The sequence below is a fragment of the Mytilus galloprovincialis genome, chromosome 13 (genome assembly GCF_965363235.1).
Source record: "Mytilus galloprovincialis chromosome 13, xbMytGall1.hap1.1, whole genome shotgun sequence".
In the NCBI taxonomy this organism is placed as follows: domain Eukaryota; kingdom Metazoa; phylum Mollusca; class Bivalvia; order Mytilida; family Mytilidae; genus Mytilus; species Mytilus galloprovincialis.
The window spans coordinates 54,179,008-54,251,096 of record NC_134850.1 but is presented as its reverse complement, the minus strand read 5'-3'; the positions used below and the strand labels follow the sequence as shown (position 1 = coordinate 54,251,096).

General features: G+C 31.7%; 2 protein-coding genes across 4 annotated transcripts in view; one reads left to right on the top strand and one right to left on the bottom strand.

Annotated features, from left to right (window-relative positions):
- Positions 1–38,714: 38,714 nt before the first annotated feature.
- LOC143055917 (bifunctional glutamate/proline--tRNA ligase-like) lies at positions 38,715–66,785 on the bottom strand. Of its 2 annotated transcripts, none has more exons than XM_076228970.1 (13): positions 66,703–66,785; positions 53,043–53,137; positions 51,751–51,863; positions 49,350–49,401; positions 47,031–47,240; positions 46,160–46,312; positions 45,266–45,367; positions 44,881–45,036; positions 44,298–44,492; positions 43,814–43,987; positions 42,524–42,684; positions 41,927–42,070; positions 38,715–39,610 (listed from the first exon to the last, which is right to left on the bottom strand). In XM_076228970.1, the coding sequence occupies exons 2-13, from the start codon at positions 53,109–53,111 to the stop codon at positions 39,454–39,456; spliced, it is 1,686 nt and encodes a 561-aa protein (XP_076085085.1). In that variant the 5' UTR covers positions 53,112–53,137; positions 66,703–66,785; the 3' UTR covers positions 38,715–39,453. The 2 variants fall into 2 exon arrangements, with proteins under 2 accessions (XP_076085085.1, XP_076085084.1); XM_076228969.1 differs by lacking the exon at positions 66,703–66,785 and adding an exon at positions 56,610–56,758.
- Positions 66,786–69,504: 2,719 nt separating this feature from the next.
- The window catches only part of LOC143056805 (sialin-like), a 20,444-nt gene continuing 17,859 nt past the window's right edge, over positions 69,505–72,089 (top strand). For both annotated transcript variants that reach the window (XM_076229969.1, XM_076229967.1), the window contains exon 1: positions 69,505–69,659. In XM_076229969.1, the coding sequence (XP_076086084.1) occupies positions 69,638–69,659 (22 nt within the window). In that variant the 5' untranslated portion in view covers positions 69,505–69,637. The remainder of the gene's footprint in view (positions 69,660–72,089) is intronic.

Below are 72,089 nucleotides of genomic sequence, written 5' to 3'. Positions count from 1 at the left end.
TTGTTAAGAAGTCATTTTAAATACCAGTACATGTTGTAAAAACAAAATAGTTCAGTAACTAATTAGACATACATGTACTGGCTGCACATGCTCAAGATAGCCTGATATAGGCGCAAATGTGATGCAGTTAATAAATATCAGTTTCAAGTGTTACTTTTTTTTTCATTTGATCAACATGATTATACAAACTGTACTTTACAAATGGCTGTATGAACAAGATCTTAGATCAATTATAAACCTAATCAATGTATACTGTCTTGCTCTTCTATTTCTACATAACACTACATGTTTAATTTTCAGAGAGAGATAGCAGAAAAATAACATATTTTTCAGAAAAAATTGAAAGACTTCAACATATCATTAATGAGCAGACGGAAAGCAGGTGTGTTGAATTACAGTACATTTAAGGGGAGATAACACTTTACGTAAACAGCACATATACAGTTGAGCAAAACAGACTCTTGAGAGCCTTTTAGTAGTTATATTTATACATAATGCTACACATTTAACTTTCAGAGAGATAGCAGAAAAATTCATCATTTGTAATGAAGACAAAATTGAAAGACTGGCAATCAAATAATTAATGACATAATAAATTATACATACATGTTATGGCAGCACATGGTTCAGATAGCCGGACTAATGATACAGGCACAAATGTGCTGGGGTAATATATCAATTTGAATTTCATGAGTTATACTTAATTTTGTTTAAACTTTTTTTTTTCATTTCATCAACATGCATATATGGCCTCACCAATGGCTACATGTACATGGTCTTAGATCAACTATAAACCTATTATCAATGTATACTTTCTTGTTCTTCTATTTATACATAACACTACATGTTCAACTTTCAGCGAGAATGAGAGCAGAATTACAGAATGAAGGACAGAAGGTGAGAAGGTGTTTTGGAATTACAGTACAAAGTGGTTTAATTTAAATTAGACATACATGTACTGGCAGCACATCCACAAGAAAAACTGTCATGGTACATGTATACAGGCAGACATGTGCTGGTGGTAGGGGATTAAAATGAGTTTGAAGAGTTATATTGTTTAATCTGTTTTTTTTTTTTTTTCATTTCATTAACATGCATTTATGACCTGTAGTTCACCATTGGCTGTTTGAACATGATTTTAAATCAATTGTTTGAACCTGAACGAACAGAAAATGTTAGAGAAAGAAGAAAGAATCTAAGATTACAAACAATATCTATGATTAGAAAAGAAGGTGAGTAATTTCAATGTGTGCACTCTTATTATTGAAGGAAGAAGCAACTGAAGAACCAGCTGAAGCACCTGTAGTGAAGCAGTGCCTGAAGAACCTGAAATAATAGTTGATATTGGGGATCTGTTAGAGGCAGAAAGAATCAAAGTTTGGAAAATTATTGGATTTTGTTTTAAACAAGGAAAATTGAAAGACTTCAACATATCATTAATGAGCAGAAGGAAAGCAGGTGTTTTGAATTACAGTACATTTAAGGGAAGATAACACTTTACGTAAACAGCACATATACAGTTGAGCAAAACAGACTCTTGAGAGCCTTTTGTAGTTAAATCTATAGATAATGTTACACGTTTAACTTTCAGAGAGATAGCAGAACTAGAGGCTCTAAAGAGCCTGTGTCGCTCACCTTGGTCTATGTGAATATTAAAGGAAGTAGATGGATTCATGACAAAATTGTGTTTTGGTGATGGTGATGTGTTTGTACATCTTACTTTACTGAACATTCTTGCTGCTTAAAATTATCTCTATCTATAATGAACTTGGCCCATTAGTTTCAGTGGAAAATGTTAGTAAAAATTTATGAAAATTGTTAAAAATTGACTATAAAGAACAATAACTCCTAAGGGGGTCAATTGACCATTTCGGTCATGTAGACTTATTTGTAAATCTTACTTTGTTGAACATTATTGTTGTTTACAGTTTATCTCTATCAATAATAATGTTCAACATAATGACCAAAAACAGCAAAATTTCCTTAAAACTAACAATTCAGGGTCAGCAACCCAACAACGGGTTGTCCGATTCATCTAAAAATTTCAGAGCAGATAAATGTTGACCTGATAAACAATTTTACCAATGTCAGATTTGCTCTAAATGCTTTGGGTTTTGAGTTATAAGCCAAAAACTGCATTTTACCCCATGTTCTATTTTTAGCCATGGCGGCCATCTTGGTTGGATGGCCGGGTCACCGGACACATTTTTCAAACTACTAACCCAAAAGATGATTGTGGCCAAGTTTGGATTAATTTGGCCAAGTAGTTTCAGAGGAGAAGATATTTGTAAAAGATTACTAAGATTTACGAAAAATGGTTAAAAATGACTATAAAGGGCAATAACTCCTAAAGGGGTCAACTGACCATTTCAGTCATGTTGACTTATTTGTAAATCTTACTTTGGTGAACATTATTGCTGTTTATAGTTTATCTCTATCTATAATAATATTCAAGATAATAACCAAAAAGAGCAAAATTTCCTTAAAATTACTAATTCAGGGCCAGCAACCCAACAACGGGTTGTCCGATTCATCTGAAAATTTCAGGGCAGATAGATCTTGAACTAATAAACAATTTTCCCCCCCCATGTCAGATTTGCTCTAAATGCTTTGGGTTTGAGTTATAAGCCAAAAACTGCATTTTACCCCATGTTCTATTTTTAGCCATGGCGGCCATCTTGGTTTGATGGCCGGGTCACTGGACACATTTTTCAAACTACTAACCCAAAAGATGATTGTGGCCAAGTTTGGATTAATTTGGCCCAGTAGTTTCAGAGGAGAAGATTTTTGTAAAATATTACTAAGATTTATGAAAAATGGTTAAAAATTGACTATAAAGGGCAATAACTCCTAAAGGGGTCAACTGACCATTTCAGTCATGTTGACTTATTTGTAAATCTTACTTTGGTGAACATTATTGCTGTTTACTGTTTATCTCTATCTATAATAATATTCAAGATAATAACCAAAAACAGCAAAATTTCCTTAAAATTGCTAATTCAGGGGCAGCAACCCAACAACGGGTTATCCGATTCATCTGAAAATTTCAGGGCAGATAGATCTTCACCTGTTTAACGATTCTACCCCATGTCAGATTTGCTCTAAATGCTTTGGTTTTTGAGTTATAAGCCAAAAACTGCATTTTACCCCTATGTTCTATTTTTAGCCATGGCGGCCATCTTGGATGGTTGGCCGGGTCACCGGACACATTTTTTAAACTAGATACTCCAATGATGATTGTGGCCAAGTTTGGTTTAATTTGGCCCAGTAGTTTCAGAGGAGAAGATTTTTGTAAAAGTTAACGACGACGACGGACGACGGACGACGACGGACGCCGGACGCCAAGTGATGAGAAAAGCTCACTTGGCCTTTTAGGCCAGGTGAGCTAAAAATTCATCATTTGTAATGAAGACAAAATTGAAAGACTGGCAATCAAATAATTAATGACATAATAAATTAGACATACATGTTTTGGCAGCACATGGTTCAGATAGCCGGACTAATGATACAGGCACAAATGTGCTGGGGTAATATATCAATTTGAATTTCATGAGTTATACTTTAATTTTGTTTAAACTTTTTTTTTTCATTTCATCAACATGCATATATGGCCTCACCAATGGCTACATGTACATGGTCTTAGATCAACTATAAACCTATTATCAATGTATACTTTCTTGTTCTTCTATTTATACATAACACTACATGTTCAACTTTCAGCGAGAATGAGAGCAGAATTACAGAATGAAGGACAGAAGGTGAGAAGGTGTTTTGGAATTACAGTACAAAGTGGTTTAATTTAAATAAGACATACATGTACTGGCAGCACATGCACAACAAAAACTGTCATGGTACATGTATACAGCTGGCAGACATGAGGTAGTGGTTGGGGATTAAAATGAATTTGCAGAGTTATATTGTTTAATCTTTTTTTTTCTTTCATTTACATGCATTTACAACCTGTAGTTCGCCATTGGCTGTTTGAACATGATTTTAAATCAATTGTTTGAACCTGAACAAACAGAAAATGTTAGAGAAAGAAGAAAAATCTAAGATTACAAACAATATCTATGATTAGAAAAGAAGGTGAGTAATTTCAATTTGTGCACTCTTATTATTGTAGGAAGAAGCAACTGAAGCACCTGAAGAACCTGAAGCACCTGAAGTACCTGAAGAACCTGAAGAACCTGAAGCACCTGAAGCAACTGAAGCACCTGCATCTGAAGAACCTGAAGCACCTGAAGAACCTGAAGCACATGAAGCACATGAAGAACCTGCACCTGAAGCACATGAAGCACCTGCATCTGAAGCACATGGAGAACCTGCACCTGAAGCACATGAAGAACCTGCACATGAAGCACCTGCACCTGAAGCAACTGAAGCACATGAGGCACATGAAGAACCTGCACCTGAAGCAACTGAAGCACCTGCACTTGAAGCACATGAAGAACCTGCACCTGAAGCACATGAAGAACCTGCACCTGCAGCACATGAAGCATCTGCACCTGAAGCACATGAAGAACCTGCACCTGCAGCACATGAAGAACCTGCACCTGCAGCACATGAAGCACCTGCACCTGAAGCACATGAAGAACCTGCACCTGAAGCACATGAAGCATCTGCACCTGAAGCACATGAAGAACCTGCACCTGAAGCACATGAAGCACCTGCATCTGACGCAACTGCACCTGAAGCACATGAAGAACCTGCACCTGAACCTGCACATGAAGCACTTGCACCCGAAGAACATGAAGCACCTGCACCTGAAGCACATGAAGAACCTGCACCTGAAGCACATGAAGCACCTGCACCTGAAGCAACTGAAGAACCTGCACCTGAAGCACACATGAAGCACCTGCACCTGAAGCACTTGAAGCACCTGTACCTGAAGCACATGAAGAACCTGCAGAAATTGTTGATATTGGGGCTTTGTTAGAGGCAGAAAGAATCAAGGTTTGGAAAATTATTGGATTTTGTTTTAAACAAGGAAAATTGAAATTAAATGCCATTCTTGAACAAAGAGGCCGAGTTAGAAAGTATTTTTTTTATAGCTTTGTCAGTTTGTTTTCCAATAGTGTTTTGAAAAATATCTTGTCAAGGGGTACATTATAAAAATGGCAGAAAAAACGAAGGGCCCTGTGAGGAAAATATGAAACAATTCAATTGAAAAAACTAATGGCCTAATTTATAACAAAACAAATATGCATGACAACCACTGAAAAAAATAATTGGTGAAGAAAAAACCATATGGTGGTGCTGCTGGTGCACTTCATTTTTATTTGCTACAGCCCTTTGAAAGTATCCAATTTTGATGATTTTCCCATTTTTCATCGTTTTTTGCGCATTTTTGGGCTATTATCATGGAAAAATCACAGTTCCACAATTAAACATTTTTTCATACTTTCAATAAAGATTAAGTGGACCAATCTGAATAAGTTTCACTTAAATAAAACTATAGGTAGGTGTTAATATAGAAAGTTTTATCATATTTTGATGCTTTTTTGTGTCAAATTAACCAAACTGTTAATTTTGTAAATTTGTGATTATTCTCTGTTTTTAGAACAAAATGCATATTATCTCAAGTTCTTTGTTATTAATAATTGAAAAAAATACATATCTAAGAAATTTGAAAAGAAAAAGTGATATGGGATGTACAAGTTTATAGTAAAATCATTTTTTCTACCCCTCACCCATTTTCTCAAATTTTTGGATAAAAAGACTGCTTTGATTTGTAGTAAAATTTGATTTTTGTTTTACTTAAAAACTGCTGATTGTAAATACACAATTTTTTCACACAGTTTAGTTTGATTATGATATTTATTAAATTCATTGCTATTTTCCACTTGTATCACATGTTTTGGAAAAAATTCCAGAACGAGATTCTAAGAGACTGAAACGTCAGAAGAATACATCCTTAAGTAGATTGAGTGACATCATCAAGAGATATTAATTTTATAATGATGCTTGGGAACTAATGGTTAATATAAATTTTCATACTATTTTTCACTTTTCATTGATTAATTTCAGGTGGATCAACAATTGAGTAGAGATGTAAGATGAACTTCTGAAGAAAATGGTAATATTAATTTTTATACTAAAATATAACCTAAGTTTGGCCAATGCATAATGTTCCTTTAAAGTTTAAAAGTGTCATAGAAGCTAAGTATATATTTTTCCAGCTAATTAACGAAATTAAATCCTACATGAAAATTTTTGCTTTTACAGTATATATATAAATTGTCTGCAAGTTACTTTTTCTTGAGGTTATAAGAGACTCAATGCAAGGATTACGGTAATTGGTCAATATAGCTGACCCAAAAAAATATTACAATAGAAACTCTTGAATTTAGCTTTTGTCTTTAGAACATTCTTATTATTGTTAAAAAATGTTTCCAAAAATAGTAATGTTGAAAATTGGTAGTAGTGGTCATATTATAGCTGACCACAAGATATATTAAAAAAAAATACTCTTGAATTGGGCTTTTGTCCTATTCTTTTTTTTATATGAAATTATATTTCCTTCATGAATATTTTGTTTTCTTAAAAGCTTATTTCATTATTTTTTATGGTCTCCTGTTCTTACAAAAGAACATTTACATTGCCATTTAACATATAACAGGCTATTATTTGAACTTGGAATTATTTTTAATCATGGAATTTGCATAATAATTCCAAGTTCAAATAATAGCCTGTTATATTTATAACAATTTATGAACTAAAATGGCAGTGTTACTAACTAAAAAGTTAATTTTTGGTGCAACAATCTGATGTCATACAACTGGAGATATCCCTTGACCTTAAAATATAACCTTAAGAAAAAGTACCTTATAGACAATATTATATATATATATATATATATATCTTTGCCTGTAAAAGCAGAAATTTTCATATAGGATTTAGTTTCGTTTATTTCCTGGAAAAAATATATCCACAAAATAAAAAAAAACATGAAAATTTAACTTTCATATAACATCACTTCCAATTAATAAAAAAACCAAGAAGTTAAATCCTCATGAAATCTTATAAAGACAAAACCATGAAATTTTAACCTCACCAAAAATTAATGTTTCTACAGTACACAAATTGAAAAAAGCATATATTTTCATGGACTACAGTCAAATTGTGTTTTTACTTGATTTTGTGGTTTTTGACCAAATCTGCATATTTTGTATTTTCTTAATTTCTTTAAATTATTTATATATAAGAAATCGAAATGATTCCAGAGTAATGAAATGATGATTGTACACCATTTCCAGATTTGTGCATTACTAAGACATACCAAATCAGTACGCATTGATTTAAGACATCTATAACATTTATCCACATATTCTTTAGGTCCACATAACTGTACACTCATTCTTTTTACCAGGATCAGTGTAATCTGCACTTGATAAAATTTGTCTTTGATATCTGACGTTATCTACCCTGTCTCCAATAATTGTTTTATGGAATCTCAGCTCAATGAGTAAATATCTGGTATTCTTGTTTTCCTGAAGTATTAGAAAGGGGTAAATGAAAATAAAATGGCAAAGTTACAACACAAAAAACAATTTCAACTTAAAAACAGGATAAATGATTTCCTGCCAAATAGAAAGCTTTACTACAGCTATTACATCAACTTAACATGATCTAAGAAAATGACATCAAGGTCAGATAAACCAAACGAGAAATTCATGTACATCTAACAATCATTTAAAACACTATAAATAAAGTTGACATATTACTTATAGTTTCTAAGAAACAGACTTAACCATGAAAACTAAACATTGATCAATGATCCATGAAAATGAGGTCGAGTTCAGATGAACCATGCCAGGCAGACATGTACTGCTTACAATCCTTCTATACAATAGTTGACCTTATGCTTATATAGTTCAGGAAAAACAGACTGATGCACATAAACTTAACACTGAGCAATGAACCATGAAAATGAGGTCAAGGTCAAATAAGCGCATGATACACCCTATGTCTTGTGTGGAAGTTTTATGCAATAATCATAAATAGTTTCTGAGAAAGTTTTAATCAATAACCATATATTGTTTTTAAACACGGCGGAACATGTGAAACCCCCCACCCTGTTTTTTTTTTTTTTTTACAAAAAACTAAATATCACTTAAATAAAATTTTGAATCAAAACCAAAAAGTGTACAGATCTTTAGATTAATATAACAAAAAAGTGTGTAAAGTTTTAAGCAATAATCATAAATTATTTTTGAGATACGGCACAACATGTAAAAAAAACCCTCCCCTGTTTTACAAAATACTCTAACTCAAAAATGAAATTTTGAATCATCACCCAAAAGTATACAGATCTTAAGATTAATATAAAAAAGACATGTGTAAAGTTTTAAGCAATAATCATGAATCGTTTTTGAGATATGGCGCGACATGTAAAAAACCCCTCCCCCTTTTTTACGAAATACTCAATAACTCAAAAATGAAATTTTGAATCATCACCACAAAGTATACAGATATTGAGATTAATATAACTAAAAAGTGTTTAAAGTTTTAAGCCATAATCAAGAATCGTTTTTGAGATACGGTGCGACATGTGAAAAAAAACACACCCCTGTTTTAGTTACAAAGTGCCGTAACTCAAAAGGTTTTAATCTTATTTTCACCAAAAAGTATACAGATCATTTGACCATCATAAGAAACAACTATATTAAGTTTCATGAAATTTGGATAAGTCGTTCTCAAGTTACGGTGCGACATGTTTACGCCGGACAGACAGACAGACGGTACGACGGACGGGCAGACAGACGGACACTGGACATTTGTATACCATAATACGTCCCGTCAAAATTTTTGACAGGCGTATAAAAACTGTTAGACTGATATGTACATTATAAAATATTTCCATTCACCAAATTTCCATACACTAAATATAGTTGACCTATTGCATATTAGAAAAAAAAAGACTTAAACCCAAAAACTTAACTTTGACCATTAAGCCATGAAAATGAGGTCAAGGTCAGATGACACCTGTCAGTTGGACATGTACACATTACAAACCTTTCATACATCAAATATACTAGACATATTGCTTATAGTATCAGAGATATGGACTTGACCACCAAAACTTAACCTTATTCATTGATCCATGAAATGAGGTCACAGTCAAATGTCTGACAGGCATGAGAACCTTGCAAGGTATCCGCATACAACAACAAAAAAATTAAAACAAGAATGTGTCCAAAGTACACTGATGCCCCACTCGCACTTTTATTTTCAATGTTCAATGGACTGTAAAATTGGGTAAAAAAATCTAATTTTCTAAAATTACAAAGATCATACCATAGGGAACATGAGTACTAAGTTTCAAGTTGATTGTACTTCAATTTCTTAAAAAACTCCCTTGTAACCAAAAACTTTAACCTGGATCGGGACAAACGGACAAACGGATGCACAGACAAATGAATGAACAGACGGATGCACAGACCAGAAAACATAATGCCCCTCTTCAATCTTAGGTGGGGCATAAAAATTTATAAAATGTTATGAAAAAAAACATGAAAATCATTTATCAATATTATTTATACAGCTAGGTTGATTTCAATAAATGATCTGTTATTTTGTATTTGAAAGAATTAACATTTTATTAGCAAATCATTCCACAAGAATGGTCCGGAATACATAAAAGATTTTTTGAACAATTCTGTTTTTGGTTTCCTTCACCATCATTTCTCAAGGAGTATGGATTTCTGTCTGAAACATAATGAAACCTGTTAGTATTGAAGATATGATGGGGCACCATTTTTAATGCACTTTAATGTCATCACAACGAAACTTGTGATATTTTATTCTCTGTTCAACTGTCATCCAGTTTAAGTGTTTGAATAAGGGCTTGGAATACCAAAAATGTTATCATATTACTCATAATAAGAGAAATAAGCGAAATTAACATTACAAATTTTTTTACTTTTTAAAGTAGTCACTGAACCATGAAAATAAGGTCATGGACAATGAACATGTGACAGACGTAAACTTTGTAACATAAGGCATCTATATACAAAGTATAGAGTATCCAGGTCTTCCACCTTCTAAAATATAAAGCTTTTAAGAAGTAAGCTAACGCTGCCACCAGATCACTATTTCTATGTCGAGCTTTCTGCGACAAAAGTAGCAGGCTCTACAAATATTTATTAAAATTGAGAAAGGAAATGGGGAATGTGTCAAAGCGACAACAACCCGACCATAGAGCAGACAACAGCCGAAGGCCACCAATGGGTCTTCAATGTAGCAAAAAACTCCCGCACCCAGAGGCGTCCTTCAGCTGGCCCCTTAAAAAATATGTATACTAGTACAGTGATAATAGACGTCATACTAAACTCCGAATTATACACAATAAATAAAATTTAAAAATCATACAAGACTAACAAAGGACAGAGGCTCCTGACTTGGGACAGGCGCAAAATTGCGGCGGGGTTAAACATGTTTATGAGATCTCAACCCTCACCTATACCTCTAGCCATTTATGAGATCTCAACCCTCCCCTTTACCTCTAGCCAATGTAGAAAAGTAAACGCATAACAATAAGCACATTAAAATTCAGTTCAAGAGAAGTCTGAGTCTGATGTCAGGAGATGTAACAAAAGAAAATAAATAAAATGACAATAATACATAAATAACAACTACAAGCAGTTAACTGACATGCCAGCTCCAGACCTCAATTAAACTGATTGAAAGCTTAAGATTATGTATTCATCATATGAATATTAGGCACAATCCCTCCCGTAAGGGGTTTAGTATCATACTATCATAATATATATATGAGAACATAACCCATGATATACCAACAACTGTTTTTTTTTTAAATAAATATGTTTAGTTCCGATGCAAAGACCCTATAAGTGAATCAATATTAAAGCCAAAATTTTCATATTTTATTTATAATAATGTAAAACATGTATCCAAACTATCAAAAGTGTGAAATAAACAGTTTACAGAGCATAGGGTCAATAATATGTAGTTTCGTTTCGTGTGTATTTTAGTCTAGACTCCATCTAATGAAATAACGAGTTGATCTCAGATGACCATATAAGCGGATACTAATGATTAGATATAAATAGATTAAGCCAACACGTGCAGTTGATTTTTATAGGTCTGTTTAATTTTGTTTTATAGATTAAAAATATATATGTTTTTCATCGTTTTACATGTAGAAGAAAGATTTTTAGTGGATCGAATCAGTCATCAAATGATTTACCTTTGTTTCACTTTCAATGTTGACATTCCTTTCCTTTAAATAAACAGTACACGTACAAAGCATGTGTTGTCCATCTCTATATAGCGAGTTAAGGGGTTAAGTTGAAGTTCACATGAATACGGATTTAATGAGGTCGACTTATTCACTTGCAAGTGAATAATTCATTATCAATATTATCTAGCTTAATTTGACAAAATTGAACCATTTATTATTATTTCACTATTTCACTTTTATCATTGATTGAACAAAAACAAATCATACTTTAGATTTTTATACATCTCGTAGCTAGTGCCCCTTTAATAAAGTCTGTTTAAAGGTTTTGTAAGCTTTTGAGGTGAAAACTGACATTTTTGTGCTTTGTAAAGAATATTACCATAAAAGATTTGATGTGAAATACCTGAACGTATAAGATGTCTGTATACCTATGATAAAATTAAGTAAATGTTTTGACTAGTTTGTGATATTGAAAACCCTGGTGTAATAATTTTTCAGTAATACCTAAATTTCTCTCGCTAAAATCTAATACGTAATTAACCTACATAAATTAGGCAGTTAGTTTTCTCTTTCGAAATGTTTTACATTTGTCATCTCGGGGCTTTTTATAGCTGACTTTATATAATGTGGTATGGGCTTTGCAGTGAACTATAGTTGTTAATTTCTGTGTCCTTTGGTCTCTTGTGGAGAGTTGTCTCATTGGCAATCATGCCACTAAGTTGTTGGTGCCATAAGGTTTTTCCTTGTCTGTCATTCTGTTATTCCATCATTTCGCAACAAACCATCAGTTTTTTTCTAAACACCTTCAGATATTGGGCTGATTTTTGGTACATGTATATGAGTTAATCATGATGAGTTACAGATCAAGTCTAAGTTTAAAGTTACACTCTGCTAATTTTTGCCAAAAATTACTGGCTCTGAACTTTAGATAAATTGTTGAAAAACAGTTATATGGACTTTTTTTCTATACGCTTTCAGATATTGAGCTGATTTTTGTTATGTGAGACTGCCATCATGTTTGTGTCCACATGTGTTATTGAAATTGCAGATTTTTTAACTTTTTGAGACAAGGCCATTTGTGTTGTTTTGACACATCTAGTTTTATATAAAAATGGAACATCAGAAGATTCAAGAACAGACTGAGCCTAGAGACATTGTCATCCTTACCTAACCAGCAGACACACTGTTTACCCCTCCCCCCTCTTCCTTCTCCCTCACTCCTATGTCCCCCCTACCCTAATGTCAACCTCCTCAACCTAACTTGCAACAGATAAATTGTTATTTGATAATTACCTGATAAGCTGCATAAGCATTTTCACTTGGAGCTAAATGTTCATTTATTTTTTCCATCTTTTCAACAAATATTTTCCTTTGTTCTGTCCATTTTATTGATGCCACCAGCTGTGTTCCAAAAATCTTCACATATTGCTTCACCAATATGCCTTGTTTGGTCAAATATATCCCACAATTCAATGCTGTTTGACCCCAAAAGGTCAACAAAATACCATCAGGTTGTTTGCTTTTTACAACCTGAACAGAAAAAATATTGAATTATAAATATCTTCCAAACTTTTATTCTCATAAAATGAAAAGAAACACAAAAGGTGGTTAATCACATACATAGATATACTACATATGTATAGATACAGGAAGATGTGGTATGAGTGCAAATGAGAAAACTCTACATCCAAGTAATAATTTATAAAAGTAAACCATTATAGGTCAAGGTATGACCTTCAACATTGAACCTTGACTCACACTGAACAGAAAGCAACATCAACGGTTTATTATCAATATAAAACCAAGAATGTGTCCACATAGTACAAGGATGCCCCACTCGCACTTTAATTAAATTATATGTTAATGGACTGTGAAATTGGTATTAAAACTCCTATTTGGCATGAAAATTAGAAAGATCATATCATAAAGTCCAGTCAATCTAGAATAAATTTGACCCTAACCTTGAAGTATTTGCAAAAAGTAAAATCACAAAAATACTGAACTCCAAGGAAAATTCAAAAAGGAAAGTCCTCAATCAAATGGCAAAATCAAAAGTTCAAACACATCAAACGAATGGATATATAACAACTGTCATATTCCTGACTTGGTACAGGCATTTTCTTATGTAGAAAATGGTGGATTGAACCTGTTTTTATAGCTAGCTAAACCTCTCACTTGTATGACAGTCGCATCAAATTCCCTTATATTGTCACCAATGCGTGAACAAAACAAACAGACACAATAGGTAAAAATGTGTTATCATCTTAATCACTTTAAAAACAACAAATGTAACGAAGAAGCACAAAAAGGCATACATCAAAATTAACATCCTCATTATCCTTATATTATACGATTTTATTTATCTACGTAAAATGCACCCGTAAAGGATGGAAGGTTTTAAGTACTGGTGTAAAATTGCGCATTTGAAATTTGCACAGGTAGACATAAAATAATTTTGTCATTCAAAGTATGGCGGGATACATAAATACAGTCATGTAAAATAGATATAACAAAAACAGACTTAACAGTAAAAGTAATAATAATTAATAAAACAATAGTGTGGTTCAAGGTATGACGAGAAACAATAAGTACAGAGTCACGTCAAATGTATATCACAAAAAAACAGACTTAACAGTAATAATATTAATAAATAAAATAATTTTGTCATTCAAAGTATGACAAGATACATAGGTAAAGAGTCACATCATAAAATAATTTTGTGGTTCAAAGTATGATGGGATACATAAGCACAGAGTTACGTCAAATGGATATATATATCTTAAAAAACAGACTTAACAGTAAAAGTAATATTAATAAAGACAAATAAAAGAATAATATAACACATTATTAAGATGATAAACAACGTCAGTACGCAAAATCTATACTTCAAGACCATCGTGTATTATTTGTGAAGTTGATACGGAATATTTATCAACAAGTTCTGGGTACCTTCCGATGAACTTTTTTAGAAAAAGTACAAGACGTTCTTTGACATACCCCTGGTTCATCAACTTTCTGCTCAGACACTGGTGACGTTTTACAAAGTCTGATCGATATCTTGAATACCGAATAAGTTGGGAAATGTATATTCCATATGCAGGTGAAGTTAGTATATCGCTACTAAATTTAGGTGGGGGAAATTGATAATTTCAAAATTAAAATCGTCTCGTTAGTCATAGACTCTACTGAGATGACTGTATGTCAAATTTGAGGTATAAGTCTAAAAACGAGGCGGAGGAAGCCATGTCTGTTGTCTCTTTAATTTCTAGTTCTGGTGGATATATTAATTAAACCCAATCAGAAAAGTTCAGATTGTTAGTGGAAAGAACATCATCAATATATTTGAAAGTGAAATTAAATAACCTGGCTTCTTTGATCTTCTTGTTTTTGACAAGTGTCTGAAGGAACTCCGATTCATATGAAAATAAGAAGAGGTCAGCAAGGAGAGGTGCGCAGATCGTTCCCATAGGAATGCCGACAATTTGCTGAAAAAGTCTACCTCCAAATTCAACAAATATGTTGTCAATAAGAAACTCCAGCATACTGATCGTAGTATGTTTTACCCTTTTGTTCACTATTAACAAAATATGCCTTATGGTATCCCAAAGTAATAAATTTATAGCGTATGCTACCATTTTTATGATGAAAAGCATTGTGGATTATTTCTTTTAGACGGTTTTTCAATTTCACATGGGGAATGGTGGTATACAAGGTTGAAAAATCAAAAGTTTTGATAGAACGCGAGTAAACAGTTTCACAGTTTTTCTGAAGACCCTCTTTCACTGACGACATAATTTTAGTCAATCTAATGGACAATTCTTTAGTGGAACATGCAGATGAGCCTGCAATGAACCGTTGTTTGTACGGAATTTTGTGAAGTTAAGGTATCCAATACAAACAAGGTAAGTCCTCCAATTTGTTGTTCAATGCAATGTTCATTGAAGCCATGAAGGACTTATGATTTGCCAAAATCTCATCCTTGTAAAATGATATAGATGTTTTTGTATGTGGGATTACCCGAGTGCTCATTTATTTCTAATTATTTTACAAGACACTCGTAGTAATACAATTTACATATAAAGACAATATTATTTGAAGCTTTGTCCACAGGGACAACAACATACTTATCTTGAAGAGATGATAGGCATTCTACAGCCTCTTTGTCTCTGAAAACGGACTTTGGTCGATCATTCAGTTTTTCAACTTATGAATGCGACGTTTTATCAGAGACCTGATTGTTTTGACCCATTCCGACAAAGTGTCCAGTTGAACTTCTCCTTTAGCCCATGCTCTGGTGTATTCCTCAATGGAATCCATAATTATTTTGAAGTTATGGTTCCAATTGATGTGTTGGGGTTCTCTAAGTTTAGGACCATGAGAAATCACCTTTCGAAGATTTTCATGTTGAATTATGTTTAGATCCCCAGTAATGACATGACTAGTGGGGCTGTAATTGTAAGGCGAGAGGGAACAGTCACATGTCAGAGGGTTTTTTAGGTATTGTTCTAAATCAAAAGTCCTATAATGCTTGTTTATAGTTAAATATTTTTGGTGCAATGGTTTTGGTGTAACTGTAGGATACAATAGGAACAGACTGATTTTGAAAATAAATAGGAATTTTAGATGTTACCTCCTTGTGATGTAGAACATTGCTGATGTTGATTGCATCAATTCCTCTATTGGTAACGTAAACAGGAAGGAATTTCCTCTTTTCCTCATGTAAAGGTTCCGATCTTACTGGTTTAAAAAGACAGAAAAGAGCAACATCACATATTATACTGACAAGTCTGTATATTGGAGAAAATATATTTATGCATCCTTTGTCAAGTGCATACAAATAATTGCAACAGAAGATTTTTAAGTTTTAATCTAAAGCATTATACAACCCATTTATACAAAAAAAGTCCCATATAAAATCTAACTTAAAGAAATTAAAAAAATCATGGTTTTAAAATTCCTATGGAGATTTGCATTGATATGGGAGATAACTCTGCAAAACTAGAGGCTCTAAAGAGCCTGTGTCGCTCACCTTGGTCTATGTGAATATTTAACAAAGGAAGCAGATGGATTCATGACAAAATTGTGTTTTGGTGATGTAAATCGATGTGTTTGTACATCTTACTTTACTGAACATTCTTGCTGCTTACAATCATTTCTATCTATAATGAACTTGGCCCAGTAGTTTCAGTGGAAAATATTAGTAAAAATTTACAAATTTTATGAAAATTGTTAAAAATGGACTCTAAAGGACAATATAACTCCTTACAATGCCTTAGGGGGTCAATTGATCATTTTGGTCATGTTGACTTATTTTTAGGTCTTACTTTGCTGTACATTATTGCTGTTTACAGTTTATCTCTATCTATAATAAAAATGTACTTTAAAGGGCAATAACTCATAAAGGGATCAACTGACCATTTCGGTAATGTTGACTTGTTTGTAAATCTTACTTTGCTGAACATTATTGCTGTTTACAGCTGAACATTATTGCTGTTTACAGCTGAACATTATTGCTGTTTACAGCTGAACATTATTGCTGTTTACAGCTGAACATTATTGCTGTTTACAGCTGAACATTATTGCTGTTTACAGCTGAACATTATTGCTGTTTACAGCTGAACATTATTGCTGTTTACAGCTGAACATTATTGCTGTTTACAGTTTATCTCTATCTTTAATAATATTGAAGATAATAACCAAAAACAGCAAAATTTCCTTAGAATTACCAATTAAGGGGCAGCAACCCAACAACAGGTTGTCCGATTCATCTGAAAATTTGAGGGCAGATAGATCTTGATCTGATAAACAATTTTATCCCCATGTCAGATTTGCTCTTAATGCTTTGGTTTTTGAGTTATAAGCCAAAAACTGCATTTTACCCCTATGTTCTATTTTTAGCCATGGCGGCCATCTTGGTTAGTTGGCCGGGCCACCCGACACAATTTTTATACTAGATACCCCAATGATGATTGTGGCCAAGTTTGTGGTTTAATTTGGTCCACTAGTCTCAGAGGAGAAAATTTTTGTAAAAGTTATTGACGACGGACGACAACAGTAGACGGACGCCAAGTGATGAGAAAAGCTCACTTGGACCTTTGGGCCAGGTAAGGGTTAGGTGAGCTAAAAAGCAGAAATATAATAAAAATTGATACAAAATTACAACTTTACTGATTCTATTCAACAGAATGCATTGATTCTTGATATTTTAGCCAACTTTAAAAGAGTATAATAAACAACTCTTTAGGCCTTTTCATATCGTTTAAATCGGCTACAACCTAGATTTCATAATTCATCAGTTGACCATTTATTAGATTTTTCAGCATGTCAAGGTTAAGAATCTCAAATTAAATAAAACTTATTAAGCATATATTCTTCTTTTTGTGGTTTAAAGTTTCTTTAAACAAGGTAGATGCTGGACAAATATAATTTACATAAAAATAATACCAATTATTCATATGATTTTTTTCAAAAATGGTCAGAAAGCCAACGATTAATAATCAATTTCTGGAATGAAAAATGTGCAAAAAAAAAATAATACCAATAACGCTTCGTTTTTGTACCTTTCATGAGCAGAAGATTATATTATATAGTCAAATACAACTGATATCCCAATCAAAAGAATCATATATTTTACATGAATTTAAAAAATATTAAAATACTGACAAAAAAAAAACCTCATTTCTGCACAGTTAATTTAAGGTAATGTTATAAATGACATATTTTGGTTGGATAAGTGGTAAATATTTGTCTGCTGGATGTTACCTGTGTTTACATCAATGACATACCTGTATGACATAGGCAAAAAGTATATTTTATCTGCCAGTCCTTTTGATGTCTGCAATGTTTGAATTTATCAACACTGTCAGCATGCTTTCTTTTACAAAGCTTTCATTTACCTGAAACAAAATATATAAATAGATTACATAAATGTTAAAATTACAAATCGTATTTACCTTGAATATACAGGATATATAGTAAAATAAAGACATCTATATAGCATGCTGTTAATTTCCATGGTTTATACATGTATATATACTATTTTAAATTCTTTTCTCCATTTAAAGTTGATATATGAAAACACATAAGCTAGGACATAAAATACTTGACTGAATTTGAAATCAAAGCATCATACAACATATACCTTTGATCTATCAAATCTTACATACGCTCAACAAGCAGAGTACGGGATATTATAGGCATACTTGGAAATAAGTACATTAGATTATTTTTTTACAGTGTTTCAATTTCTCTTTGCAAGTCTTGATATATATCTTTGCAATTGTAATTAACATTGACATCTTTAATCAATGGATAGGTGGGGCTTCAACTTGTATACGATATTGAAAATGTTATTGGATGTAATTATATATATATAATGTAAACCTGTCTATCTATATTGATGGCAGATGCCAATCTTAATAAAGTTGTTTGAACATTGGTTGATATAGATACAAACAAACAGCCAAAAATAGATATTGGACGCACAACAAGTTGGATCAAAGGAAATTAACATAAAATAGTTAGCTAAAAAGATAATAAAGGTAAGCAGGTCAATGAGTCATCCTGCATCAGCAGCAAAAATGAAAGTACATGTATTAAAGGCAGCCGACACCAGGGACGGGGGTGTGGAAATATTTGTTGTGAGCACTTATCCCTGGGCAAGTAAAACTATAAATTTTACTTGTCCGGAAAAAGAGTTGCCCTGATGATCCCAATAAATATTGAAGTATTTCTTGTTAGCTAATATGTGATTCTTACTAAGCACTGTTAAAATTGTGCCTCACAAACAAATGAAATCCATTTGTCTATATGTGTAAAAAAAAAATAGGAAAGTAAGAAATGGGTTAACATCAATGGGACAGAAACCTAACAGCAAACCAACCAATGAAAAGACATGTAAAGGACAATTTTGCAGCAGTTTTTGAATAAAGATTGTAGCCAAGTAGGTACATATACTCAATTTGAGGAGAGGACAGTAATTGAAGAAATGTAAACTAGTAAATAATAGATAAACTATTGATGTTGTGGTGATTCTCTAAACTGACACTCTTGTTATTGATTATTTATTATTGTCTTAATGATCAATTAAAGCGTCCCTTTTAATTTACCACTTCGACAACAAATAATATTGACCTTTCATCAATAAATATTAGACAAAAACTTAATTTATTTTGCGAATTTCCATCCTAGATAGCCAGGGGCAATCTGATATCCACAATGTCTGAAATTCTGTTTTTTATTTTAAATACTCTGTGTCCTCCATTTGCGTTTTATGTTTTCTACTCGACTCATTACTCTTTTTGTCTTGCTTGCCCGGCTTATTATTTAAAAGTATTTATCAATCTGAATTTCAATACAAAATTTAAAGAAATGTCACACTTCCGGTAAATGATGGATAAAACCTAATCAATGATCCTAGGTCAATGGACAAAGCCAATGCAATTTTATGTGACTTGGGTTCGTATACTTATTTTAATTTATTTTGGTAATCCATCTATTTCCGGTATTATGTAATATTTATCGTCATGAACATCGATGTTTTTACTAGCTGACCATAATGGGTTCTTTTACATAAATTAAACATTTTTATATGTTTTGAAATCAATTTTATATTTTTGTTGGAATTGAACTTTGTTTTGTATATTTTTTTTACTTGTCCACGGGCAACCAAGACAAAAATAATTACTTGTCCGGTTGTTCAAATGTACGAGTCGGGCGAGTCGGGCATAGCATTTCCACACCCCTAAGGGATGATACCTTATGGACCATAGGCAATTGTAACATGTGTAAATGTCATGGTCTTACCTGTACCAAAAGCAAAAGTATCCATGTATTATAGACAGAGGCAGTGACCATACAAAATTCATCATTTTGGAAATTTTAATACCTAAAATGAACAAACATATTTAAAATGTACTTACAAGATTCTTTTACAACAATCTCAAGCATTTCTTGTTAATATCTTGAGGACAACTTGTGCACAGCATCTAACAAAACATCTGTAAATTAAAAAAACATCTCTTTTTTCAAACTCCTGAAACTTTATATTATATATCATATGAATATTTCTCCAAAAAACTTTTATAAACAATAATCAAATGAGTATTTAACCTTCATTTTAGAATTGAAAAATATCAGTCATAACATTTTTAGCAGGATTCCCACTGGACTAATTAGTAGGAGTCCATCTCAAAGAAACACAAAATCTGATATTCCACAGAATTTTCAATGCAGATGCGGATTTAGGGAATGGCTTCGGCGGGACCCTCTTTTCTTGGAAAAATTTGGTTGATTATTTTACATTGGGCATCACTGAAACTTGGCAGAAGCGGGCCTCAATGGGCCCCTACTTGTGAACAAATCTGGTTCCGCCACTGCAATCGTACAAGAATAACTACAGTGAATCCTGGGTAAACCGAACCCTGATAAAACCAAATTTCAGTTTAAACCAAACAATTTTCAAAGTCCCACAAAATTTCCTTATCAATTAACGACTATTAATTAGTCTAACCTAAAAAAACAAAAGAACCCTGTCAACACCGAATTCCAAATGCTTTTTGAGGGCTCGTTAGTAAATATGTTTCTAAAAATTACCTGTCAAAATCGATTGATAGCAATCAAAACAAAAATGTATTTTTAATTATTTGCATGATTTAATTAAACAAACACGGGATGACAGAGTATCCCCAAGGTATTTGAGGTTTAATGAACTGTGAGTTGTTATTACAAACTAATTAGCATGTTTGTGTCTTTGTATCAGTGATCAAATGATTTGTTTGTAAAGAAACGTTAAACCGGTCAGCTTCCCCATCGCCGAAAAGGACAAGAATGGAACTTTTCCTTAGATAAAAAAAAATGCTCATTACTCAAATAATTACGGTCACAAATTTGTAACTGCCATTTAGTAGCTAATATGTTTAACTAAATAATAGTTTTAGAGCGTTTCACTGGATTAAGAAGTCGTGCAAGACACAAGGTCAATGACTTCCGAATTATATTTACAGGATGCCAGATTCCCTTTAGAGGCCCTATATATATAATTCAGATGCCCCTCCTCTGTTATCTATTTGTCAACGATAAAGTCAGAGAATAAACTGGACCCCTGCTGTTGTTTTGCACTTATCTCGTGGTAAAGTATCGATCAGCGGGTGACCAGTTTAGTCCGAGAACTCGTGTGAACAGATAATTGAAAATGACGATATCGATTCAACTACGGAATCGTCTTTAGACAGTGACTGAGAATCTGAATTGGTCACTGAATTAACGGATTAGAAAATAATTATAAAACGCAAAATCGCACATCATTGAACGATTAACACCTTTACACAATGAGAATTGTGATTGACGGAGTGCCGTTTGATTTATTTCAAAATAGGAAAAATACGCCTATATCTTCATCTACCTCGATTTTTACATTTACATCTAAATCATCATGAAAATAAATTTCGTCTGTTGTGTCACCTTTCGTGCCTTGTCAGTAAGTGCCAAAATTATTTTGGTGTCAACTTCCGTTTACCTCTTCAATTCGAACACCTGTGAAAACAAAACGCAAAGTCCCGTAGGTGTTCGGTTTGGACAGGTTTCACTGTATAATTAATTCATTCTTCACATAATAGTGATAGTCATTTCGTCCATTCGTTATATGAACTACATTAGGTTGTATATTTTTTTGCGTCTATTTTCATAGCTGTAAAATTAATCTATGAAAAATTTCTACCAGGATCATTCTGAATTTCAAATTGACAGGAATAATTTGGCAGCTGGTCTTGCTTTCCTGTTAATTTATATTCTTATTATTTATTTGAATGTTCCTGGTAAAAACAATTAAAAAAAAAACGCTAATATTTTAATATTATTCAACCGTTTTCAAGGTCCTGCGACTGGATTATATGTACTTACTTACACAAGATTTGAGATAATTCTTTATAATTAAAACATGATGAATGCGTTTAATTATCAGATTCCTAAAATGGTTTACTTCCAGTTTTGATAAAAGTATAAACTCTACAGGGGTATATACACAACCATTACCTTTAATTTCCAGCTGAGATATGCATGCTTTTCACACAATGTGAGGTAGGTTTACTCGAATAATTAGTGCGCCCTCTATCGGCCAATGAAAAATCGATTGTGACGCAGAATATGAGGGTCAGGATGGGTCTGTTATGATATCAGATATGATTCAGGCTTAGGTCTAAATATACAACACAATCAGTTAGCTCTTTAATAAAGGCTTTTGACCGAATAAAAAAAAGATATATTAAAGTGGACATAAATTAATTTGTAATGAAGATGAGTAACGGTATGCATATACAAAGTGGATAATATCTGAGACTATTACAACAGTTACACAGTTATAGACTACAGTAGTCTCAGATAATATACAATTTCAATCAGTAAGACTCGCGAAAATATTTTTGATAATTATTTATAAAACTGATTGGACATGTTGATGTACAACTGAGGCTTGATATTTATGGTCAAGACAATAAGGTTGTAAAAAGACTGAATGTAAACTTTGTATTCTGGTTTAATCACGGGTTACAAAGAAATTTTTGGTATTATCTATATGCATCCTCAGACCTGAATGTAGTAACAGATACATACATTTGTATTGGGCCATTCCAGTTAATTTCTGCCAGGTGGGGACGGATTGTTCCATGCTCAGATTAACGAAGAGTTGTTTCTATTCGGAGAAACAAGTGTTTGAATTACCCGTTATATAGCCATAAATATGTTTGATGATGACACGGATATCAGGTATTCGTCCACCAGACAGCAACAAAACAACAGTGAAAAATACAATTACCCATAAGACAAACTTACTACAGTAAAGTTAGCCGTCGATAACAGCCGGTGCTAATATTCATGATGGCAGCAACTTTCGTATCGATTGTTTAAGAAAAGTGTGTGATCCTTGAATTTTGTGTTCGTAAAAAAGGTGGGGTTTGTCAAATATCTGATTGGGTCACTAAATTTTATGAGTTTTCACCTTTTTTTTTTGATGATTTACCTTCTTTTATGATTAAAAAGTAATTTTAATCGAGGAAAAGAATGTGTTCATTCGTTTGTCATTAAGAAACAACAACGTATAAATATCAATCGGGGCCATTTATAGCCGATTATACGGTATTTTTTTTCTCATTGTTGAAGGCATTATGATTGCCTATCATAATTTACATCCACTTTATTTGAGCATAGGTAGATAGTTGTCCCATTGGCAATCATACCCCATCTCCTTATTTTTGTATACAAACATCTTTCAGAAAGTTTGGTTTTCCATTATGATATATTTAAATATTTACCGACGTCTGTGGAATACTATAAGTAATATTTTCTTATTGAGAATTTGACAGGTACAGAACATGCACAAAGCCTATATCATCCATCATATTTCATCAGAACTGCACAAGACCTTTTTAAATTATTGTCTGACAGTGTTAACAAAATCTATAGGTATTAATTTTTGACCTCAGAGTTTTGACACATTTCAGTATTTGGAACTTTCAAACTGTTCCTTTTGTTCTGAAGGTAGTGAGCCGCAACTGTAGTTTCGTTTTGTTTTCGTCTTTTTTTTCTAATGGAGATATTGTATTTTTGTTTAATGGACTCGGACATTCGCCAACCCTTATCAAATCATTGATGATGTTATCCATGTTTATTTACGAAAAGGTGGGAACTTTGATATGTTTTGTGAAAGTTCCAGCGTTCGATATAAACCTATTATATTTCTTCTAATTATTGGATAAATTTTTTCTCCTTTTGTGTTTGAAATAAGGCCGTTTTTTGTTGGTTTTTTTTTTTTTTTTTTTTTTTGATTGTTTTACATTAGTAAATTTTGGTTCATTTATAGCTTACTTTTCAGCATTGAATCTATTATAATGATTGATATATAATAGATTGAGTCTTGGATGGAAAGATATCTGATTTGGCACTCATACCTCATACCTCATCTTCTTATTTCAATTTTCAAAGCCCGTTTGGGGAAAAAACTTACTAGGTAATATGACACCCACTATGATCCAGAGAATTTAAATGATTGGAGATATTGCACATAGTTACGTCAATAGGACAGCAGCCGAACGATAAAAACATCCATGATATAGATTTTTGGATAAAATTAGCAACAAACGGACTTTATCGATGGGTGAAACTATACAAAATATTTTAAACTATTTATCGTCCCTGCTTATTTTTAGCATACTGAATATTATGATGCTCTTACTTTTAGTTCAGGCTCTTATATAAAGTTAACACATCTAGTACGGATAGAAGTGTTTCAGCGCCAGTTTTCGTGTTTTTCGAGGCAGAAATGTTTTTGGAATGACATTATACAGGTTTAAAAGAGCTCAAAATATTTTTATACAGGACAGTGGTCAATTAATCTGCAATTTAACTGTTTCCCGCCTTGAAATTATTGCACAGGTACAATGCATATAACAATAGGAAAAACCTGTTCAACTACTTTTACAAGGCGAAAAAGAAAGTCGAATCGTGAAGCCCATAAACAATTCTTTTTTAATCTGAGCATTCAAATTGAAGATTATGTGATATATTTTACAATAAACATATTCGCAGAACAAAAATATTTATTTTGAGAGTCCCAGACACTATTTCAGTTGACAGTTTTCCCACTAATTCCACGTGTTTTCCAGTAGTAGTAACTCGTAGTAGCCCACAATGCATTGTAGTTCATTGAGTCGATTGGTCAGTTTTTCAAGGCCATATTGGCCTTGTGTTTAGGAAATTACTATGCAAATATATTCTGACATCACGAAATCTAGAGTTCTCGACCTGTGTAAGTGTAACTCACACGTAAACTTTCCCATTGATAAAACTCAATGTTTACATGTACATTGTAGTGTAAAACATGTTTTGTCTACATGCAGTCGATACTCGATGTAGGCCTTGTGTAGATTAAGTGTACACAAAACTAGGCATTTAAATTATTAGTTTCACCGTGTATATTTAAGGAAGAAACAATTTTTGAATAAAATTGAGTATTTATAACAATTATTAATAAAGTTCTTTACAGAAATATTTGTCTAATAAAACTTGATATATATATATATATTTTTTTTTTTTTAAACTTAACGTAGCTTTATTAAGCCCTTATCAAGACTCAAAGCAGCATCATTGCCGAACACATAATTCATTTGAAAATTAAGGTCTTTCCGAATCGACTTGACTTGCACAGAAATGTTTGCCACTGGTCTTTACTCAAACAACGATTCACTCATAAATGCATTACTTAAAAAGTGTGAGGTAAATGTACTATTGTTTGTCTAGTACATGTATCTCGGATACGTTAAATTACCCTTAAAACTTAAAAAAAAACATTACCTCCCTTTGCCAAATACTCCTTGGAGAAGAAATACCATTCGAAACAAACAGAAAAGATAGGAATATAGTGATCCCTAATATATCATTCCTTCTTCTCCTTCAATCTCTGTACCGATGTAATGCATTGGCTTTATGAATATAAAAATATATATTCTTCGCCTGTTAATTTATCTGAGCCAGAAATTTTTCCGCGCAAACGTTTTATTCCGGGTTTTTTTTTCTTCGATGCTGGTAATCAATTTTTTCCCCAACATTTAACACTATAATGTATGGGGAAACTCTTGATTTAGAATATTTTGGTATCATCTGTAGGACCTTTTTTTTTTATTATTCAATTGGGGTTTGGGGTTCGGAATATTTCCATCGATCCCCCCTCCCCCCTCCATTTTAAGTCAAATGGTCGTTCCCTTACTGCTAGAAAAGTTGTCCGAAAACTTTGCATTCGGTTCTACGTAATGAACATTTAAATGACATAGAGTTTATATATAAGTGTGAACAAATCTTATGTACAGGTGATTAAACAATGTGTATAGATGTGAACAAATTTAATGTGAAACCAATGTCCAGTACATTAAACTAATTGAAAACAAGTTTACTGTACATAGCGTTTGGTGTGAACACGGCCTTAGATATATTATACACTGTATGTGACACCTATAAATTTGCACTTAGAAGCTTTCACTAGACCTAGATCTCTAAGTTCTATGGGTGAGCAACGGCGTTGGCTGTCGTTTTACAATCGTTAAAGACCTAAACTAGTATACTCGTATCTTATTAATAAAATATGATCGCCACACTTAAAGTTACGACCATCCGAATATGGAAGACAACTCTAGGGATATATATATATGATCGTCATGCAATCGGTAAAAGATAAAGACAACACGTGAAAAACACAAGGACTCAGAAGCGCATTTGTGGATTTACCTTCATCATGAACGACCAAAAGCCAAATATTTGAAGGCCAATGGTTTATAAAAACAGCAATAGCTGATTAAAAGTTTAAGACGATTGTTTAAAATTGTTTGTTTGATATTTTTGCCGACATGATTGCAGGTAATCAAAAGTTTTTATATATCAAATTGTGTTTCTATATCAACGCACTAATGATTAGTATGTATGAGACAAGCGGTTTGGCTCAAATAAACCTTTTACTGCACGAAAATCGGAAAAGAAAAACTTATCCCTAGAGTTGTCTCCCATTTTCGGATTTTCGTAACTTTACAACTGTGACAATGAGCCATGATAGATACCCCATCTTGTAACCATGCAGGGGCGGATGCAGGAATTTTCGAAAGGGGGGTGCTAACCCAGGGCAAAGGGGGGGGGGGGGGGGTGCAGGGGGTGCAAAACATATGTCCCGATACAAATGCATTGATCGGCAAAAATAAAGGGGGGTGCGCACCCCCGGAACCCCCCCCCCCCCCCTTGGATCCGCCACTGCCATGCATGAGTCAACCTACACATACATAATAAGGATTCACGTAGTAATTAAGAAACGTTTTGTGATTATAAGCATTGTGTATTAGTTTCATAACGTTTGGTTGAGGCAAACTAAAGTTAGAGAAAGGAATCGACATACTTAGCAATTTTTCTATTTGTAAAGGGGCATAACTCAAGGACGGTAAAAGTGACGCCAACTCATTTTGAACTTGATGATCTGTGTTATGTAATAATAAGCATTGTGTATAAGTTGTATAACATTTGAATGAGGCAAACTAAAGTTAGTGAACGGAAACGAAAACTTCAGCAATTGTTATGCTTTGTGCGGCTTTACTCATGAACGGGAAAAGTGACACTACACAATTTCAATGTTGATCAGTGTTTTGTTATCGACTCCTAGATCGACTCCTAGGAGTCGATATTAAGAATTGAACGATGGACAGTTAGTGCGTGAATTTTTCTTGCTACCTGATTGGAAAAAATAACGAGACGTGAATAATCAAAGTTTATTGATTGGTTAGGACAATCCAAACCCAGTAAATGTCCTTCAATCCCGTAGAGTATCGGATTTGTCCTCTCTATTTTAGCAATTAGATTTTGCCTGGTCATTAATAATGCATGTTCATGATATTGGTACACATATGGAACGCCAAAGCTGTCTTATGTGTCTTTTTTATTATAATAAGGTGGGTTTTTATTATACGAAGGTGCTTTTCTATTATACGAAGGTGGTTTTTTATTATACGAAGGTGGTTTTCTATTATACGTTGGTGGTTTTCTATTATACGAAGGAGGTTTTCTATTATACGAAGGTGGTTTAATTTCTATTATACGATGGTGGTTTTCTATTATACGATGGTGGTTTTATATTATACGAAGGTGGTTTTCTATTATACGAAGGTGGTTTTCTATTTGTGGTTTTCTATTATACGATGATACGAAGGTGCTTTCTTATTATGTGGATGAGCTTTTCTATTATGTGGATGTGGTTCCCGTGATTCACCGGAAGTGTGGCGTGTCACATGATTTGAAAACAGGGACGGGTCACCGTTGTTTAACCTCCTCAAATATACAACATGGCTCTGAACACAAAATCGCTGATCGAGGAAAGTAAGAAAGCAATGGAACAATCCGATAATGATTCAAATATAAATAAAATCTTAATGATCCTTGAAAAAATAGATGTGCGGCAACAGAAATTAGAGGATAAGCTCTCCAAGATAGATGAAATGAGTCACTCGCTTAGTCAAATGTGCAACAAAATCACCGAAATTGAAACATCGATATCAGATTTAGTCAAAGGAAATTCACTTATTGAAAAAAGTGTGGAAGACATAGGAGGGTTGCTTGACACTGTCGTTGAAAGGTGTACAAGCAATAAAAAAGAAATTGAGAATATGAAGAGAAGAAACACAGAAATTGAAAGGCAAATAGAAAATGACAATCTGAAAGAAAATTTTAAACAAATAGAACACAGCCTTCTAGACTTAAGGTGCAGATCAATGAAAAACAATCTAATTTTCTCAGGGCTAGGTTTTCAACAAAATGAAAACTGTGAAGAAAAGCTCCGACGCTTTATGCACAACGAACTCGGAATAGAATTTCATGTAGAACTTGGAAATGTCCATAGATGTGGCAAGCCAGGACTTAATGGCGCAAAGCCTATTGTGGCAAGGTTTTTATACAGAAAAGAACTAGAAGCGGTGCTTAGAAACACAAACAAATTAAAAGGAAAGAGCTTTGGAGTTAATGAACAATTCCCGGAAGAGATTGAAACTCGGCGGAAAAAATTGTACCCGGTTCTTAAAAAAGCTAGACACGAAGGGAAACAAGTTAAATTGGTCCTAGACAAACTGTTTATTAATGGAAAACAATATCAAAGTACAGAAGAAGAGCAGAATATAGCATCTGAATACAGAGAGACCCTATTGAAAAACAATCAAAAGCAAAGTGGTGCAAGTCCTCCAGTACCACCTAGACCGTTTAAACGAACGCGTACACAATCTTTCGATACAAACTATGAAGAAAACGAATATGTGTAGGACAACGCCGCTACAAGAGTTAAGGTTACTTCTGAACTTTCGAACTATGAACCTGGGGGGAAGGGGGGGGGGGCTAAAATTGTCTTGTATTAATGTGTGTGGCTTAAAATCTAAATTGATTATTCCCGAATTCATTGAAACTATTCAAAAATACGATATTCTGGTATGTATTGAATCAAAAATTGATGAATTTGATATGCTATCTTTGCCCGATGGGTATCTTTCATTTTCAAAATGTAGAAAAAATTTCAAGAAAAAATCTGGGGGCATCTCGGTCATTTACAGTAAATCAATAGAAAGAAATATCAAATTCATCAAAACCGACTGTGAATTTGTTCAATGGATGCAACTAAAAAATATTTCAAACGAATCAAACATGTCTATCGGATGTGTTTATATACCACCAGAAAATAGCAAATATGCATCAAAAGATGCTTTTGAGGAAATAGAAAGGGAGATAAGGGATGATGAACAGTTGTGTTCATTGATTGGTGACTTTAATGCCAGAACTGGAACCCTTTTGGACTTTGTCATTCCAGATGAAAATTTGGTAGAGGTTTTAGACGAAAATTTAAATGATGAAATAACCGATTTTTTATATGATTACCAAAATTTAATTTCATTAAAGATTCCACTAAAAAGATGTTCAGAAGATAAAATGCGTCCAAACACTCAGGGTTATAAACTAGTAGAGTTTTGTAAGAGAAATAATTTGTATATTACAGGGGGTAGGACAGGTTCGGATAAGGGTATAGGTAAGGCTACTACGAAAGACAACAGTTTAATTGACTATTTTATTGTCTCGTCAAATCTTTTTAAATATATTGAAGAGTATGAGATTATTCCTTTTGATGCATTATTCTCAGATGTTCATAAGCGCATTCATGTCAAACTCACAACAGAGGTCACTACTATAGAAAAAGAAAAAAGTTCACATAAAAGGAAGACAATAAAATGGATTGAAAAGGATAAACACAAGTTCATCGAAAATATAAGAAAGAACGAGGAAAAAGTTCTTGATTTGTGTAATGAAATAGAATCCTCAAAAAAAGATAATCATGATATAAACAGAGTTATAACTAGTTTAACAAATTTTTACTCGCAGGCAGCTAAGGATTCTTTTGAAACCTTTGCTTATAAAAATCCGATTAAAAAAAATCATGGGGCCAAAAATAGGAATAAACCATGGTTTAATAAATCATGTAAGCTGAAAAGAAAACAATTTCACTCGGCTAAATATAAATATAATAAACAGAAAAGTATAAATAATAAGAATTCACTGAAAAGAGCAAGTAAGGAATACAAAAAAGAAATAAACAAATGTTTTCAAAACTATCAGTGGAAGACAGAAAAAGAGCTTCGTAATATATCAACAAATAACCCGAAAGAATTTTGGAAAGTTTTAAATATATTCTCTCCGAAACAAAAAAAGGAAAGTCCAATTTCACTAGAAGTAATGTATGCACATTTTAAGAAGCTTAACGAAAGTGTGGCAAATGAGGAGGAAGAGTTTCAATTACCTAACCTAGAGTTAAATGAGTTCGACGAAATTTTAAATGGGCCTATTACCGAGGAAGAATTATCAAAGTCATTAAAAAATTAAAAAATAACAAAGCCGCTGGATATGATGGAATAAGAAACGAGTTTATTAAAAAATTCCATGTCTGTATGTTTACCTCTTTATGTAAAATTGTTCAATTTTGTATTCGACACAGGGAATATACCCGAAATCTGGTCAATGGGAATAATTAATTCCATTTATAAGAATAAGGGAGCTCTTAACGATCCAGACTCGTATCGAGGTATTAAACTGGTATCATGTTTAGGTAAAGTATTTACAGCTATACTAAATAACAGACTAGACAAGTTTGCACAAGAAGTAGAGTTACTCTCAAAATGCCAAGCGGGATTTAGGAAAGGGTACTCCACACTTGATAATATATTTAGTTTATACTGTTTGATTCAACTTTATTTACTCTCTGGAAAACGTTTATTCTGTACATTTGTAGATTTCAAGAAAGCCTTTGATACTGTATGGAGGGTAGGACTGTGGCAAAAGCTTATTTTTAGTAACATAACCGGCAAAATATTTAAGTCTATTTATAACCTCTATTCTAATGTTAAATCATGTGTAAGACATAACTCGAGTTGTTCAAATTTCTTTCCGTGCGAAGTTGGAGTTAGGCAAGGTGAAAACTTATCACCCTTTCTTTTTTCTCTTTTCCTTAATGATCTTGAAAACTATTTTATTCAGCATGATATAACAGGTTTAGAAAAGGTAAATGAATACTGTCTAAATGAACTAGGCATTTATATTCGAATTTTCTTGTTATTATATGCTGATGATACAATATTATTGGCAGAATCAGCTAACGACTTACAAATAATGTTAAACAAGTTTGATGAATACTGTACTGACTGGAAACTAAATTTAAACATTGATAAGACAAAAGTAATGGTGTTTGAGAAGGCGAAACGTAAAAGAAATATGAGATTCATGCTAAGGGGCGAGGAGTTACAGCTCACCGACAGTTATAATTACCTGGGATTATTAATAAGATACAATTGTAATTTTAATTTATCAAAGAAAAAACTTGTTGAACAATCACAAAAAGCACTGTATGCATTATACTATAAGTTAAGAAATGTAAACATCCCTTCAGATCTGCCGTTTCGACTATTTGATTGTATGGTCGCTCCAATTTTGCTTTATGGGTCGGAAATCTGGGGTCATGAAAATGTTGACATGATTGAAAAGGTGCACTTGAGTTTCCTAAAAAGAGTCCTGAATGTTAGATCAACAACACCAAACTATATGGTCTATGGGGAAACTGGCAGATTTCCATTAAAACTTAATATCAAAACTAAATTACTATGCTTTTGGTCAAGGCTAGTGCAAAGCAGTAGTAACAAATTATCTGGGATCTTGTATCAGTTAATGTATAACTTACATAACTCAGGCCAATACTCATTTAAATGGTTATCTTCCTTGAAACAAATTTTAGATGATACAGGATTTTCTTTTGTCTGGAATGCACAGGGTGATATCAAAAGTTCGGATATTAAAAAAGAAATAAAACAGAGATTGGTTGACCAATTCGGACAGAGCCTATCTGCTGATATGACAAACTCATCTAGAGGTGTGTTTTATGCTTCATACAAAACAATGTTTTGTTTAGAGCCATATTTACTCAATCTTAAAGTGGCAGATCGATACATCTACAGTAAATTTAGATGTTCAAACATCAAAATCCCTATAGAAGTTGGTCGGTGGAAAAATACACTAAGAGAAAATCGTATATGCTGTCACTGCGATTCAAATACCATTGGTGACGAATGTCATTATTTTTTTGTATGTTCCAATAAACAAATTATGTCTTTCAGAGAAAGGTATATACCTACATATTACATAAAAAATCCTTCCCAATTGAAATTTATTGGTCTATTATCACACTGTAACGTGCCAGTGCTAACAAAAGTGTGCATGTTTCTAAGACATATTGAAAAAATATTTTCATAATTCATAGCATGTTACAATAATTTCTAACCACGTTGCAATTAAGAATTTTGCAAACAAATCAACCAAATATATTTCAGTTTTATTGTATGATATCAATTATTAATCTATTGTGTGACTTTCTTGTAAATGTATAAGTATGTATGTAATTTTTAATGTATAATTGTTATCCTCTTGTAGCACCATACGTGTGCCTAAGTTGTAATAAATTGTCTTGTCTTGTCTTGTCTTGTCAATTGCTAATAAGATATGGAAAAATCTTAAATCAAAAAAATCAATTAAGTCTTTAAAAGTTTTTATGGACTATTTTATTTGAAATAAAACAATCAATAAATGATAATTGATAAGTGAATTTATCAATATATCGGAATTCGTCCACCTGTTGACCCTGCATTGTTTTCGGCGATATATCCGGGTTGCACTAACGACAGGACGATTGCCCGGATTGGGACAGGATATATTGACCGGATGAGATATAAATAGTCAGAACTTTTTGTTATTTGATAGATTATTTCAATATTTGAAGACCTTAGAGATACATAACTATATTTTTTGAAAATCTAACAAAAAAAGTTAAACAATATTTTTAAGCAAAAATAGTTGAAATGAACGACAAAAAGTATTAATGTAGCTATTGTTATACAATATTTTTTAATGAAACTAAAACTTCATAGAAAAAAAAATGTTTTGTAACAAAAAAAATTGACAGGACGGATTTTGCCACGAACAATAATGAGCTGATTGACATAAGTGTAAAACATTTCTTATATCTAATAATATTTTGAAATTAATATATCTTTATGAGGAATAATTGTTAAAATGATATTTTATGAAAATATTAACTGAATTGTTAAAACTGATTGTATAAGTCAAGTTAATTATTAAATGTATATGATCTCTTGTGTGAAAACTCAAATGACATGTTATTTGGCTTAATTGGTAATTACGACAAGTGTCAAAATTAGATTATTTAACTAAATGTTCATGGCCTAATATGTGAAAATGTTTATCACTTATTCAAACATGTTCAAGCGGTGCTTTGCTTTTGGGCCAATTGGCATTTCCTTTGCTCCAAAACGTCTTTCATTTGCGCAAACAAAAAAAAACATTTCATTAGCGGCCATGATACAGGAAAATACAGGTAAATAGTATAGAAAAAATAATTTAATTCAAAAGAGACTTTTAGTAATAATTCTAAAACAAAGTTTTTGATTGCATAAAAAAATATATTCCACCGAAATTAGTCATCGTAACCATAATGAAACTCGCTGTTTTATATCAAACAATAAGTATGAACTTTTTTAAATTAGTTACACCTGGAGGGATACTTAAAGAAACTCATCTTATTCACGATGTAGCAATGAATATTTCAAATTTCTTTGTTATATGTTACCTGTAAAATGGCGCAAATGAAATATAACCTTGTGGCGCAAATGAAAGATTGGATTGTGTCAAAATTGTTCCATAAAAACTTTTACAGACTTAATTGATTTTCTTGATTTAAGATTTTTCCATATCTTATTAGCAATTGACCCGTCCCTGTTTTCAAATCATGTGACACGCCACACTTCCGGTTAATCACGGGAACCACACCAACATAATAGAAAAGCTCATCCACATAATAGAAAAGCACCTTCGTATAATAGAAAACCACCATCGTATAATAGAAAACCACCTTCGTATAATAGAAAACCACCATCGTATAATAGAAAACCACCTTCGTATTATAGAAAACCTCCTTCGTATAATAGGAAACCACCAACGTATAATAGAAAACCACCTTCGTATAATTAAAAAACCACCTTCGTATAATAGAAAAGCACCTTCGTATAATAGAAAACCACCTTCGTATAATAGAAAACCACCATCGTATAATAGAAAACCTCCTTCGTATAATAGAAAACCACCTTCGTATAATAGAAAACCACCATCGTATACTAGAAAACCACCATCGTATACTAGAAAACCACCTTCGTATAATAGAAAACCACCATCGTATAATAGAAAACCACCTTCGTATAATAGAAAACCACCATCGTATAATAGAAAACCACCATCGTATAATAGAAAACCACCTTCGTATAATAGAAAACCTCCTTCGTATAATAGAAAACCACCAACGTATAATAGAAAACCACTTTCGTATAATAAAAAAACACCTTCGTATAACAGGAAAGCACCTTCGTATAATAGAAAAGCACCTTCGTATAATAGAAACCCACCTTATTATAATAAAAAAAAAGACACATAAGACAGCTATGGCGTTCCATATACACAGGTAACTTTTTTTCTATTAATTATAGTCGAACCTTCTGGAGTTTCGTAAACAACAACGTTAAACGATATATATATATACTACTTCATAACGTGTGACATCACGTGTGTGGTAAAAAATTTTGATTGATGCATGTGGCTATTCTAGTAAATGAATTAATCTACAAAGCGAGAGCATTTTCCATTTTCATCAGCTAAGAGTCGAATAGCCCTTTTTGAAAGGCTAATGCTTGTGGTAATTATGTGGTTGAAGCAAACTAAAGTTACAGAATGGAAACCAATTTTGGGAGGCAAGGACAAGTGGGACGGTTAAGGATGTACTTGGGTGAGGTTTTGGAATTTGTGTCAAAATTTTTTAATGTTCGGACTATATGGTGTTTTTCCATACAATACAATGTAAAATATTTTGCCCCATAACACCCATTTATTTTTTCATATAAGACTTTTAAAATAGCTCATGAAAGGTCATTTACCAAAATTTTAGAAGATTCTTGATTTTCTTTCTTTTGTTTTGAGACCCAAATAATACCAATGTATATATAAGGTAAAAGTCCGAGTCAGCCTTTTCCCGCCATATTTTAAATCTCAAATATCTCGAAAATGACCTATCTATCTGTTTAGCTTATCTTTATCCTTAATTGATGCTCTACCAGCTTATAGTATCAATTTTAATTTCTTAATTTCTTAATTTTTACCTAACCTCACCTAAGTACATCCTTAAGGGTCAAACTTAAAGCTACAACGTGGGCATTAAAAATCCTGAAATGTGAAGACCTCCCCAAATATGTAGTCGTACATATATGGTAATGAATGAAGGAAGACCAAAAGTAGACTATTTAAGAAACGTAATAAAAAAAGCATCGAAAAGGTTACATGTATTTTTTTTTACCATACACTACAACTATTTGGCCACAGATATTATTGAGGACAATTTGACGTTACTCAGAGTTCTGATCAATCATTCAATATCGTCATTTGTGATTAAGAATTTGGGATAATATATATAATCCCTTTTAATATATTTTTAAAGGAATATTGTGTTCGTTAGACAGATTTTGGGCGTGACATATTGCTAAATGCTTTGCAAGGTGCACTAGGAATGTTTATGTGTGCAGGTGTCGCAATATATCCAGTTGAATTGTATATACATATGCATAAATTAAACATGTAAATAGCATGCATTGACCCAGAGTTTATCGCAGCTTCACCCCCTTACTTTTGTGGCGGTAAATCTGACGCAGCTTATTGGTACAATTTCATTTGGCTATACCGGATTAATATATGGCAACTTCGCTCCGTTTGTTATAAACAATACTTACAGATGTTCTATATTTTATTGGTAAATAAACGCACATTTTATGGACCTCTGTTTTATAAGATCTAAAACAACATGATCTTGGTTGTGGTAACTTTGCTACAAGTTGTAAACTATAATAGATGATAGTTGATATTTTTTTTGCATAAACCCCCTGAGGGGTTCATGCTTATATATTGGCGAGTTTTGGATGTGTCTATGGGCCACTCGATATCTCTCGGCCGGAAGTCAGAATAAAATTCTCGGAACGTCTCGAAAGTTTTCGGTCATCTATACAGGTCTTCACAGGTTGTTATCTACGTCTTTGATATGGTCCCTTGATGGCCCTTGACGACACAATTATATTTGTTTTAAAACGACCACTGTACACTGTATGTATCTGGGTCAATTATTATAACGTGGTATTGTCTGTTGTCTCGATAACATGTAAACAAATTATGTTTGAAGATTTAACCACGGGATACTGTGTATTTCACCATAGACTTACGGGATAGAACATTCTGTTTAAAATGTTAATTTTAGATCGGAAAACAGAAAGATAATATTCTTATCAAAAGAATTTAATTCAATCGGAATCAAAGAAATATATAAAAAATATATAATACTTTATTTATGTTTCTGAAGAAACTAACAATGATTGAAATCAGAATATTTTCAGAGTTTCAATTAAGAAATAAGTATTTTATATGACAAGATACTCTGCTTTGATATTTTTAAATATTCATTTGTAAAGGAAACATAAAAATTAAATCCAAATAAATTCTTGCATCCTACAAAAAATGTTTATAAACAATAATCATTATATTTCTACGTTAATTATTTCATACCATTTTAGTATTTAGCCGGGTTTTATGAGTAATTATTATTTATTTTTTTGTATTATAATATATCCATAAAACGGAAAGTAAAATAAATTTATTAAATATTTAAATTTTAAACGGTCGTGAACAAAAATACTTGTGTGTTTTCAATTCATAAAGCATGATTTTAAATCCTTGCAGCTCACAACAACCGCAAAAATAATTTACAATAATCACAATAAAATTTAATTACAACCATAATGTTGATTATTTTATACTGTTTTAGTATGGCTTTAGAAGTCTTTGCTTATATTTTGTATAGTAATATATTCACATAGTGGAATGTTAGAATTTAAAAGTAGATTCATTCGATAAATAAAATGTCCATCCGTAAATACTTGACGTTCGTGTTTATTGATATTATATATATTCAAAAGAATTTGAAAAAAAAATTACTGACCGGAACGTTAGTTTATTATAAATTTTAATTCAATTTTTGTTTGTTTGTTTTAATAGTTTAACCTTATAGCATCTACATATTTGTACTATGGTACGGTTTTGAAAATTGTATTCATTGTGTTGACCAACTATCCTACACGTCTTGATTCATTCACATTATAGATCACATTTCAAAAGCACACTATCGGTTTGCGTTCTCACAAATTCCGGATAAAATGTCAATGAATCCTGAGTCAAAACATTTAGTGTAGGCCGTTTGACATTCGAATTCAACTATTAGATTAAGATATGTGATGACGCAAATGTGTATTCTTTTCCTGAGCTTTCTATTTACTATTTCGTGTGCTAAAATACTACTTGCATGCAATACTATTAAATTCACTCGTGAAAGCTTATTTTCGTTTTTGTTATCTAAATTCAGGACACGGCAGAAAGAGCTTTACATATGACTTTCAAGCACGATCATTACTAACGGTATTCTAACCTCGAGTTGTTTCTCTTTTGTTTCTTTTTTGAGTCACTGTCCTATTATAAACTTTGACCTTTTCGAAAAGCTAAGGATTGTCTACCCAAGGAATAGATTCCTTAACTTTGTAATGTATTTAGCCTTTTAACTTTTTTCATTCGAGCGTCACTGATGCTTTTTTTGTAGACTTAACTCGTGTCTGGCGTACACCATTTTAATTCTGGTATCTTTTTATATCTACATACCTTTTTTTATATTTTTTTTTAAAGTGTGCACAGGTTTATAAACTTCTGAATTAAGAAATTCTTCGGCAAAACTAAGTTTCCCTGTAGAATGTTTGAATTGATTTAAGTAAAATCAGGAAATCCTTAAAGTTTGAGATGTTTTATGAGACCAAAATAAGTCTCTTCATAAGAGGTCCCAATCAATTGCATGCCACAGGTTTCACCGCATACAACATCTAACATGAGTAAAGACAGCTTCAAATACGAGTCGGATATGATAGATAAAATAAATGCATCCTGAATTCCAGATTATAAAGCAAACTGAGTGCATAAAATATTGCGATAGGTTTGTGCAATTTGCATAAGTCATTTGGTTAGTAGGATTGCCAAAGGGTTATAATCGAGAAAAAAAAAATATGTGCATTCCCAAGTGATAAATATAATAGTCGAGCTTTAAAATAGCTATTCAAATAGAAGCTGTAAATATATACTTTCAACTGGCTTCTTCTTTTCACAGTCAATTATTTCAATTCAAAAGCAAACACAAATTCAGCAACAATCTTTTGGTGACCCGGCAGTCAGCGGTCTTAGGTTCATGTATTGCTTTTCTTTTTTTAAAGAAAGCAACTTGTTTTGATAACGTACACTTTATGGATCTCTGTATCCCATGATACATAAGCTAAGTTAGTAGAACACTGTATCTAATGATCATATATTCATCTATGTATGAATTGATAAATTTATCTGAAGGTTACAAAAAAGATGATCTTACGAAAACTTCATATATCTATGAATATACAAAAATGTATGCGTTATTTAATTACTATATATTTCTATCTATGAATCTATATCATGTATATGTGCTTTAATATTTAAATTTGATTTCAGTAGTAATAAATTTGTGAGCAATACTGCCAACCCATTTTAGTTTTACCACCCATCTTGAATAACCTTAACGAGGAGCTATGTCTTATAAAATTAGTATATAAAGATAAAAAAAATAAAATGGAAAGTCGTTTTATTGCTTGTAAACTTGACTTATCTTAGTCATATCCCTGCACAACCCAAATTCTATAATTCATTAAACAGATGACAAGATTCTCTGAAACAATATTACAATCATAAAAAATTTTAAAAAAATCATAATACAAAACAAATATCAAAAACTGACTAGGTTTTATGTAAAATTCTATGAAATGATCATTTGCAATCACAGAATGTTAATACATTGATACTGCCTTAAAGTACACAAAAGATAATTATCAATATATTTATGAACACTTCATAATTCAACACTGTTATGATTTCCGTTAACCAACCCGGACAGGGAGAATCTTTAATTAATACTAGTACAGTTTAACTGTTTATCAGTAACTTCTCCCAAAAAGCGTATAATGCTTTCCAATTTCTAAACAATTCGGATGAATACACTTTGTATCTGGCTTTAGTTGTTTTGGTTGCTTGAAGGGGATACACAATCCTTTGGCGCCCATAGCTGGTTGACTTTCTTCTGCAACATTGTCTCTGTAAAAAAAAATAAACGGTTACATTCATTTCTAAAATATAAAAAATCTGCTTAAGATTGCTTGAAGAGTTTTCCTTCATATCTTAGTTCCCTTTGTTTACATGGCCTTTGTTTGAAAACTTGGAGGAAAATGTCATCGTTGAATTTTATATTTGCATTTCAAATATAAAAAAAAAGCAAGTTATTGGAAGTACGGGGCGCCGAATGGGACTCTTGTGATTTTGTTCAAAATTCAATTCTGTCATAACAAAATCATTTTTGTCTTACAAAACTATGTGATACAGACTTGTTTTATGAAAACTTCAATTTTGTGATGACAAAATTCATTTTTGTAGACAAAATTCGATTTTGTCATTACAAAATTCATTTTTGTAGACAAAATTCATTTTTGTCATGACAAAAGTCAATGTTGTCAAAAAGGTATGCAAAATTGACTTTTGTTACCTGATATGGAAATTAAATCACAAAAGTCAATTGTGTGAGGTAAGATTCAATTTTGTGACTTTTGTGAGACAAAATTGACCTTTGTGAGACAAAATTAACTTTTGTGAGACAAAATTAACTTTTGTGAGACAAAATTGACTTTTGTGAGACAAAACTCAATTTTGTGAGACAAAATTCAATTTTGTCAATTTTGTTGAGACAAAAGTAAATTTTGTTAATTTTGTTGAGACAAAAGTCAATTTTGTCAATTTTGTTGAGACAAAAATCAATTTTGTCAATTTTGTTGAGACAAAAGTCAATTTTGTTAATTTTGTTGAGACAAAAGTCAATTTTGTTGAGACAAAAGTCAATTTTGTGACGACAAAATTCATTTTTGTGACAACAAAATTGACTTTTATGAGACAAAATTGACTTTCGTGAGACAAAATTGACTTTCGTGAGACAAAAATCAATTTTGTTGAGACGAAATTCAATTTTGTCAATTTTGTTGAGACAAAATTCGATTTTGTCAATATTGTTGAGACAAAAGTCATTTTTGTCTCACATTGGTCAATTTTGTCTCACAAAAGTCAATTTTGTCAATTTTGTTGAGACAAAAGTCAATTTTGTCAATTTTGTTGAGACAAAAGTCAATTTTGTCAATTTTGTCTCACAAAAGTCAAGTTTGTGTAACAAAAGTCGATTTTGTATGCAAATAAGTTCACAGAAACCAAACTAAACTAATTTGAATACAAAATTGACTTTTGTCGCCCAATTTTCAAATTAGGTAACAAAAGTCAAGTCTGTGTAACAAAAATGAATTTTGTCATGACAAAAGTGACTTTTGTCCGCTGATAGATAATTTTGTATGAAAAAAATTTAAATTTGTAGTATGATACAAATTTTGTTAAATTGAATTCATTTTTGTTGAACAAAAGTCACTTTTGTCCGTACAAAATTGAATTTTGAGTACAAAACCACAAGAGTCCCATTCGGCGCCCCGTAGGAAGGATATATATACTCTCATGTTCTTTGTGGTTTATAAGCTTTTCATTTGTTGAATCAGTTTTCGATTTCGGAGTATTCCAGTAAACAATTGTGTTTGAATTAGCTTTCGATTTCGGAGTATTCCAGTTAACAATTGTGTTTGAATTAGTTTTCGATTTCGGAGTATTCCAGTTAACAATTGTGTTTGAATTAGCTTTCGATTTCGGAGTATTCCAGTAAACAATTGTGTTTGAATTAGCTTTCGATTTCGGAGTATTCCAGTAAACAATTGTGTTTGAATTAGCTTTCGATTTCGGAGTATTCCAGTAAACAATTGTGTTTGAATTAGCTTTTGATTTCGGAGTATTCCAGTTAACAATTGTGTTTGAATTAGCTTTCGATTTCGGAGTATTCCAGTAAACAATTGTGTTTGAATTAGCTTTCGATTTCGGAGTATTCCAGTAAACAATTGTGTTTGAATTAGCTTTTGATTTCGGAGTATTCCAGTTAACAATTGTGTTTGAATTAGCTTTCGATTTCGGAGTATTCCAGTAAACAATTGTGTTTGAATTAGCTTTCGATTTCGGAGTATTCCAGTAAACAATTGTGTTTGAATTAGTTTTCGATTTCTGAGTATTCCAGTTAACAATTGTGTTTGAATTAGCTTTTGATTTCGGAGTATTCCAGTTAACAATTGTGTTTGAATTAGCTTTCGATTTCGGAGTATTCCAGTAAACAATTGTGTTTGAATTAGCTTTCGATTTCGGAGTATTCCAGTTAACAATTGTGTTTGACAATTTATATAAACGAAGAATTGTTTCTACTGAAACAATTTGATTAATAAAAAAAGATTGAAATGTTCTTCATCAAGTTGTTCTTAGAATGTTTTCTATGATTTAATTTACCTTGCACTATCTTTCTTAATACTTTCTTCACACTCAACGCGTCCACAGAACGGAGCTTGTATTATTTTTCGCTGGTCTAACTTAAGACAAAAATCTCCCCAATCATGTGACACAGCCGTGTGATTGTCCATTTCAGATTTGGCCCTGCAAATCAATAATCAAATGTTTAGAAATAAATGAGAGGCGGAAGATGCTAAATGGACATTCAATCACACAAGTAGAAAATAAAATGACAACGCAATGTAAAAAAAACCATATGAAATTAGCAACAGGAACTCAAACGAAAATTTGGGTGATTACATGTGCTCTGGAAGGGTTAGCGGACCCTGCAATAAGATTAATGTAGCTTTAAACGTTTTCCAGATAGGACCACCATTTTATGACTGCCTCACTCAACTTTCATAGTTCCTGTACGCAAAATTTAAAAGTTTTAATTTTCTTAATATGCAAATAAAAAAGAACTTAATTATATATATATTGACATCTATGTAAATCTTGTGCATTGGGAGCATCTTTTTTAGATTGACCTTCACTATGAACGTTCAAAAAGCGCGTCAAGACACAACTTTATTTTTCTGTCTTTTAATGGACATTTACCTCAGGAATAGGTCGCTTTGTATCTGCTTTAATAAATCACCTGTTTCCAAACAAACTTTTTCGTTTGGAATAATGATTTTATCCCCGGTATCTCGTCTAACTGCTACAACTTGGTTATTCTTCACATCACGTGGTCCAAGTTCAATACGAATTGGAACTCCCTGTTTGAAAAAAAGACTAACCAATAAGATGAAATTTACGTAAAACACCCCTAGCCTACATACTAATTTTGTCTATTAAAGGAATTAGGGATTACAACAGAAGAACCAGAAGACTGTAAATTGCCCATTTATTTCATAATTACACAGTGAATTTCCAATAATGAATGACCTATTATGTATAGAAAAGGTTCTATATGGCAATTCTCTATGAAAGGTATCTGAATATGAACTATGTGAATTTTATTGACAAATTTCACTATCTTATATACTCCAAAATTTATTTGCAAACAGTTTATGCTAGTAAAAAGATACTACTGTTATTACCAACCTGTTTTGTTATGCTTTGAAACTATGCGGTTTACACATTAACACGAATATCTATCATAATTCAGCTATCATATGTTGAGTCAATTGATACAACTTTTAAAACAATACCCCTATTCGAAATGAGAAAGTCACCACAAAAAAACACTACTAAAAGTAAGCTTTAAAAACTAAGTGTGTAGATGTGTGTCATTACAAATAAAAAGATGTGATATGAGTGCTCAGGAGACAACTACTTATTAAAGTCACACTGTATTAAATGTAAACAGTAATTATAGATCAAAGAACGGCCTTCAACACTGAGGCTTGGTGAACAGCAAGCTATAAAGGACACGAAAAAGACATCTGTAAAATAATAAAAACAGGTAAACCAACAGTCTAATTTATATAAAAGACGAGAAACATGTTTATATATTTTTTTATACAACTTATCGACATAATCGACGAATCGTGAAAAAAACACTAAAAATTATGACACTACTGTCCTTGAATATACTATACCTCAAAGTGATCAGATAGGATAATATACTATATATACTGCATTTGTGCTATTTGAATTTAACGTCGTCCGGTCCAAATTAAGAAATGATGTTTTTACCCAAAATCCTTCATTTAGAGCAGAAATAAGAGTTGCAGTATATAAAGAATAACCATACATTGTCTCGAAATATCAATGTTATTTGTACTCGGCTCGAAATCAGGTAGAAATGCTCGGCACAGCCTCGCTTTCTACCTGCTTCTAAGCCTTGTACAAATAACATTGATATTTCGATACAATGTATGGTTATTCTATATATTTATTCACCTTTAGTTCCCAATGGTTAAACTTCCATCCTGGAGAATAGTTATCTCTCAAGTCGACTTTAGTTTTAATTCCAATGCTATTAAGCTGCGACTTTAAAATTTCACATCTGCTGATCAAATTGTCATTATCTCCTCTTGTTGAATTAGCTGTTATTCCACAGGGTATTATTATAACCTTAAATAGAATGGTATAATCAGAACTTTAGACACCTTTATCACAAAAAAAGGAAGACAACTAGTTGTCGCTAAACAGCGAGTTCGAGTAACTTAACATTATTTCAATATAAGTGAAATGAGGATGTTCTAAAGAAAAGGGTGTCAAAATTGTTTACGTTTACATTTTAAAATAAACATTAATACATGACCATACAAGGTTATCCTGCAGCTAACAACATTTTTAATGCACGCATTAATTTATATGGCAAGGTACTTTCCCTCTCCGAAGAGCAAAATTTAAAAAAAAACTTTGAATTTATCTACTATACCTGAACACTAGCAACTTTAGGTGGCAGTACTAATCCTTTATTGTCACCATGAACCATACACATAACACCGATGGTACGGGTAGTTAAACCCCAAGAGTTCTGATAGACGAATTCTTTTTCCTGAGTTTCAGGATTTTCATAGACAATCTCAAACATTTTAGAAAAATTCTGACCAAGATGATGTGAGGTTGCACCCTGTAAGCAGATTTATGATTTAACAAAATATAAATTATTTTAATTTTTTTCTTCTAATTATTGAAGAAGATAAAATTGAGAATGGAAATGGGGAATGTGCCAAAGAGACAACAACCCGACCACAGAGCAGACAACAGCAGAAGAAGTATAAGAAGTCTGCAAGTTGAGCTACATTTACGAATGATATCCTTATACCGATGATAAAATTTAGTAAATGTTTTGACTAGTTTATATACTTCAGTGGTGCATGAATAATCTTTACTTATTCTTCCCTTTTCTAAGGCACATCATGACTATTAATATGAAAAAATAAATGAATGTCAGTGATTGAATATTTCTCAAAAGCGACCAGAAGATGAAAACAGAAAGTTCGAAATGAAAAAAAAACCTGGATCCCTCTCCCACTAGCTGAAATATACGACTCGACCGTTGTAGTGAAGTCTGCTCCGGCGAATGTTTCTTTTGCAGTTTTTCTGCCACGAACAACTGGTATTGCTAAAAGTTCCTCATATACTCTGGCATATAGCTCCAAAATGGTATATACCTTAAAAAGATCATGGTATTGAAAATAATTTAATAAAATGTTTGTAAATTGAACGAGTAACTTGCATATAACATGTAAAATACGACAAAATAGTGCTTTGTTAAAATAAACAATACGCAATTGCAATTAAGATTAAGTCAGTTGAAATGAGTCTTTTTTTAAATTCTTAATTGACTGTTATTCATACTAGATTTAAAATCTTGTTTATTAAAATAGAAATTAGCTTTACTTCTTCTTCAGCATCTTTTTTATTTGCCCAGGCAGTATGTCCTTCTTGCCACAAAAATTCTCTCGTACGAAGAAATGGCTGTGGGTGCTTGAATTCCCATCTCTACAAAATTTCAATATAAGTTAAGCAAATCTATTCTATGAAAAAGAACATTTTTAAGATAAAACAAAGATCTCTGATAGCAAGCTTGTCTTAAACTGGAAAAATTATCTATAGTGCTTTTTACAATTTTTAAACGGGAAATTTCTACTGATTTGTAAAGATAAAAATTATGATCATTTTGTGTATTCATCTTTAAAAAATCAATAACATTTTGTAAGTATTCATTGACTAGAACACAAAAGAGCCATAAGAAATACTGAAGTTTATTGTCAAAATCCTTACTTATTCTATCACCGTATCACTTTAAGTCTAATTAAGGTGGTATGGGTGTATACATTTAAAATAATAGAATTTGGTACTATATATTGATATATTTTCAAAAATATTATAATATTGATAGGTCACCTCGCCTTTTCTGACGCTGCAGTGACATAATGATACATTCTGTATAGAATATACAGGAAAAAAACACCATTATGTTAAATAAATGATAGAATTGTAAAATAAAATACGAGAAAATAGCGTTTAGACAATTCTTTGGAAATATCAAAAGATTTTTTTTACTTATTTGATTGAAAATCTGAACCTTAAGTTCTCTGGTATTTTTTTAATCCAAGATAACGAAAGAAACATATACCACCTTAAATGGTTCTTAAGAAGAGTTTCAAAAGTGATATGTTTTTTTCATTTATATACCATATTCCCTACGACCCATTCGTTTCTTAAGCTTAAAGCTCATTTTAATGACTTATTACTAGTATTATTAATAAAGGTATGCAAATATGTACTCACAACGACGTTACACCATTGGTTTAGCTTTAATGGAAGATCTCTGTGAGATTTTATCCATCTTGAATAGGCTGGGTACATGACTGTTTCACTTGTAGGTCGAATTGCTATAGGTTCTGCTATATCCGTTTTTCCGCATTTTGTTACCCACGCAACCTATCAGGAAGATAATCAGTCCGCATGATGTCGAAGCAAACACACAAAGTAAATACAATTTCAGCATGTGTAAGGCACTTAATTTGAATTACTAAACAAAGTGTCTTCCGCTTCAAAGACCAATATCTGGAAAGCAGTATGATTAAAATGGGAAATTTGCACGTTGATGTTAAAGTTCATTTCTTAAATGATAAAATAACAAGAATGTGTCCATATTACACGGATGCCCCACTCGCACTATCATTTTCTATGTTCAGTGGACCGTGAAAATTGGGGTCAAACCTTTAATTTGGAATTAAAATTAGAAAAATCATATCATAGGGAACATGTGTACTAAGTTTCAAGTTGATGTAACTTTAACTTCATCAAAAACTACCTTGACCAAAAACTTTAACCTGAACTTCGCACTATCATTTTCTATGTTCAGTGGACCACGAAATTTGGGTCAAAACTATAATTTGGCATTTAAATTAGAAAGATCATATCATAAGGAACATGTGTACTAAGTGTCAAGTTGATTGGACTTCAACTTCTTCAAAAACTACCTTGACCAAAAACTTTAACCTGAAGCGAACGGACGCACAGACGGACGCACAGACGGACGGACGAACGAACGGAGGCACAGACCAGAAAACATAATGCCCCTCTACTATCGTAGGTGGGGCATAAAAATCTATACTTATTACACATGATAACAAATACAATAATCGATATTTACCTCAGGTGCAAAATCTGCAATATGCGTCTTTTCTTTCTCTAAAGCAGCACGGGAAACAAACATGGGAAAATACGTATTTTCTACACCCAGCTTTTTTATTTCACCATCAAAGAAAGATTTGATAGCTTCCCAGATGGAATACGACCATGGACGTAATATATAGCATCCACTCACATCATAGTACTCTATCATCTCAGATTTCTGGATGACCTTTTCAAATATATATTTAATGCCACTTGAATATTTTGTTTATCTCACAATAGGTTTTAATTTTCTTGACTTTTTTCTTAAAGATATATCAATAGTGTTTAAAAAGATAGAAAATAATTCTTATTCACGACTCAGTTTTCTCTACGTGGTCTCGTCATCCATTTTATACAGTAATTTTCATTAATACTGCAAACCTTTTATGGGCAAAATGTAAATGATGAATTAATACATTAGAGATTTATGTATAGGCGTCTTTAATAATGTTAAATAACCGATACATTTGCTTAATTTTAATTAACCAATAATATTTGCACACTGCTTAAAACGTCAATCGACCAAAATATTGAGATATTGGTGAATGATTAAGGAGCTGCCTACAAATGTATCTTCACTAGAATGTTTTGGAGAAGTAGAATGCACACATTGATATGTCTATTTGTAGGGACTGCTGTACCCATATGTCTGTATTAAGTCAGGAATATGACAGTTGTTGTCCCTTCGTTTGATGTGTTTTGTCTTTGATTTTGCCATGTGATTAGGGACTTTTCGATTGAATTTTCCTCCGAGTTCAGTATTTTTGTGTTTTACTTTTTATATCAGTATTCAGTATCAATGTAAAGTATACAAACCGATTTAGCTGAAGTATGGATCATAATTTGTCGTTTTAAATAGGTTCCCTTTTTCATTATAAACGGGTAATGCATGCAGGTCATACCCTAATTATGTGTCGACACTACGTCTAATCCTGTCCTTTCGTTACTTTATGACTGAATAATTTTATTTCGCATCAATCGTAGATTTTTCTTTTCCACATTTAATACTTTCACTTTTGCAATATAAGGTTTTGAACTCAACTGATGAGATAAAACATTATTTGTTTTTACTATGCAGCTGTATAAGTTCCCAGTTCCCATATTGTAAATAATAGTTTAGTACCTAGTCTCTGTATATATTAGTATACTTCTCATGACACTTAGTTTATTACAAACTGCAGCATGTGTCTATTTGAAATTGAGGTTTGGTTTAATGCATATGCGACAGCAACTGTAAGCAAGAATTATCATTTTTGTTTTGGTAGAGCGATATGGGTATAATCAAAGAGACTTGATTTGGTATTAGATATAACCACGCTATTTAATTGATATAGAACAAGTGAAGTCATAATTATATTACTCATAATAGGAGTTTATTATAAACTTGTCATCTCATTCTATTTGGTACCGTAGTTTATTATCTTTGCAAACGGTCTATGACTTAACAGTGCACATTACATTCTATCAAATCGAAATGTTGCAACGTCATCACTTCACACGATGTTTGCGTATGATATGTGAATGCAAACAATACATGAACTTTTATTGTTTTGGTCAGCTTTTTGCTACCATCTCACAGCCATTATCCTTGCGTTCAGAGCCATGAGGACTTTTATTTTGTTTAAAAGCTGACTAGAATGGAATGTCCATTGTTACGCCATATACCGTGTTCAAAGATAATTAACTACCAAAAATAATGTGAGATGACGATTTCATAATAAACTCCGATTATAATAAATCTAATCTTAATTTTATATTTTACCATTTTTTCAGAGAGATAACTGTTGCTTATTCTATGGTATACAACAATAGACAACTTTCGAGCTCGTTGCATTTCCATCAAAAACGTTGGTTTTACTGAATATAACTGTGATATTCGCAGTTGTTTATTTTTTAGTTTTCTATGTTGTGTCCTGTGTGCTGTTGTTTGTTTGTCTTTTTCATTTTTAGCCATGGCGTTGTCAGTTTGTTTTAGATTTATGAGTTTGACTGTCCCTTTGGTATCGTTCGTCCCTCTTTTACAAAGATTCAATAATAGTATTTGTCATAAATGCACCCCACTATCGTTGAATAGACTCTTCAAAATGTTTCAACACTACATTTATCATAACAATGTTGGTTTTTCATAAAGGAGGATAAGGTATTTCAATATTACTAACGAAGCATGTATTGTTGACGGTGAGGTATCGTTATCTTTGGGTTTGAAACCAATAGGAGGAAAAGCTGTTTTTTTATGTTTCAAACGGATTTCAAAGTCAATGTTTAATCAATGTAATTTAAAATATTTTTTACTTACCTGTGAATACCATTCAGATAAATTGTCTTCTTTTCTCGCTTCCAAACATAATCTAATTCAATGAAAAGTTAGATGTATCATACATTTTAAATGTTTCTTCATGTAAGCAAACCATATACTCTCAAGAATTGGCTCATTTCATATATCTAAATTTATTTTTGACGTCACAACAACGTAGGGCTTTCTATTCTATAGACTTGGAGTTTTGTTTCTCCGAATGCATTTCGATTATAAAAGTTCGATACGGGATATTCTTCAACTAACTATTAATCAAGTTAACGAGGTTAAGATTTGTGTCTCACAGTGATATATTTTTCACAGACAGCATCTGAACATGAAAGTTGATGAACCAGGGCAAAGTCAAAGAACGTCTCGTCGTTTTAAAAAAAAAAGTTCGTCGACAGATACCGAGTCCTTATTGATAAATATCATGTATCAACTTCAATATGATACATGATGGTCTTGAAGTACATATTCTAAATACTGACGTTGTTTATCCTCTTAAATATGTGTTATGGGTTTTTTTATTTGTCTATGTATATTTGTTTAAGCCTTAACTGTTTTATAAGGCCATTTTTTTTAACTTATTGATATACTGTTGGCATGACTAGGTCTTCATATATCAGTCAATCATAGTGTTTTTGTGCAATGGTAATTTTTTTGAATGCTGTTTCAGTTTTGCCTATGTGCTTTGTCTGTAAAGTGTCTACATGTCAATTTAATTTTCTTTAATCACAAAGCTGTTTATTTTTATAGTGATTATGTTTAAAACACAAAAGCCTATTTCTAAAATTATAACCTTCATCGGAAATGTCAATTTCGCATCCATCTATGACGTCATTCACCAGATAGAAGTCATGCTAGTATCCCTGTGCTATTGAACAGAAAGCTATAAGAACTTTCAGAATCTCTATTCTTCGGGGGAGAATAGAAATCATTTATGTTCTGGAAGTATGTAATCATTATTCCCGTACGACTGAAGGTAATATTATCCACTTATTAGATTTTAATTTACCTAATATTTTCTGCAGTATAAGATAAAACAATTTTATTCGTTCGCCAAACATGTATTGGATGTGACGATGATACATTTTGGTCACGTGGTGATGGAAGTTACATGACAAATTAAACTGATTACCGTTTCCCGGAATAACATATTCTGTCTGCTGAACCTGGCCAATTGTTGACATTTTTACTTATACTATTTGTTTTATTAACATATTGTTGTCAATATGATGGAAATGTATACAATAAACTCATCATTGATGCAAGGATTAACATATTGTACGTCAGACGAGCGTTTCGTCTACAAAAGACTCATCAATGTCGCTCGGATTTTTTTTATCAAAAGGCCAGGTAGAATACAAAGTTGAAGATCATTGATGACCTAAATACAAGTGAGGTGTTCAACTAGCTTTAAAAACATTTATAATCCTTCGGGAGTTAAACTACTTTGATGGTATCTTACCATCCCCGTAACCATGAACAATACTATTAAGCTAACTCTTTCGGTGTTACGTATTTATACATGGGGGGCTCTAACATGTCTTGTTATGAGTGCTCTTGATGACGGTAAATCAGAAGGTGTTGTATTCTTTCAAAGTTGGACTTCAATAGATTTCAATAACTTCGAGTACTCTTATATCTGATCTGTGCTCTGTGCTTTGTGTCTATTGTTTTAGTGTTATTGTTTTTGTATTCTTCATACTGACGTATCGAGTAAATATGGAACTGATTTTCATAGTCCTTTCTTATGTTGTGCTTTTACACTACTGTTGCAGGTTAGGGGATGGCATCAACAAAAACAAACATGTTTAACACCTCCACATTCTATATGTGCCTGTCCAAAGTCGAGAACCTGATATTCAATAACTCCTTGGCAACAAAGGACAAGTGCAAGGTAACCACTATGACGAAAGTAAAGGTTACCAAACTTGTTAAGATTTCCGAAGTGATTCTGAAAGCAGTATATTTACAAAACAATCTAACACATGTTATAACAAAGTGTTATTAAGAAGAGGAACCACATGGAGAATAGACCCCTCATTCTGGTATGCATTATTGGTTTAGGTATTTTTTCTTTATTCGTTATATTATTTGCGCATTTTACTTTATTCTTTTTGTCTATCTGTCTTTGTTAGTTTTTCAGTATTTAATCATCATTCTTGATTCTATAAACACTCTCAGATCCTTTTTGTATATTACGAGGATATCCGAAAGATTGTCAAAAATGTAATGAAATCATGATTTTTTGAAAGATCCTCATTTTGAACTTGATAACTATTAAAAAAAATATTAAAAAATACAGCATAATCGAATAATAAAATGTGCGTCACACGAGTGTATCAACACCACAAAAAGTGACGTAGCAAGTACATTTCTCAAAATTGAAGGCGGTTACCTGGTTACCTTCTTCTTTCCTTTATCTTTAGAACCATCCTCACTCGTTAGCTTTTGGTAAATTCTTTTCATTGTTTGGACATTACCACTTTCTTTTGCTTTTTCGAGTTCCTCCTAAAAGTTATGCATGTATTTTTATCTAAGAAAGGTTATTTGCAGTTTTGAAGCAGATTAAAATTTTGGAAATTATTTATATTTAACTTTTATTCCTTGCCAAACTGTGCTTATGCTATTTATTCTCTTTGGTTAATATTTTTTTGGTTTTATATTTCTAGAAAACTAATTTATCTGAATATAATTTAAACACATTCAATTTCATTTTTCGTCAATTTATTTGATTTAAATTCATAACCATCATTTTCATTTTGTCATTTTTATTTCTAATCTTTTCAGATAATATGTTTGCATAAATTGGTAGTATTTTAAATATTGAGTTGGAAGGGATTCGTCAGCCTGATAATAATAAAGAAACATGTAGGCAAGAAGAGGGGCACAATTGGTTCCTATTTGTATTTCGATAGTCTGTTGAAAAATACGTCATCCAAACGTATCAAATATTTTGTCAATCAAGAAATCAAGCATCTTGATAATGTCAGTTTCAAAGAACTTTAGCTTTAAATAAGAGTGATTCTTTACAAAGTAGGATTTCCCCTCCTAAAGACAAAAAACGTGTATCTACGTTTTCCATTCTTTTTAATGAAACAAAGTAATACCAACTATTTCCATTTTTTTTTATTTGGAATGGGGAATACTTGTGTATAGTATATAAAAGTCAAAGGTTTTAGTACTATGGCAAGATGAGAGGGTCTTAGATTGTATATACTCTGAAAGATCTTTGGATTTTTTTAGTATCCACATCTGATTCATACCACCTCTAAAATTGACAGTTTCAGAATACCTTTGATGTCCGGCTTTGATTGCTTATAAAATAGATTTTAATAATTTAAAAAGAGTTTTTGTGGAGCACTTGGAAGACCCAGCAATAAACCGTTGTTTGTAAGGACACTTATTTAGTTTAAGTATCCAATACAGTGATTGAAGATCCAGTTGTTCATCTTTGGTTGAAATTCCAAAGGAACATAGAACAGACTATGCTTATCCAGGATTTACTCTTTGTTGATTATCGTGAGGGTATATGTTGAGTAAGACAGCAAACTAAAGCATTCAAAAAATTGAACAGTATATACCAAATGATTTTGTTAACGCAAAATTGTTATTTTTGTAATATTATTCATTGTATATGTTATCTAAAACATGCGTTTTATCTATCAGTTTACTACACTTTTGACCTACCAAATCTGCACTTGATATTTCTAAAAAATTAATTTGATCCATAATATCTTGCATTTCTTGCTCCATCATTTAAAGTTGGTTTCAATTTTCTTGAGCTGAAAAAGAAATATTGTATCTGTCATGTGGATAAAACTCTATTGACGGCATGCATTTAAATATAAAAAAAAGATAAGTTGCGCTAGAAGTTTTCAAATTTTAATATTTACCTATTCAACTAAACAAAATATTGAACTGCTTGGGTTTTTTTTTGTTGTTAGCAAGCTGCATATTATAAAAGCAAAGACTGGTCTGGTTGGTTTAAAAAAAAATATCTTCGGTTACGGTCAAATGTTTAAACTTGTGTGAACTAGCACGTAGACATCTTGACCCGCGTATCATTGTATTAAAGTAGGGTTCGTTATTAACATATTCTAATCCTAGATACACATTAAATTTTCATTGGACAATAAACAGCCAACCAAACATCTAAAGGTGTTTCACATACCATTTAATACGTATATACTCTTATTGTTGTATAAAGTTGTTACACCTAACACACCAACTCATTAATTCATGAATACTCTAGGTGTTGTAGAATGTTGCTACCCCTAAATTACTAACCATTTGATATTTCAAAAGGTTAAAATAGTGCCTCAATAATACATTGTATGAAGAAAAATACTAAATTACAGTAAGTAGTACATAAAACACAGATTTATTAAAAAAAAACAAGTCACAATATTTCAACAAGTTTAAAATATATTTGAGTACGAATTTTTAACCATTGAGAAAATAAACATTAAGATACATGCCTACACACCTGATTTCATAAGATTATGATAACCGAATAATTTTAATCAATAATTTCGTTTTATGTTGTAATTATTTTGTTCAAACCAACATACAGTATTCATGTGCACAATGCTACTTAATTTTTTAAACCTACTACAAACCCAAACTGTAAACTCTTCCATACTGACATAAAATAATGAAACACATTCCTGATTTTGTCCGGCACGATGACCGTCTCGACAACTGAAACAAACTTCATCCTTTCATTTCATACTACTCGTGATATACAAACTGGTTCTTTCCCGATACAATTCTTTTAACGAACTTTTAATGTGAAGAAATATATCAAATACGGCTGTTCTTTTAAAAATTTTGAATTTACAGTATCAAATCGACAAATAATCATTCGATAACAAAAACGAATATCAAATAAAGTTGTAAAATCTTTATGCATATCAAGTACCCGAAAACGTACATTTTGTAATTCGCATCTGCATTTGGTACATTTTTGTTAAAAATTTAAAGTTCCAAAATGTTACGAGAAGTTGATTTGAGTGTTCTTACAATTGTTTATAACAATTGTGGGTTTGATTTATGTTTCGAATTTACATATGAAAGAAAGTCTATATAACTACCTGTTTATAAAAATGGGTGTATGTCGTATGATCTAATTACTACAAAGTATATATTGATTTGGATTGTTCTAAAATATAATATTATCACTAACACTTCAACAAAACGAAGGAGTGTTCGATGACCATGTGAAAAATGAACAGACTGGTGACTTTTAAACGGACAAATAGATGTATGAACAATGGAAACGACAATTGTTTTAATTGTCCGCCAACTATAAATATATAATAGCAGATGCTTTTTTGTATCATTTATTTTGCTTCAGTAAACTGATAGATGTATTTCTTAGTGAATTGTTTACCAAACAATATAAAAGTGTAGATTTTCAAAAACAGACAAAATATAATATTATTTGTCTAGGTTGATAAAGATGTCGAAAAAGTCTGATCGGTAAAAAAAGTTTCATTAAAAAAGATTAATACTTACTTATGATATAAAACTATAAAGAGGTAGAGGTTGAAACCAAAACAATGTGATATCCTGCGTATGACCGTTTATTCTTTTGATATGTTACTTTCCAGATTTCGATCAATTATAAAAGGAGTAGGTCCGGTAAGGACCGATTTTGGCCTCAAATTTCAGGTTCATCTGACGAAAGATTTTGACCACTTTTGAAACACTTAAGTGTCTATTTTATTTGAATTAATTAGTTTATGTGAATGATTTTAACAGATTTGGTGTTTAAAAACGATCCGAATCAAGCTGAAATATGAAAAATCTACCGATTATGCCGAAAAATGTCACTTTTCAGATGGTTTTTGGTAAAAACGAAAGTGGCCGCATTCGTGTTCATCCTTAATATTGAAATGTAAGTTGTATTTTATGATAATACATAACATATATAAAGGTTGAGGATGAACACGGATGCGGCCACTTTCGTTTTACACGAAAACCGTCTTAAATTTAACTAAAATGCTAGAATTATGAGGATTTCAGTAATTTAGCATTACTTAATGGTGCTAGTACTGGATATATGTGCATTGTATTGTCAAAAACAGCCCATATTTATGTAGCAGAAGCATTCTACAGTCCAATAAATAACTAAAGGTTTACATTTTAACAATTTTGTAAAACTGCTATATTTTGGGGCCAAAAAGGAGTCTTATTGAACCTACTCCTTTCATATGACGACTATAATATTTGTAACCACAACCATTTTTCGTGTTCCTACATTACTTTAAATTTATCTTATCCAGGAGAAGTGATCACAATCGTGTTATATTATTAGAATCAAAATTAGAAATCTAATTATAGTACAAAATGAGAGAGCAAATAAGGAGACTTTGATGTTATTTGGACCAAAACGCTAATCCCAATCTTAAAAGTGAAAAAAAATTATTTTATCATTTTAGTACAAATAAATAAAAAAAAAATGAACATTTTATATATTATAATATTATCTTTATAACCCGATCTTATTTCGGAGCAAATTAACAAATCATATAATAACAAGGAGATGTTGCAAGTGAGACAACTCTCCACCCGATACAAATGATATGGAAGTTAATACCTATAAATCTCTTTATAGCTTTCCATAATAAGCAAACCCCATAGCGCAAGGCAAAGAATGAAATGACAAAATAATGTATAACTCTACAAAACGATTAATTAACATTAAGATTTGGGACAGGCAGATACAAAATGTGAAGGGGTTAAACATGTTTGTGGATGCCAAAAACTCCCTTTTAATGGGAAATCGTGTAAACGTACACATTAAAAAAAAATCAGATGAAAAAGGATTAAATCATCTATGCGATACAAGGCACACAAAAAAAAAACGACCATAAAAATCACAACAGTCGCAAAGTAAAAATCTGAGAGTGCTCACAGTTAACTAATTAAGAAAAGAATATATCTATGCATCATAACTGTTTGACGTGAACATAAGAAAAATACAATGTTAATCATAACATAAAACAATACAATGTTAAATATAAAATTTAGAAAAAAATATTTTCAATTATACAAATTTAAACCTTAATATATAATGACACTTTTACTCTCCCAAAAACAATACAATGTTAAATATTAAATTCAGAAAAAATGATTTTTCAATTATACAAATTAAACCTTAATGCATGATGACACTTTTACTTTCCCAAAAAATGGATACATAGTAATAACAAAACACAGTTCTTTGTAGAAATATAAACTGTTACTCACTTAAAGCTTCTTGTCCCGCCAACTGAATAGACTAACTACGCATTAGTTGAATCACGTGACGTCTGGTTTTCTTTATTTACTTTCGGTTCTATAAACATGGCTTTTCCAGTTAACAACTCATTTTGAGAAGACGAGTCTTTAAACTGATTAGGGCTCATACTCCTTTCCCATACATATTTATATTTCTTATAACCCATGTTTACGGATTTAAAATCAGTCATATTTATCTATAATCAAATAGCAACGATTTCTTGAAAAGCATTTTTACTTGAATGCCAATACATTATTCTGCCAATTACATATACGATGATTGCATAGTATATATTCGTGTCATGCTTAATGTTCATACATTCATTGAAATAAAACAAATAGTAGTATATAATTTTGTATTTGATTAGTGACTTCATCAACAAGATATTCGAGTTGATGTAGTTATATAACTTTTTTATATCGGATTTTGTCTTAGCTATTTACTTCATATGAATTAAGAATATGAAATTAGATAAAGTAATAAGGAAAACTAACTTACGAGTAAAATCTATTGTGGTAGTTGTTCGATTGTATGAAGGGAGGAAGGAAACTGCTCATATCTGTTTACTAATAGGAAAGTATCAAAATAAAAGTAAATGTGGCTATTTTTTGTTATTTTTATCTAATATCCTTTCCAGAAATACAACATACTTAAAGGCGTACAGTAAATATGCACTATACAATCATTTTTACAAAAAACAGAGTTCAAAACAAATTGTTCAGAGAACAATTGAAGGCCTTTCCACTCAAATTAACTTAAGATAAGAAAATTTTGATAAAAACAATAGGCCCAGGCTTAAAAATAGCTTATCACACACTGATTTTTAAAAATACAATGTTTTGAGGGTTTCAAGAGCGCAATTATTCGTAATGCATTTTCCATAGGGTACCACTAGTGTTCCGTATTTTTTTTCTCGAAGACTACACAAACTAGGGAAAAACGGGTAGCAGTTCCTGTTCCTAGAAATGCCAGTGTTGCATTACAACCAAAAAAGTATATAGGGTCATGCGGCTCAAATTGACTTAAAATGCAGTTGAAAAAGATCGTCTACTTTTTTCGCTTAATGAAAAAGGCATATTTTTAATTGCCCCGACGTGCAGAAATAGAAGATATTTTCTATAATTCGTAAAAATGTGAATATGATTTTCGGCAATTTTTAAACCTATTTGGATAAGCTTTCGATTAAATGTAATTCCAATCCTGTATCATCCAATCAGAAGCCGTATAGGATTCTTTTCTGAGTACCATCTTGGGGTAAAAAACTTGCCGGTAAAATGTAAACAAATAATTGCGCTCTTGTAACCTGAGGAACTTTTTTCATAAATCCAGGGAGATAATAAGCCACTTCCGGTTAAACCAAATTTATGATATAAAAAAGAAGATGTGGTATGATTGCCAGTGAGACAACTATCCACAAAAGACCAAAATGACACAGACATTAACAACTATAGGTCACCGTACGGCCTTCAACAATGAGCAAAGCCCATACCGCATAGTCAGCTATAAAAGGCCCCGATAAGACAATGTAAAACAATTCAATCGAGAAAACTAACGGCCTTATTTATGTAAAAAAAAATGAACGAAAAACAAATATGTAACACATAAACAAACGACAGCCACTGAATATACAGGCTCCTGACTTGGGACAAACACATACATAAATAATGTGGCGGGGTTAAACATGTTAGCGGGATCCCAACCCTCCCCCTAACCTGGGACAGTGGTATAACAGTACAACATAAAAACGAACTATAAAAATCAGTTGAAAAAGGCTTAACTCATCAGATGGACAAACATATAGGTGGACATGGCCGGGTACTTATACATCCCGACACAAAAAGACACAATGAGCAGATTTAGAGTACTCGCAGTTATCTGAGAGCTAGTTCAAAGCCACTAACAACTAATAGAAAAATCATGCATCTAAGACTAAACTATCAATCCGTACACATCCAACATCCAATGGATTTAGTGTAAAGACATCATAAGCAGCCAGAGAAAAACATGACCTTGTGCAATGCCAAGTTTCAGGTATCGACAGATTGTAACTAAGATTGAGGATGTGCTATCCCGTTTGAAATAAGTTTTCTACAGGTACATCCAAACTTCAAAACCAAATCTTTATATCTATGGAAAAATTTAGTAAAGGTTTTCAGTAATTTATAATATAATTTAATATCCCTGGTTTAATAATTTACCAGTAAATTAATACATAGGTTGCGTTCGTTAAAATCAAAAACGTCACAACAGACACGGGCATAGCGAAAAAGTTGTGAGACAACAAAGCACCATAAGAAAAATGTGGCGGCAGAAGAAAAAAATAATAAGCAGAACAAAATTAATATGTCTTTCCAGAAAAAAATGTAAATATGTCATTTAAATAACTAAAAGTTGTTTTATAGGTTTCGCGCATCTTTTCGTCTCAGAAATCAAAAAGAAAAAAGTTGGTGTATCATACCAACTAGGTTAATGTGTTAGCCTTAAAAGTAAAATGACAAAATTACTGAACAACAGTCATATTCCTGACTTGGTACATGCAGTTTCTTATGTAGAAATTGGTGGATTGAACCTGTTTTTTTAGCTAACTAAACCTCTTACTTGTTTGACAGTCGCATCAATTTCCATTATATTAACAACGATGCTTAAACAAAAACACATATAATAGGTAAAACTGTCAAAAATACAGCCTATGAGGGTACAGTTAGCCCTGTAATCAGTCAATCACCAACGAGATGCCTTAAATGTTTTATTTTATTTGGCATTGTTTTATTTGAAAGGTGGCATGCTCAGACGGTTCTCACTACTCAATCAAGTAGGCCTGAGAATGGTTCAGCAATTCGTGTATGCCATAAAGTTTTTCAAGTATTTATAAATCATTGGCTTTTAAGCTATTTGGCTTGAGTACTAAGCACGAAGGTCAATTCAGAACAGCGCTTCGAAGGCACCATTATTATAAAATGTTAAAATTATTTGCTTTTAATAATTCCCAAGTGACTGTGGTTGCATCATGATGGCCATGCCTTTTTCTTTTTGTATTCAAGACATCCATGTTACAAGACTTTGTTAATTTGCAAAGGCACATTTTATAAATCTATCATAAATGCAATGAAAATGAAATGTGTATTGAAAAAACAAAGACGAAACTCAACTTTCAAGCATCTATTGAGGCTGAATTTGTAATGATGGCAATTTCTCTGTTCTCAAAAATTTCAAGCTGTCCTATCTAAAATCACCATTCAAACATGCACATAAGAGAGGGACCAAAGATACCAAAGGGACAGTCAAACTCATACATCGAAAATAAACTGACAACGCCTGGCTGAAAATGAAAGAAGACAAACAGACAAACAATAGAACACATGACACAACATTAGACAATTAAAGAATAAGCAACACGAACCCCAAATTTTAACAGTTATAAAATATCTAACAGGACAGCTTCGACCTTCAATGATACTATACAGAGCATTATCAAACAAAATAAAAAAATAGATCTGATAAAACCAAATCTAGAGACAGATGGATATTATGACCAAAGTCTCACAATTATGACTTATCAGACATTATATCGTCATAATCACTAGTTATGTCTAGTTTGTAGCATGAAAGTACTTTGAACATAAGTCCATACTATACATCTAGTATAAGATGGTGTCTGGACTGATAAGATACCATATGCACTAAAGGACTGTCGAAAGGACTCTTTTCATCTTTACTGTTGGGGGAGGTTTATAAATAATATATGGTTATTTACTACAGATGTTGAATCTCGAATTTTAATTCAAATTTGAAACACGTAATATATTAACCGACTGAGCATTGTGCTGCAAGTGTTCAACGGGATAACATAAACCATTAATGTTAATCAAACATACTGGTTTTGATGATAAAGTCTTTTAAACAAGATTAATAAACAACATGATATAGTGCAAAATATAGTAGTTGGTGTGGTAAATACAAGTATGACGAATAGATATCAATAGATTGTTAATTTTTCAAGAAAACTTTGAGACAAGTTCTTAATATTTCAAACTATTTATAGCTTTTGTATTTCTTATTTAATTTGTCTTCTTAGTCGATTTCTGATTTTTCAACACCGTAAAATATATTTATTAAATCAAAAAAAGACATCACAAACTAACGAAAAGACAAAAGAACAGTCCATAACATATTCTCTTGAACATTCTAGACATTCCAACTCAAATGCTATCATTTGAAAAATATGCAAAAGAGGGTCAAAAGATACCAAAGGGACATTCAAGCTCATATATCAAAAATAAATTGACATCGCCATGGTTAAAAAAAAAGACAAACAGACAAACAATAGTACACACGACACAACATAGAAAACTAGATTCTTAGCAATACGAACCCCACCAAAAAACTTGGGATGATCTCAAATGCTCCGGAAGGGTATGCAGATCCTGCTCTTCATGTGGCATCCGTCATGTTGCTTATGTTATAACAAACCCTATAAATAGTCTAATTCGGTATGTCACATTCGTGGAAATCGAACGGGATAGTAGTTGAGACACTAGGAACATATCCTATATCATCTGTGAAACGGATATTATGTAACGGTCATCCAACTTGTGATGGCGTCCGTAAAATGCACGAAGGGATGATTTCAACTTCACCATTTTAACTTTTGGATTTATAGCTTCCTTGTAAGAAGCAATCCTCTATCAAGGAAACGACAAGAAATACAAACTAAGGAATATCGTATCTATTTGAATGATTTATACTCAGTATGCACTATGTGCCCATGCCCGCACATTAATCTGCAAATATGGTGCAGAATCCATCTAGCATACTATCATTGGAACCATAGTAGCTATGTCTACATCTGCCTATATACGATTATTATTAATCATATATCTTTGTTGTGCCCATCCATACACCACCGTCTAGTTGCAATTTACATTATAAACGGTTGTAGTTATGTTCTAAGCCTTCGAAATATGTTTAATCTATTTCGGAATCATATAATGGGTTATGTATGCACAACTAGAAGCGCTTGGTCTCTTTGCGCGCTAGAGCATACTACATTTTCACCATTAATCATTTTCACTTCAATATAATGGTAATATTTATGACTTCATGACTTTTGAACAGCGATATACTTCTGTTGCCCCTTTAAAGGGATATATATATGTAATTTTGAATAAATGTGGCTGTTCAAGATTGTATTGATATAATGATTTGATACAGATTGTTCATTGACTATACTGTCAAAAGAAACACGATTCTGCAGTTGATAGCTTGAATAAAATTTTATTCCAATATACTTCATTTATTTGGGCAACAGACCGAGACCTTTCTACCCAAAAAGGTAAAACATATAACATTCAAACAAAACAAAATCAAACATACATATCTTTGCTGGGCTTTTAAAATGTCGTATATGACTTTTTTGGCTAAAAATACTTTTTGACACCAATGGTCTGGGCGGAAGGGAATCTTTGGTATTACAAAATAGCATACAGTTAGACCAATCAAAATGTGTGAAATAAGACAAACTACAAAATTGCCAATGTCAGTTGTTTGTAAAGTTTGCTTCCAAAATGTTATATGAAAACTTGAAAATCGTTGTAGAATGGCTTTGGGAAAAAAATAATTGTACATTTCTTTATTTCTGTGAAAAAAATTTTAGTTTTTGGATAATGCAGAAATGTCAAAGTTTTTATTTCACTGCTATTTACAAAATTGTTTAAGTTCACATACGACATTTTGGAAGCATGCATTTTGCCAAAATTTTCAAAGCCTGTTTGTGAGATTTTTCTTCTTGAAAAAATTGTAATTTACAACATTTTAGAAGCCCAGCGACGATATACACAAACTATGACAACACGAAATGTTTTATAACTACTTTATAGCTGACATGAGGGATTTTTCAAATAGTTTACTAATAGGATACTAAAGACTAATAGGCGAATTTCATTTCTATGATTTTTTATCATAACAAAAATCATAATTTCACCCAAAATTCAAAATCCGATATTAAAATTTATAACTCTATTTTGTTAAGCCTGGTCTTCTTAATTTCAAATTTCTTTGCAGAGATCTGAATTCTTTATTCTATTCTTCGAAATTAAGTGTCGACTTTTGTCAGTTTGACAGTATCTATAACTTCTCAATTTGATCAGATTCTCCCAATCATATGCATTTACTTTACCAATGCATGTTTTTCATTGAATTTTCTAGTAATTATAATTTATTATAATTTGGGGGTCAAACTTGTGTATCGTTTCCTTTGTGACTTGTATATTTGTTTTCATACACATGATTTAAATTTGATAAAGATATTCAGTGTGTGATTATAATATCAAAATCACCAAGTTGATAGCAACACATAGTCTATATCTATAATCTCTATTTATGTTTTCGAAAATTATGCTTCAAAAATGTCTTATTATGATATATTTTTGAACAGGGGTGTTAAACTATGACTTTTTCTATGATGATGAAAATGAGGATGCTGGTGTTTAATTCCCTGTACTTCAACATAAAACTATAAGTCTGAGGTATACTTTCTTCTTCTTCTATGGAATAACATTAGGACAAGTTCATATATCAACAACAAAACTATCTATTATAGATAAAACAATGCATTACTTTTAGTGTTTTAAAAATTATTAACCAAAGCCTTTTAGATTATTTTTTATTTATTTATTCGACAGTTAAATATCACCTTATCAACTCTCTTATTTAAACGATATTTTGTATACGTATCTCTCCAAGCTTTTGGTAAGCCTTTGCTGTGTACTTGAGGCAGGTGCACGAAGCACTGTTAGTGGATGTCAGGGTATAATTTATATTTATTTTTTAGAATATCTTTTTAAGAATAACTGCAATATAAATTTTGAAACACTAGGAAATATTATCTTTCAAATTTTTCGAAATGGTTTTACTATTTTCCTATATCTAATGTATAACAACGGTGACCATTGGTGCTATAAGCATAATTCGTTCAAAGATGGTCATGCTATTACAGTCCGAGATTACTCTGACGTCAAACGGCTGTTTTGCCAGACAAGCTGGGGCCATGGGACGTCAGAGCTTATCCCATATCAAAAAGTGGATATTTGCCCACCTTAAATAGATGCGCTGCTTCGTCGCTTCTGGTGTCGATTGGGGGCCTTGGAATTATATAAATCGGGCATCAATCTGTTCATTTTTCATTTATCTCTTCATTTATGCAAGTTTCACCTACCTGCCAACCTTTATTTTTCCTTATATACCTACAATGGCTATATGGAGTTATTTTTCTTTCAGAACGACAGGTCATTCTTTTTTAGAATCAATCCGAACGATACCAAGTTTCAATTAAATATGCACAAAGGCATAAAATAATGACCTGTGTGAGGTCATTATTTTCCTTGATAAAAATGCAATCTATAATTTACTTCAAAATTTTATTCGTCGGATATTTTTTTGTTGCCGATTTGGAAATTTATTTTTTAAAGTTCAATCGATGATAGATAAAAGAAACCTTCATTGTCCGCATTTTAATTTTAGAAACAAATAACGTGAAGTTTTGTTAATTTATCGATACAATAAAGAAACACTATCATATATGTGAGATGAATTTTAATATAGACTTTCATAAATAAAAAGCCAAATTTAACATATTCGTGTGTTAGATTTTGAAAGTCTTATTGAGTCACACTGAATAGGTTGATTGATTTTTGGTTGCTTGCCTAACGTCCAGGGGCAAATATTTCATGCATGTTCAGGACGATAAACGCTGAATATGAAATCATACTTTGCCCTACATGTATTTATATTCGTCTTCGTGTCAGTTCTTAACTTTTTTAAATTTATGTATACCTTTTACTCTATATCAAATGATCAACTAATAAGATAATCTTAATATATTCTATTGAATAACATTAACGTAACTCATAAAAGGGTCGGGTGCGGAGGGTATATAATTATATCCTGATTATCTGTTGGTAAAATGTATTGCTTTTCAAAAGACAATCTTTCTGAATTTTTCATTCGATTCAATTAAAATTGTTAAAAAAATAACCACTTTTCCGCGATAAAACTGACATTACAAATAGAAAAAAAAATACCCCTCCCCCTTTTCCATAAACTAAGTGGTACAATTAATTACTTACAATGTGTCTTGTATTTGTCATACACCGTTATCGGATGGTAACAATACATTTGTGTGTTACTTCATGCAGTTACAGTAATATTTTTTATTGTGTATGGATAATATTTTTTAAAAGGTTTATATCTGGATTCATTAGTGAGTTTTATTTCACATTCTAAATGAGCCGTAGGGCGTATTAAAACATGAACGCATTAGAAAGGAATATCCCACTTTAGTGTTGTCGGTAAAATAGGATACTAAATTTTGCAAATCTTTATAAAAAATAATATTTTTTTGACGGTATATAAGTCAGATAATGCATATTTTAAGGTTTTTCTTGTCGTAGAACACACCTCGCGATGTCAGGATTGCTCAAAGAAAGACCTCCCTACGGTCGGTCTTTCATTTGATCAATCATGACACCCCTCGGTGTGTTCTACGGCAAGAAAAACCTTAAAATATGCATTATCTATAACATATTTTAACAGTTTTCACAGAGACCCATTAATATAATAGTTTGTCACAGAGAATATATCTATTAATAAACCTTCATCAAAGGTTGTCACCATGTGTTGATTACATGTCTTTTTGAATAGAAATTAGGAGATAAGTTAGTCTACATGACTTAAATGAGTAAACAAAATCACAAGAACTTTCACTTTACAAGAAATGTTGAAACCATTTAAGAAATAACTTTAAATTTGAAACGACGGCAACTTGAATATGACTCATATAACAAAATCAGAAAGTTATGGGTCCCGTTTTATTCTGTTTCGCCCTTAATTGAGAAATACTTGCCACTTTTCGAATATGCAAAAATAGCGTTTATTTAAATTTGCTTGTAGAAGAAAATATTTATTTGTGAATTATTGATGAATTTTCCATTAAGTTTCACTTTGTGAAATAATTGACAAAGAATTATCTGCCGTTAAAATAGGCATAATTATATGACATTGAGTATTCTTTTTGACTATTTGTCGAAATATTAGAAATAAAAACTACTGACGACGATACATCTTTGTCGGAATGACTTTATGGTGAGTCCATATACATGTTTGAACCGTACTCTGACTTTAACAATGCTAAAGTTTGTCTTTTACATGAAGTAATGAGTAAAATACCCGTTTGGGTTATTTCGCCTCATTTGTTTAATACATGACCTCTTCTATACACATTCAAGATGAAATTCTGTACAATAAGTATCAAAACAGTCAGGCATTCATTTAAATAAATGGAAACTGTTTAATTTGAAGTGAATTCGAAATTAAAAAACAAAATATACAACACGCTTAATCATTCAAAGCTTTACAAAACATATCTGACAGAGCAATTACAGTACCCTACAAAGTATTTCAAAGTACAAGAGAAATATCAAATAAAAGAATTACTTCAATACTTAATTAAAATGTCACTTAGATCTTTAATTTGCATAATAATATAGATACTTATATGGTTGAATAATATTTATAAAATATATTTATACAACACAAAAGTAAAAATAGACACCAAATATATTTTTATCCCTGATGAGTAGACGAAACGCGCGTCTGGCGTTTTAAATTATAAACTTGGAACCTTCGATAGATATTTATAAGAAGGATTAATACACGAATAGATTAAGCAATTATTTCATGCTTATATAAAAAAGCAAATGCGTTTAAAAGTTAAACTTTTAAATGATTATGTCAACATTTCATTAAATTATAATAAGCAAATTTTTTATAAATTTGGATATATTAAAGTGCTTTGAATAAATAAAGGTGGATTTTTTGTTCTCAATGCAGCAATGGTTTCTTGTTTCTTTTTTATGTTTGCTCATGGTAATTTAGGGGAGAGAGAGGGTCGGAGTGTGTTTCATTTTTGCTTATATTGCATTGCAACATTGTTAAATGTACTCTTTAAACAACATAGATAATAGAAAACGAAATCGAAAATCACTCAGTAATTAATGAAAGCCTTACCAGATCAATATATCAGTTGTTTTAACTTTTTTCCAAAAATCGTCAGCACTTCCGTGTTAGCTATAAATAAAAAACTAAATTACATCATTAGTTTTAGGAAACACGATTTAGTTCGCAGAAAAAAGATATCAGTTTATCTCAAGCGTTTGGTTTTTTTTTGTATAGAGGTGTGTTTAAGATCAACGATTGTTTTTGTGATATTTTACCTGTTCAATAAGTTATCTTGTTTAGCCTTGGGCATCACTTCAGATATATTGATAGTAGAAATGCGGATCTGTTGCAGTACAATTGGTACAGTACCCTTCCGGAGCACATGAGATCACCCCCAGGTTTTGGTGGGGGTACGTGTTGCTTATTCTTATTTTTATATGTTGTGTCATGTGTACTATTGTTTGTCTGTTTGTCTTTTTTATTTTTATCCATAGCGTTGTTAGTTTATTTTCGATTTATGAGTGTTACAGTTTCTCTGATATCTTTCCCCTTTTTAATATTGTTACTAGTGCATTAAGTGATCATATAGGAAAATGTAACAATAAAAAGTAAAAACTTAGTCCGTTTCTGTGTGTGTGTGTGTGTGTGTGTTACATTTTAATGTTGTGTCGTTGTTCTCTTTTATATTTAATGCGTTCCCTCGGTTTTAGTTTCTTACCCCGATTTTCGTTTTTTGTCTATGGATTTATGAATTTTAAACAGCGGTATACTACTGTTGCCTTTATTAATTACAAAACTCCGAACTCCAAAAAAGAAATTCCCTAATCAAATGGCAAAATCAAAAGTTCAAACACATCATCAGAATGGATAATAGTTATCAAAGGAACCAGGATTATAATTCAATACGCCAGACGCGCGTGTCGTCTACATAAGACTCAGTGACGCTCAGATAAAAACAGTTAAAATTACAATGTTCAGATAACAACTGTCATATTCCTGTCTTGATGCAGGCAGTTTCGTATATAGAAAATGGTGGATGGTTCATCCTTAATTCAAGATAACATATATTTCAAAAAAAATACAAAAGGTACTCGTAAAGAACCAATCTTATTTTAAACGCAGGTAATTACATATCAAAACATGATCTTAGGCTTATCATATGAAAACAAAACATTGAGTATTAGACCAATCGACAGAAAACTTATCCAGAAAAAAAAACAAAAAAAACCAGTTGAAAACAGATTATAGAAATCCAAAAAGAACTGCCTTGAATAAAACGTTTTCTACTTCAAATTGGCTGTCATTATGATTTAACTTGATTAATTTATTTAAGAATTCTCTATCAAACGGTTAACGAAATAAGTTCCGAAAACTCAAATGGGAAGGAATAAACAAAAGTTAATGATTGGAAGTGAAGATAGAAATAATATACTGTTATTTAACTATAATGTCTGTTTTGTTTACGCATATTTGAAATATTATGGAATTTGATCCAACTGATATTCAAGTGAGAGTTTTGGCGCTATAAAACCAGATTCAATCCACCATTATCTACATTCGAAAATTCCCGTACCAAGTCAGGACTATGACAGTTGCTGTCCATTCGTTTGATGCGTTTTATCATTTGATTTTGCCATTTGATTAATGACTTACAGTTTTGAATTATCCTAGGAGTTTAGTACTTTTATGATTTAACTTTTCAATTGTCTGCATCAATGTGAACTTTATTGTGTTTGTCAAAGGTTTTATTCATTTACATTTTTCAGACGGCAAATAATACGGAAAATAAAAATTATATTTTATATTTTGAGTGAAGTTGTTTTTCATATTATGTCAAAAGGCTTATACAATGCAAAGCAAAATACACACACGAATATGTATAATATATATATATTAGAGTATCCTGAACATTTGAAATATTTTGTAACCTTATTTATAGATTGATTTTTATTTACAGTGTATATAAAATATTTTGACATATTGTATATAAACCTTTAGATTACGCATATATTAGCCTAATTCCTTTCCTATGACGTTATTGAACTGTGCATTATGATGCTTTATTTCTACTTTCGGTTTGCTCATTCGATAATTCTTTTACATAGGCAGATCAAGGGGTCAAAGGTGGACCTTTTGTGGGAAGAATTTGGTTGCTTATACAGAGAACTACTGTCGCATGACCAGCACACTGATTTTTACTATAATTTCATATCAATTTTCCATCACCGAATAACATAAGACTTTAAAGGAAAGTGGGAGATTTGAACAAGACAGTAATAATTTCATCCAGATTTAATAATTTGTTTAGACTGAGAGTCTTACAATATTTATCATGCACATGTTTTGCAGAAACATAAAATGTAACTTCCAGGAAACAAAAACTACAACTTTATTACTAGTATTCACTGTACAACATTGGCAAACTATGTATGTTTACTCTCTGATTTATTTTCTATATATATGCTGTATTCAATGACATAAATAATTTTTCGGAAACCTTCATAGGTTTATAACACTCACAATTTAATTGAGAACAAATATTTTCTTATTTGCTTTCTGTATAATGTTACAATTCCAGGGATACATGTACATATTCCTGGAAATTCTAAACACACATGTTATAAAAACATGTATGCTATTCCTTGCTTCAGTATTCTTCACATCTTTGAGTGCTACATTTGGTATGTAAAATTATGTTAAAATCAAATTTAAACGATATGGTTTTTTAAAACACATTTTGCATCTAGACGGGTACATGTAATGTATAAAGTTGCATTAGATATCAATTAACTTTAACTGGACTTTGATTGCTGAAATAATAGTTATGTCACAAGACTGATAATCATATATAAAAGTGGGAAATACGGAAACAGTCATTGATGAGATAACTTGTAAATGAATGTACGGTTTCAGTCTGTTGAAAGGAAAAATTATTCCAGAGGACACGAAATAACTTTTCATTCGGGAATTTTTGTAAACTCTAAACGTGACTGTTCAATTTGAGATGACATCTTTACTTAATGAAGGTTTGTAAGAAACCGTGAACTCTTTTAGATTTATTTTTTAGCAGAAATCAGGATGTTAAAGGCAATTAATCGTTAAAATTCAGAAAAAGCTTTTAAGGTTGTCAGTCATGCTTTAACTTAAAATTCATTTATTTTCAGGTACTCTAAAATCGAATCTGATTCGTCATAATAACTGTAAATGAAAGTACATCAAAATATAAGGCAAACACATAAACTCATGATTGTATAGACATCGTAGACACCATCTTCTTTTTTAGTTAACCGTGTGATAAGATTTCTATTCCAAGGAAGTATACCCTTTATTTCTGATTTTTATTTGTTTGTGTTTTTTGTCAAAAATAATTTTTCTTTATGTATCGTATGAATATTTCCTAAAATGGAACAATTTATACAATTGCATGTATGTATAGAAGAACAAATTATTACTTGAATTTTGTGATTGGAATGTTTATTACTAGCCTTTTTCTATGCTTTTTTTATGCATTATCATTTTCCCTGCTTTTAAATGCCGATGCTTAATTTATTTGATTATTTTATGCATTTTAGTTTTGTTGATATATTTTATTTGAGGAAATTTCAGAGATTTGCTGATCCCCTCATTCAATGCACATAGAGGTGTTTGCCGCACGAAAATTAATCCTGGAGGCTCAGAAATCAAAATTTATTTGCTTTCACTATATTATTTGCATGATTATTATTTAAGAAATAATTCCTTCATGTCATGCTCTATGCTCATTTTAACATGGGTAGGCATTATATTTGTCGATATTTTACACTGAGCGTTAGCGAGGTGTAAAATGTGGTCAAATATAATGCCTACCCATGTTAAAATGAGCAAAGAGCATGACATGAAGGAATTATTTCGATTCTAATAGGACAAATACAGTATTTTTATAGGTCGAAGCGTACGAAATTACCGTAAAAATGATTGACTCATCCCGTTTCCTCCTCGAGGAGTCTTTGCATTGCATTTCATATTTGATAAGTTTAAAAAATACGAGCAGGATAAATATATGTTGTTTAATAAAAATATATTATAAAAGTTTATGTTAGCTGCCTAAATGTATATATGTTAAAGGATAACGATGGAAATAACGTTAATTTAAACAGTAAATTTGTGCGCATGTGTCAGACATATTTTGTGCTCATTAGAACACGGCTTTGTTTACAAAGCGTTATAAGGACGTCATATTAGAATTTGATGTATTAGTATTTGCATGAAGCTGCATGATTTGTAAATAATAGTCGATTAAAGAGCTCACCAGAGCTCATCAGAGTTCATGGTTTACCCGGAACTATGTCGACTTTAAATAAAATTAAATGGCTTCTACTTAATTCTTACTTACAATTTGTTTTCTACTTTTTCCGCTGTCAAATTAAATCACTGAATTTATATTTTTCTTAAATTATCATTATTATCAACTTTTCAATTTTTGAACACAACGTGTCGATTTTGAGATTCTTATTTATTGGAGAGATTGTGATCAAAATAAATTTTTAGAATTCAAAATTGTAAATAGATTTCTCTTTATTTGAAAAATAGAAGAAAATCATTCAAATTTGTGTATTCTTTTATTGACGTTGTCTCCATTTTAAAAATAGTATTGAACTACTTAAAAGTTAAAGCCAATTCAACTCAGCCATTACTGACAAAAATGCAGTTTACATCTGGGTTCATAAATTGATAATGTATTAAAAAAAATTACACTCACAAATAAAAACAAAATGGTTTCTGTTGGTGGCCTTCGACTGTTTTCTTCTCTTTAGTCGGGTAGTTGACACATTTCCCATTTGCACTCTTAATTTTATATTTTCAATATTCATCAAAATAATATTTAATTTATAGTAGTTTATATGTAAATTATATTTCTTTGATATATACATATAATTTGGTGTATTTTAAGTGTACCCAGAAAGTTTACTGCACCCTCCACATAATGTTTTGCAAATGCACATTAAAAATCGTTATCTGGATAAGGAGTTGTGACTAGTTCAACAAAGTTCATAATATTTTTCAAAATGTTCAGAACAACAAATAAGAACCAATCTAATTTTGTTGAGTGATTTTGTAAATATAACGTTTTGTTTTAGGCCTAAAACAAATTTTGAAATCTTCAATTTTTATAAGCCAAAAAAGGCAAAAAGTATAAAATTCATACTTAGATTTAAAACTTAAGAATTGTGAATTGATCGAAAAGTATTATTGTTATCATATTATGATATTTGGTATGACGTCGTAAGCACCAATATCGGGTAAAGCGTTTTATGTATGCCTGAATTTAACTGAGCACAATTAGTAAACAAATAAATATGCTGACTTTCTTCTAATCTAATTTTTATAAGATGGTCCCATAAAGTAACGATCGTACGTAGTAAACTGTGACTATTGGCAACGGCAATAGATATCTGCAAAGCAAAATGTCTTTTGAA

Excerpts from the sequence above, each read along its gene's own strand:
- LOC143055917 (XM_076228970.1), bottom strand. The coding sequence starts at position 53,111 with ATGATGGAGCAAGAAATGCAAGATATTATGGATCAAATTAATTTTTTA. Across the intron at positions 47,241-49,349 it reads TATCTGAATGGTATTCACAG|GTCATCCAGAAATCTGAGAT; the intron begins GTAAGTAAAAAA and ends ATATTTGAAAAG. Across the intron at positions 46,313-47,030 it reads TTGCAGATTTTGCACCTGAG|GTTGCGTGGGTAACAAAATG; the intron begins GTAAATATCGAT and ends TCTTCCTGATAG.